The following is a 72089-nucleotide window of genomic DNA, read 5'->3' as shown; positions in this document are numbered from 1 at the left end:
AAGTGACTCTCAGTGTTTTTAAAGGCATTTACTATAATTAGCAAGGTTGGTTTCCAGTACATATTTTTTGATACTAGCACCTTTCAATATTACCTTCGGATGATGCATCTAATGAGAGAAGGACATTTTGAGATAGATGTATGGCTCAGGTGAAATTAATGACAGGTCTGTTCTAATCACTACAACTATTCCTTCTATCACACAGTTTGCTTGCAACCCACAAGCGAGATGATATTTTCAGTACTATGGTTAATACCAATGGAAGACAAAGGAGAGAACTCATTACTGCAGTGGAGGGTGACCATGACAATTTTAATCTTTATAAAAATGCTTTCATTAGCAATATAAACGAATACAGAATTACTGTCATTAACTTTCACAGACCCCAATCCAGCACCCTATCTGACTTCTATTGGTGGCTTATTGCAAGCAAGGGGCAAAGTGTAGAACAACTTTTAGCAACAGATAACGCAACAGATGTTCCATACAGAGATAACTAAACACTTAAGCTGTAACCCTGCTAATACAAAGTCCTGATAGTGGCATGTACTGAATGCTTCAACTTTGTAAGTCAGTCATAAATTTTTGGGGAAGTTCTTTATTGCTGTAAAAAGGTGTATGAATTGCATTTAGATGCAAAATAAAAGCACCTTATTGTCTAAATATGAAAAAACATCTATGTGGGGCCCTGAAATGTTTTGCTCAGGTGTTTATGTTTGAAAATAGTGTTCTTTAGGTCAGATCTGCCATAGTGCAACATCAATTTATATCAGGTAGGAATCTAGCCACCCACATCTTAAATTCATGTTTCCATTATGCTTGAAATTGCCACATGAGTTGACATCCATCACAAAAAAAAAATCGGGCATTTTCAGTATTTAAAAGTCATTGAAGGATTGATCTGGCATGGGAATTTCCCTGGTATCTGCTTCAAGACTTGAAGAATAATGCTTTATATTCAAAAGTTTGTCTAACTTTATAGTTGGTCCAATAAAAGATATAATCCACGCCCCCCACAAATCCTTGCCTCTTGCAGTTAACTAAAGAAACAATACCCATCGCTTTATATTACTTTTGACTGACTATATATTAATAAAAGAACCCATTATCATTTGACTGTAATAGTCACTGACTGTAAGGTATGCTACACTGATCTCTCATTTGTACATAGGAAGGTGTTCCATTACTCAGAGGAATTTTTCCACTTGCTGAATGACCTAGTTTGGTTACAGAACTAGCGCATACAGATTTAGTATTAGCAGGGATTGAGCAGCACAGATCACCTTAAGCACAGTGTTTGATTTTTGTTAAAATATGTGTATTTTTTAAAATAAGGATTCTTAAATATTCAGTCCACTAATTTATGCACAGCTGCCAGAATTTGCCAAGACTCAAAGTGGGCATTTCCTACAGAGTAACTAAGATAGCAATTTAAAATGCTGACTTTCTTTTTGTACTTGACCCTTAGCATGATCCACACATTTTGAAGACCATTTTTCCCCCAGAATGACTTCTGGTATCGTTCCTTTTAACGCATTTTGCAACGTCAGTATATTACTGGTATACAGGTTAAATACATTATCATTTATCGCTGTTATGCATTTAAATCCCTGAAAATAGAACAATAGCCCCTCCCCCTACCTTAACGAAGATAAACTGATGAATGACCATTTCACAAGAACTTTCCTACCCCAGAACTTTTTCATCTACTTATTTATTATTGTTCAGTCCTTGAACTGTGGTCTTATCCAGCCCCCCTATCCAGGTGACAAATGTTGTGATGTCATTTCTTACACCTGAAATGGAAGGTCCATTTCAAATATGGCTTGTTTCCACACTGAATAAGTTCATCTTGTGGTAGCATTGGAGCGATGGTCCAAGAAACACACAAAAAGCATTTTTTGGTGATATCTTTTGTTGACTCAAGTGCATGGTTCAGGGGAGAACGTAAACAAGCATTTGAGCACAACGTACTCTTCTAGGTTCATCTGTTGTATGAATGAGCAAGTTGTGGAACTGTGTGAAAGAATGTGGATACAAGCATATATAATAATTAAGAATACCTCCACCAATGCTCCTGCCATGGAAGAACACAGAGCTGAATTTTAGATCATACGATCCTAGTTCAATCTCTGCTTTCTTTTCTATACATACTCAGTGCTTTCTATTTTTCACCCTTCGCAACTTTTCTGACCTTGACTTCATTTGGTAACTTTAAAAGTACTATTGTTGATGAAGCTGACATTGTATGGGGCTCAGCTGTTAGTTAAGCAACATTTATTTTGGAAAACAGCAGCTCTCTATGGCCTGCTTCATGATTAAAGCAGACTCAACAGAAGTGTGAGACACTGTCAGATGTTTGAATGTGAATAATTAAGGAACCTTCATGTTAATCAGATGTTAGTACAAACTGTTAGACAGGATTAATCAGACATTATTGTTCTGACATCACTTTTAATTCTCTGCTTGGTGAAAGGCCTAGATTTAACTCCCTGGGCCCTGATATGTACTGACATTTCTATGTACATTAATGTCTTTTTTTGGATAGGTTTTTGGACTTTGTTAAGTATTTCCAATTGCATTGACTTTTGGTAGGAAGATTTTTCAAAGGCTCAAGTCACAGTCAATATTCCTAATTCTTGAAAGTCAGTAGAAGTTAGGCACCTTACCTAGACTTTTGCCGTTGATAATTTTCCCCCCAAAGCTGGCCCACAGCGGATAAAAACACTAGTAGTCAGAGAACTATTTGATATTCCTTTTTGTCTAGTAGGGATTTGTATTTGTGGAGCAGAAGCTTCCAAGTGCCATTTTAGTTGGTGGAGGTTGAGGGGTGGCTTTTTAATAGCCTGAAGAACTTGGTGTTGACTGTTGTTAAGGAGACAGATGAAGACTCGTTGGCAGCTGCTGACAGATGTGAGAAAACAAAAATGTGCTTTGTACAGATCTGGCATTTCAGAGGGGCTGATTATATCAACTATTAGATAAGTGTCAAAAAAGCTGCGCCTGATCTATACAGATGTTGGGTGAGCCAGGTCAAACTAATGCAATGCCTCATCTGGGCATATGCTGGAATTGTTGCAGGGGTGCACCGAGTTTAAAGTGCTGTTTCTGGGGGGGCTTTTTATGTCCATAAGCAGCCATAAGCTCAGTGGTTTTAAACTGTGTTCTGTGGAATTCTGGGCTTCTGCAATAGTGTATCAGAGGTTCTGCAAAGAGATTGGGTCTTCTGGCAGAGGTGGCTGGGAGGTAGTGTGCTACCATTGCCAGGCTGGGTCTCCTGGCTCCGTGTCAGCTCACATGACCTGTGGAGGCAGTGATTGGAGCCTTGCAGCAGAAGAAGTGATATGAAAGGGCCCTGTGATCTTAGGATGCTTAAAAACCACTGCTCTATATTTCACCTTCCCATAAATCAGAATGTGAATCCTGTTCAGTGATAGGTGGTTATTCAAGTGATACCATCACCAGTCAAACTCTGAGTACCAGGTACACCAATAATACTATATAAAGAAAAATAGCTTGGTGTTGTCATATTGAACATATGTATATCAGTTATACATTCATGCTATTGAATAACTTGTTTGAATTTATAAGTAACAGGGTATAATAAGGAACCCTTACCCTGTTACAGAACTTAGGGGAAAGCGAGATGGAGGGGCAGAGGCTGGAGGGGCTGAGGGGAGAAAGAGAGATATAAGCTAGGATTGGTGGGCTGGTCTCTTTAAAGACAAAGCCATGGGCAGCATAATGGCTAGCAGATTAAGTGATTAGTGGCTTTTTCAAAGGTGTTTGGAGTTGAGCTAGTAGCACAGATAGAGTGCTCTCTCACTAGGCATAGTGTTCGCTGGACTCCTCCCTTTTCTTCCTCTGTCCTGAACTCATGGGCAGGTTCTCACTCTCGGGTCCATTTCTCTATCTCTATCATAGATTGTCAGTTTTTAGAACACATGATAGGTAGTGGGAGAAGAGACATCTGGCTACTTAAACCCCAACTGAAGGACCGGAAAGAGGGAGGGAAGAGTATCTAAGGAAACAAAATATTGTTTCATACATCAGATGAGAACGTTATTTTAACAGTTCCTTCCCAAGCTGTAAAAGCTCTATTAAAAAAGATTTTCCAGGGAACACATTTTATTTAATTTCACATCCCTTGCGATCACACAGCTGTGTGATATGATACCACCAGAATAGCAACATTTAAAGGAATTAAAATATTGTGTGTTGAAAGTCAGCAGTAATAAATCTTGGATTCAACTTGCAATATACAACAGATGTGCAGTATGACAGAGGCACTGTGCAGACCAGCAACAGAAAAATAGAGAGCAAGAAAAAAAAAGTTTCTAATTTTCTCTGTAAACAATGTAGAGCACTTCTGTCTTTTTATTTCTCTTTTCTTTCCAGGGTTTGGTTTTAAACTTGGTTTTAAGTTAATACATATTCTATGTCAAATTATTCTAGTTCCTTTTTTTTTTTAATTACATCTTTCTCTGGGTTTCATCTAATCTCTCATTATTAGAAACTGATAGAGGTCCTCATGCAAGGAACATACTATACATTTGCCTTTTGTGGGTTTCTTCCCCTTTCCTCTGAGTTATCTGCTGCTGGCCACTATTACTGAATGAGATGGATATGAAAAAATGGGGGATATCCTGTGTTTTATTTTCTGCTGCATATATCTGTATATGGTGGTTCCAAGACTGGCAAGGGGCCTCTGGCCACACCACCTTCTGCTGAATTTAGCAGCAGGGGAAAAGGGCTGCACAAAGCTTCAGGCACTGATTAGATTTGGAGGAGATTCGGCCCAATTCGGCAGCCGAATCTCTGAATCCGAATCGAATCAGGAGACCAATAAAAAGGTCCGAATCAACTCAAAGTGGTCCGAATTGATTCAGAAAAGTTTTGGGGATCTTCGTAAATTTGGGCAGTCCCTGCACGCCGCCACAGGGAGCTGGACCCAGACTATGTGCTGGTAATTGGCGGGGGGGGGGGCAGAGAAGGGAGGAGGGGACCATGGGGAGACCCCCCCCCCCCCAGATCCCATCCCCCTGCTCCCCCAGCTCCCTGGCGGCCAAATCAGATTTGGTCAAATAGATTTGGGACAGTGATTTGAATCACCAAATCAAATCACTGTCCCCCAAATTGGCCAAATCCAAAGTGAATACTAGCTGCTTCGCGCAGGCCTAATAGCAGCAGCAGCTCTCAGTCTCTGCTTTCATGCATCTCTGGAGCCTGGGAGGTGAGTGCTGCTCCTGCTCATCCCCTCTTATCTCCTGCTTCTGAATTCAGCTGGGAGAAGGGGAAAGAGGTAGAGAAGGGGGAGGTGGAGGGTGAACAGCAGTAGTGCTCACACCAGGTTCCAGAGCTGCATGAAAGTAGGGGCTCCAGGCAGCCCCTATGATGACCAGCTGGTGAGCTCAGCTCATAGCACATACAGAGCTCATCACAGCAGCTATGCCAACATGCCAATTACTTCAGTTCCCTACACATGCACCCTACAGCCAAAGGGGGGGTGCAACCATTCAGCCACGTGTGCGTGTGTGTATGTGTGTGTGTATACACTCACACCAGGCTCCAGAGCCACATGAAAGCAGGGGCTCCAGGAAGACCCTATGATGACCAGCTGGTGTGAGCTTAGAGCTCATAGCACATATGAACTGTCTGGGCACTGACATAGGAGAGAGACCTGGGTTTTGGCATTTAGACTTTAGACCATTATGTCTTTTATTGGATCTAGTACATAGTCTCTACCTGAATCAAAATTAGCATTGAAATTTTAATATCCAGTTAATAGAGCCCAGGGTCATTTATTCACTCCCCAGCACAAGTCAGAGATGTGTTATCAGTTACAGTGTAGACAGAACTTACATTTGTCATGCAGTTGGCCCCTTGAAAGCACTCTGTAGATGTCCCCTTACAGAAGTGCCTGGCTACAGAGTGCTTTAAACATGCCTGATTGCATGACCATCTGAACCTTCATTACATGACTGTTCAGATGAAGGCACTCCATAGCAGAACACCTTCATTAATGTCTGTCAGCATGTTCTGGGAGCAGGGCTGAGCTGATACAGCCCAGCCCTATGCCCAGTTCTGTCTTCAGATTGGGATGGGGAGAAGGGAGGGGAGGGAGTCCCATTTGGGGTTTGCACAGCCTGTGCTGGAGAGTGGGGTGGGTGGATTGGAGCCCCAAGTTAGGGGGCTGCAATCCACCCACCCCACCATCTTGGAGGAAGGGGATGGGGCTAGGGGAGAGTGAATGCAGACATGCAGCTGCTCCAAACTGGAGCTTGATCCCCCAACCCCTTGGACCCAACAGTGAACATCTGTTGGATCAGGGGGAAATGCTGTAACTCATGGCACTTCTTACAAAGCACCATGAGTTACAGTGGGGCGCTGCATGCCTGTCAGCACTTTTATGTACAGGAAACATTTATTCACAGATAGGAGGTAATTTGTGGACCAGGATATGTAGTTTTATTAAGTGTTTATGCAAAACACAAGCATTTCTGAAGGTCAGGAGGCACCATTCATCTGAGGCTCAGAAGTTTTTCTTTCGATCAGGTTCACATTCGATAAAAGGCTAGCCAGTTATTTTCAAAGGCATGTGTCAGGTTTCATCACTCTTCCAATACAGAGCTGTTTTTTTAAAGTAAAGAAGCTATTCACTTTTAAATGAATTCTTAATCACTGTATTCTGTTTCTTATTCAGTGTGCTGTTGCAAATCATTTTTTTTGCAGTCAGTCTAGGATTGTGAATAGGAATGGCTGTTTATTTTCTCATGGCATTCAGAATCCTTCTGTGATTGCCTTTATATTATTATGCTTTATTACAATATGCAAATGTTTGTCTCTTGCATGAACCAAGGAAGAAAATCAAAAGTGCCATTCAGTTTTAAACATGCAGTCACCACTTTATGAAGTATAGTTCTTGATTCCCTCCTCATAGAAGACCATATACTTCTCTGCTCCACTAGTGACAATCTGGACTAACTCCATTCTTTTCTTTTGGAACAGATAATTTCACTCAACAACAGTTTAACAAAGAGTAAAATTTTACCCAAAGGCTCTATCTAGATAGTGGGTGGTGTTCAGATTTTGATGTAAGTATTCACTTACTGTAGCATTTCACATGCAGATGGTATAAAAAAACTGCAGCTTGAATAGCAATCATCTCCAGAGAAGCAGCCTCCTGCAAAACTGGTATACATAACTTATTTGGCTTTGTGTAGGAGTGTCAAATATTATGCCCACCTGATGCATTTTGACACCTTGTACAACACAGCAAAGGTGTGGACAGATGTAACCTTACACTATTTTAAAAGGTTGGGGAGAGAGATTTGTAGTTTAGGAGTGTGGATCAGCTGTTCTGATTTAACCGTGACATCCATCTGCTCCTATGCTACTTCAGGTGAATTAGGCCACCATAACTTTAAAACTCCTGGCTGCAACTATGATTTAAATGTGAACAAAAACAACTCATTTGTATTTACCTCCATTTGCAGACAGCCTGAGAGATGTTTAAGAGGTTGTACTGTTCCACCATCACTAATCTGACTAGCGTGGTAATTCTGAAAACCAATGCTGATCATTTTAGTTTAGTGGCTGAAAAGGGGTGGAAGTGAATCCCACAGGATGTCATGAAATAGGAGTTTGCAACAGGGCAGGAAATGCAGGAGGAAAGACATACGGTCACAAAGGATAGAGAAGGAAAGGTGCAAAAAGGAATAAGGGAGGAACAAAAAGCATTGACCTGGTTAATAAACTCATTTTCACCCTGCATGACACTGACTGTGACAAAGACCTGAGAAAATAACAAGCAGTTAGTGGCTACACAGAGGCTAGTTTCTACCCTTGCTCTTTGTGCAGCCTTTTATGGGACAGCCCTATGGGACAGCTCTGCTTCAAACAGAAGAGGATAGTACATGGCACAAAATGTAGACTTTGGCCTACTGCCCAGAAATACAAATAGTTAAATTAAGCTTTATAAATACAATGACTTGGACAGCTCTGGTTTAGCCATTGAAAAAAACATCTATTGCCTTTAGATGCAAACCATGCCTGAATAACAACTGCAAAACAATCGGATTTAATGGTGAGAAAATGACCTGCTATATTGAATCTGTCAGGATTTCTCCTTCACTCTGTTCAGGCTCAGTCACTTTTACTTCTTATTGCTGTAGTGTATTTAGTATCATTGTACACCATCACAGATTTAATTCCTTCACTACAGAAGAGAAAAGGACACACCTTGCAGAATTTGGGTTCTGTGCACCCAAGATGGAGATTCAGAAACTTTTTTGCATCTCATGTTCCTAGAGCACTTCTGGGCAGAATCCTATCTGAGGTTGCAGCAAAAGACAGTAAAAAAGCATTGTACAATCATAACACACGTGTGGTTAAACAATAAAAAAATTTGTTTGTGGCTGGTTGGATTATTGGACCATTTCCCAGCCTTCTTACATGCTTGTTTATTATGACACAAACTGGTGATGTTTGTGGTTAGATGCACATCACTCACTGGTAACACAAAAAAGTTAAACACAGACCTAGTAGATATTACTGATGAGCGGTTGATCACAGGGTCAGGAAAGGCAACTTTAACAGGGCTGGGCTAAGAGACAGCTATTGGCAGACCTTTAGAAACAAGCTAAGTATTGATTTATCCAGATTCAAATCTCTGCGTCTAAAACCAGACATTATTAAACCTTATATGACAGCTTGTATCTGACAAGTCTGACTGACCATTCTGTCTTTTGAAAGGTTAGATGAATCCTCTCTTAGCCCAACTGGACCACTTTAATGCCTGCTGGCAGATGGCACAAGCCAGCTCTCCGGTATACACCAAAAGTCTGTTAACTGTTGAATTTTTTATGCTGAATGAATAAATCAGGATATGAAATTGTGTTAGACAGGAGTGGCTTGATAAGCACAGGGAAGCGCTGGCTGCTCTCTTCAACTTATTTGATAAACTGCAAGGGGAAGATATGCAGTTCTGCTAGCCATTAACAATGTTTTAATTCATTAAAACATAAGGGATATGAAATGCAAGTTCACTGTTAAGAGATATTTTTTCATGTTTATTTTCTTCCCTCATTTTTGACATGTTTCCTTGTGTCCTGTGATACATACATCCTGCTTGTAAGAGGTGTTAAAAAGCCTACTCTATAAGAATCCGAACTCTTTTAATGGACCTTTTCATCAGCCTTGCAGATAGGTGAATCTATTCAGACTTTTTCCTTACACAACGCTCTTAGGGTGAAATCCTGGCCCTCTAGCAAATGGAGATTGTCATTCAGGTTAGGATTTTAGCCTGGAAATGCAGCCTTTGGTGCTTATAACTGATGGGATGTTTCTTATTTTACAAAAGTGCAACACTTTCCTTTCTCACACTCCAAAGAAATAAACCAAAAAAAAGGAGTTCATACCTGCATCTCAGAAGTGTTCTCATTGCATCTATATTATATCTTGCACCTCAGAAGTGTCCTCTCCCCATCCATATTACCTCGATGGCATTCACAAAAGAAAAAACAAACCTTTAATAGATGCAGAATCAGACGCCAAAATATTAGGCCTGTGCTAAGCAGTTAGTATTCGCTTTGGATATGGTTTCAGCTGATTCGGGGGGCAGTGATTCAATTTGGTGATTTGAATCACTGTCCTGAATTGATTCAGCCGCATCTCCAAATTGGATAGGTCCTATCCCCTGCCTGCTCTCCCAGCCTTGTCAATGGCTGCCCTTCCTGGCCCCAGTGTCCTGGCTCTTAAAAAAAAAAAAAAAAAAAAAAAAAAAAAAAAAAAAAAAAAAAGTCCCAGACTCACCAGCTCCTACCAGGCCAGGGGAGGAGGGAGTGATCCCGACTGTCACAAGCCCCCATCCCCTGCCTGCTCTCCTGGCCCCAGCTCCTGGCTCTTTAACAAAAAGAAAAGCTCCCACTTACCAGCTGCTGCCAGGCAGGGGGGACCAACCGTGCTGCCCCCCACTGCTCCATGCTGCATGGGGGTGCTCTGCCATGATCCTCCAGAAGCCCTGAGGCTGCTACAGCATCAGGTGAGTGGGGGCTTCTTTTTTTTTTTTTTTTTTTTTTTAAGAGCCAGGAGTTGGGGCTAGGTGGGGCAGCCATGGGAGGCATGCTGGGATGGGGCGGGGGGGGAGCAGGGGTGCTCAGGAGGGCTGGGGGAGCAGGCAGGGGATGGGGCCTGGCAGGGGTCCCCCCATGGTCCCCTTCCCCTCCTCCAGCTTCCCCCCGCCCCCAACCTACTTACAAGCACGGAGTCCAGGTCCAGCTCCTTGCGGCAGCGAGCAGGGACTATTGGAATCTTCAAAGTTCTCTGAATCTTTTCCGAATTGATTCAGAGACCTTCTAATTGATTCGGACCTTTTTACTGGTCCCCTGATTTGATTCAGATCTGGCAATTCTGCTGTCAAATCAGGCTGAATCTCCTCTGAATTGAATCAACACCCAAAGCTTTGCACAACCCTACCAAATATATACTTTTCATATGCTGACTTGGAAAATCATGAGCCCTACTTCAAAAGCGAGCAGCCCACTATTCTTCTGCCTGTGATGTGAAGTAGAAAAGCTTCGGAAAGTATTTTAATGCCAGGGTGAAAGATGTTAGCTTTGGTTTGGTTAGCAGTAGTATCCTACTGGTTTCATCAAGCACTAAGGTCAGATCAAAAACACACACAACAAAAAGGCTTACATACTGGAAACCTAAACACTGGAAACCCTGTTAGGCTCCTGGTCCAAAGGCAGGCACCTCAAGTACATCTAAACCACTGCTTGAGCAAGACTTGGCAGCATGCTACGAAAAAAATACCACCCTACAGGTGCATGCTCTCCCCACAGCCTGGCAGAATAGATGCTTTAGCATAGCCCAGACTTAGGAGATCCCAAGCAAGGTTCCAGAAGTCATGCTCATGGCCATGCTAAGTTGTCTGTGTTGCAGATAGGCAAGCCAGGGTATGAATTGGTATGCCTTAATTTCTCAACAGCAAACACGAGGCATAAGACCCGACACAGTGTAGACAAGCTCCAGTATTCCAATTTCAGTGCCTCTGAATGGGATCCAGAACAATGAGCAAAGAAGCCACCTGGTGTCTGCATCCTCAGCAAAAAGCTGCCTAGAGCCATAGGGAACTGCATAGACAGGTGACTTTCCTAACTACTAGGCTGCAAAGTCATGCTCCCACTCCTGTTTTGTGAGCCAGCTGTTCGGTGGCCCAGCTTCAACAAGGTGAGTCAAAAGCACACCCAAGGAGACATGACTACAGATGTGGAACGGGAAGCTGAAGAAAATACCTGACAGCAAAAAAATATGCATTTCAGCAACCGAGTTCTTACCACCAGGGGCTGACAAATGGTAGCAAAGGAGGTGATGTCTTCACCACCTATGTACTAGAGTCAGACCTTCCAAGGAACAAATGAAGAAGTGGGGCTATACGACTGGCTCAACCACCTGTGACTGCGGCACAGAGCCTCAGACTATGCAACACCTGCTGCAATGCCTACTGTTTGAAGGCACATGTACAATGAAAGATTTTGCAAAGTACAATAAACTAGCACAAGCATGTGTAACAAAATGATCAAATGTGGTATAGAGGCACAAGAAGAAGAAGAAGAAGGTGGATAGACAGGGAATGGGGAGAGTGCCTGTCCTTCCCCACCACTTGCTCTATGGCATCTACTGCCTTTTGGTTAGTGCGCTGTCTCAGGAGGTGGGAGATGACAGTTTGAATCTCAGCAGTAGCATAATGTGGGGTAGGGGAGTGGGGCATGTACCCAGTGCTCTGTCTAAAGGGAGGAGAGCCAAAGGACAAGTTGTGAAGGCGGGGAGCTTCATCCAAGGCATCCAGCTTGCCTCTGCTGCCTACTTCTCTGACACCCATTACCAACCTAGGCAGTGTGCGCTCTGGTGTGCTAGGCATTCTGGGAATTGTAGTTTTGTAGAGCAGCTGCAGAGTGTTTTGTTCCTGCTGGTGGGGGGGAGAACTGATCCTTACTTTTTTCTTGCTGAATTCAGCTTCCCCCACAACACTTCTGGACATGGGTTTCAGTAGTACAAAGTGGGGTGAAAGTTTCCCTCCACTACCAGTCTAGAGCACTGTGATTCTATGATTCCCAGAATGCCCTGCACGCCTCAAGATTGTCTGGCGCTCTGCTTTCTCTAGTTCCTGTGCCAGCAATCAAGAAGGTAGGAGCATAGGAAAGGAGAGGAGAGCAGAGGAGAGGAAGGATGAGAGATTGCTGCATCCGGCACATTTTTTTTCCATGCTACACCTCTAAAAGGGGAGATCCTCCCCCTCCCACTGTTTCTTAAAAAGACTGAATCCTGATCGGTTTTAGAAAGAAAGGCTGTAGGTGCCTAAATTCAGGTCTTGGGTTTTCAGATGCTAATCCTGAGTGGAGAGGGTCAACTAAGCACTAAAGAAAGGCAGGATTAAAGGCCCATACCTGGTTCCAAGCAGTTCTCTGCTAGCTCCATTGTTTGGAGGCATCTAACTCTTCCTCTCTCAGGATGCTGGATGCCATGATGGGGCCAAGGTGCCTAAAAGTTAGGTGTTGCAAATCCTAGTGTTGTGGGGCACATCCCCACGAACGTGCATGTATGGTTTGTGGAGCCAGTAACTCATCTGTGGCGGGTGGATGTGGTAAACAAAACCCGCAGGAAAAAAAAGCGGAGCAGTGCACTCATGAGCAGCACTCCCTTGCAGCACGGAGAAATGTGTGGTATGTGGCACCACAGAAGTGTTTGCAGTGACACAAACCACGTGGCCGCACTTGTCTGGACACAGTCATGGTGTCCAAATCCTTCTCTGGATCTGACACAAAAAGCCCAAACTCGGGGGAGGCAACCTTCAACTCCATTGAAGGGAAGTCTTGGGTTATAGCTATACTGCAGACTGCATCCAATGAAGGGATACTCAAGATGACTGTAAATAAACACGCTCAAGTAATCTGTCTAGTTGCAACAGCACAGAGTGCAATACAGGCAAATTAAATATAATTTACTGTACAGCTAGTAATGAGTCTTTCCAGAGACTCAACAATTATGCTATGCTTATCCCTTTTGTCAGCAAATTTGCATGCCTGGTACAATAAGAACCAACTGGTTAAGGTATTGTTGGCATATCAATATTGCTGTACAATAAATTACAAATCCACCTCCAGACTCTCCATCAGCTATTATTTAGAAGACAAGACAAGCCAGAAACAAGCCTGTTTTCTTTGTATGGTGTGAGCAGCTGTTTCTATGAAATTTACACTAGAAACAGATTGGGAATTTGCATTTCAGTTTGATCCAGCTTTCACGTTACCTTATCATGAAAATGTGGAGAGTGAGTTCTGCATAAAAGGTTCTATTTTGACTGATATTTAATGCAAAAATCAGTAATAAACAGGAAGTCTCTCAATCCTTAATTCCAGTAATGTATTTTCCCTTTTCATCTATTGATGAACACACTAAACTTGTGCCTATTTACTGCGGTTAAAGGAGGAAAAAAAGATTCATATGGACACAATCTGTTTTCTTCAGATACTCTTTTGGCTTCTTATATTTACTAGAATTATTTGGGGAGTCTATATATTATCTGCAGACTTGATTTCTTAGACTTTACTCTTTTTACATGTCTTGTATCATTGTCAATACACTAGGAGATTATTTGTCTCTTTGGAAAGAGCTGTGACCTGACACCACCAGGATCTATTCCCTCTTTCTAGAACTATTTGACACATTTACAGTTGAACATGCAGATCTCAGATGCAGCTCTTAGTCATTTACAGACTCACCAGTAATTTTCCTGTTTGTTGGAAGACTGTCATCCTTGTATCGAGGGATTGCTGCCACTGACAGGGAGATTGTACAACAAAAATATCTCTCAGAAGCAAGCATTAGCTATCAGTCAAAGGTTTCTTTTCCAAATGTTCTGCTCAGAAAAGGCTAATGATAGCTAGTTATTCAATAAACTCATCTCTAATAACTGTCCATTTATAGTTAATGCAGGGGCAGAAGTAGAGCTGCTCAAAGAAAGACCTCTGCTGTTGGTTCACCAATGAAACAGTTGATAAACTTAAAGTAGCTTCCCACAGGAGACTGTCTGGGTGTATCCAGATGGGTGCTCACCTGTGTTTCCCCAGGGAAAAATAGCAGTGGCACATGGTTGTGCCACTGCTACTTGTCCCTGGGGAATGCTCCTGCACGTGTACTCTGGCATGCGGCAAGTTGCCCTGGGTGGGGTAGGGGAGGCTTGGCCCAGCCTCCCCTACCCCACCCAGGGCAACTTGCTGCATGCTAGAGCATCTAGGCTGGCCCCAGCAGCCTTACCTGGAGTCCTGGGTGCTTCCCAGGGCTCCAGTGGCGGTGATCCAGTGCGTGGAGCCTGGCTGGCTGTCAGAGTATGGCTCTGGCCAGCCAGGCTCCATTTTCAGGTGGCACACATGGCCACCACATGCGCCACCCTGCTTATTTCAGGCAATAGTTTTTTTGACACCGGGATCTCTACTGTGTAGCAAACACCTGCGTGTGTGGTGTTTGCAGTTTGCAACACCGCAGACAGGTCTGCATACCACATGTGAACGCTCATCTGGATGTGCCCTCTTAGAGCAGAGGTATCAAACTCACCCAGCTGCCCAGGCTGAATCTCAGGGCTCCTTAGGACCCACCTCCAGCAGCAGGGCAAGCCTAATCAGAGTGCTGTGGGGGGAAATGCAGCCACAGACATGTGTCCCCAGCAGCCACTAACATGTTCCCAACAGGGCTCCCTACCCCAGATTTCAGCAATGGGCCTCACTCCTGAATTTCCATCCCCTCTATGAGTTCTGTGCGGCAGATGACACTGGTCTATGGGCCAGATCAAGCCCATGAGCCATATGTTTGACACCCACCACTGTCACAAAGGGAAGAGCAGGAAGGCTACCACATAGCTTTTCTCCACTTGAGCACCTCCTCAGAGTGCGAGGGCTTCTATTTTGAACTTCTTGCACCTACGTGGGGGGAGGAGGGTAGGGAATAAAGTTGGGTGGGGACTATACAAAACATTGTGATATTTTCTATGTTTGAATTTTAAAATGTTGACATGATATCCTCTTCCCCATTCCATTTCTAATGGACAGTAAGTACCTGCTGAAAATATGAGGGAGAATGCTGCTCTTTGGCCAGTGCTTCCATTTGATGTACACAGCGAGGATGTTAGGCAAAGTGTCCATGGCGTGCTAGATGCTAGTATAGAAACATGTGGGAGAGAATGATTTTTGGAGCACTGTGTATTTTTAGCAAGTCGTCTAGTCTGTTTTTCAAGCATAAAGGGTACATCACCAAGGGTATAAAAATTTAATGACTCTCCAATAAATATGATTTTACTTGACAGTACATTTTACTTTTCAGAAATTCACACGAGAGGGGGAACCTATCATTTAAATGTACTCTTTTGACAAATAAAATACATCCTTTCTTTTTAAATGCAGTACTTTAAACAAATAGGCACCAGATTATTTCATCCCATCCAAATCCTTTAGCTTGCTTTTGAAAGGCTGAAAATGTTAACGAAATGCACAGTTCTGGGAGAGAAATTACTTCTGAGAGGTGATAAATGAGTAGAAAAAGACTTGAGATATGAAATATTACTATAGCTGCAGTCCCATACCTGCCATTCAAACAAAAGCTGTTAGAAGATCTAAAATATGATCCTAAAAAGAACATTGTACCAGTACCCAGAGGAATGCACTACTGTAATGAAACCTTCTAGGTAAAGAAATAGCCATTTTATTAAACAGAGAAAAAACTAACTGCCTCATTTAACATATTATAGATTAATAGATGCTTAGGTCGGAAGGGATCTTAGCAGATCATCGAGTCCAACCCCCTGCCCTGGGCAGGAAAGAGTGCTGGGGTCAGATGACCCCAACAAGGTGCATGTCCAGCCTCCTCTTAAAGACCCCCAAGGTATGGGGGTCGGACTCGATGATCTATTGAGGTCCCTTCCGACCCTAACATCTATGAATCTATGAATCTATGGTAGGGGAGAGCACCACCACCCTTGGAAGCCCATTCCAGATTCTGGCAACCCTTACCATACAGAAGTTTTTTCTGATGTCTAACCTAAATGTGCTCTCCATCAGTCTGTGGCCATTGTTCCTAGTTACTCCAAGGGGTGCCCTGGTAAACAGAGCATCTGCTACTCCTTGCAGCCACAAGATCACCTCTCAGCCTTCTCTTGAGGCTGAAGAGTTCCAGGACCCCCAATCTCTCCTCGTAGGGCTTTGCCTGCAGGCCCATAACCATACAAGTGGCCCTCCTTTGAACCCTCTCAAGGTTGTCCACATCCCTCCTGAAGCGTGGTGCCCAAAACTGGATGTAGTACTCCAACTGCAGCCTGACCAATGCTGTATAAAGGAGATGTATCACCTCCCTGGGCCTGCTTGTCATGCACCTGCTAATGCATGATAAAGTGCGGTTAGCTTTACTGATTGCTTCATCACATTGACAACTCACATTCATCTTGGTGTCAACAATGACTCTGAGATCTCTTTCCACTGCTGTGCTGCTGAAAAGGTCCTCCCCCATCCTGTAAGCATGCTGGTGATTCCTTCTCCTTAGGTGCAGCAATTTGCACTTGTCCTTGTTGAACTGCATCCTATTCTGTTCTGTCCACTTTTCCAACCTGCCCAGATTGGCCTAGATTTGTTCTCTACCCTCTAGTATGTTAACTTTACCCCATAATTTGATATCATCTGTGAATTTCAACAGAGTGCTTTCCACGCCCTCATCCAAGTCATTGATGAACACATTGAACAGCACCAGTCCAAGGACTAAGCCTTGTGGGACTGCATTGCCTACATCTTTCCAAGTTGATACCTGTGGCGGGCCAGTAGCACAGTGCTCCTGCACTGATCCACCCACCTCACTGCACTGACCACCTTCCAGGCTCTGAGTGCCTCCCTGGGGGCACCTCACTTCTGGCCGACCCTCTTCCTGGTGCACACTCACTAACCTGGGGGTAGCACCGCCACCACCCAGGGTGTGGCCTGATCTTGGCACTGTGCCCCCTGGGAAACACAGGCCTAGTAGCCCTTGAGGGTACTCGACCCACTTCAAAAACTTGGGGTGCTTCCCTCAGACTGAAGCACAAATAGTGATCTCTCTTAGTCAGCCAAACCAAGGGGACCTCATGGTATAATCTAGCCCTTCTCCCAATAAGTCTCCCATGCTAGGTACAGAGAAGAACTTGTACCAACTTTATTGGTTACAAGGAGTAGGTTTAGAATAGGGTACAGGGTAGAGCAATATCAGAGAAATCCCATAGAGCAAACAGGGTGACTGGGTAGCCTTTGATCACACATCTGAGTTACTGCAAGCTATATATCTAGTTAGATCTCAGGTAGCTTACTTAACAGTATTGTCCAGAGGCAGGTGGAGATTCCCTCTGGAGACAGGCAGTTTACTGATCATGAGTTTCAAGAGAGAGCAAGTATTAGATGGTCCAGCTCTTCTCTCTCTGAGTTTTCATCATGACTAGTACCCCTCCTCCTGGGCAGACCTTAACTTATATAGACCTTATGACCTCATTTACCTGGTCTAATGGAGGCCAGCAGACCTGTTGGCTGCCACTGAAATGTATCACTGGTTGCCGGGCAAACTGGCAGGGTCTCTAGCCCCCTCCCAGTCAGGTTGGCAATGCTTAGAACAATAGGGGGCATAAGCCCCTCACCCAGGTATATGATGCCAGTCACGTAGGCAGAGGGAGGAGGTTTCCCCACTCCCTCAGGAATGTATCCAACTCAGGTTACCTAAGGAGACAGGCTGTCTGCTCTCTGCAGGGCCCATATGAACCAAATTGTCACAGAGCAGAGTTTTTGGGGAGAGACAGAGGTGGTCTTCTGCCACAATACTGACCCATCCACCACCATTCTCTGTGTGCGACCCCTAAGCCAATTTGCCACCCACCTGGCCATGTAATCATCTACATCACAGCCGCTCAGTTTATCTGTGAGACTAGAATGAGATATTGTATTGAAGGCCTTCTTAAAATAAAGATGCAAGGAAACCCTTCTACCCAGTGGGGATTCCCTCTCCCCAAGCAACTTGTACTGAAAAGTATTGAATTTCTTTTAGGAATGCTTCCTCTTAGGTAAAAAAAGCAAGTTCATGGAAGGTCATATTGGTATTGGGTTTTCTTCATTCCCATCAGCACTTAAATATCTCGTGGAATAAAGACACTACAGGAATAGTATGATGCTTGCTCACTACACAATGGGCTGTATGCTTATAGATTAAAAGCGAGTATATATTTTTCTTATACTAAGTATCTTATTTTCTAGTTAAAGACATCATTTTTCTCAAGTAAGCTCTATTGTACCACTCATGCTTTCTTAACTAAATACTTAAAAAAGATTTTTTTTTGATTCTTTATTTGAAATGGACTGCTCATCAAACATGTCATTTGACAACTCCTATAAGATCTCACTTGTAGGCTTGGGTGCATACAGGATGGGAGCAAGTGAGTGGGACTTTTTCCTCAGGAGGCAGTCCCAGGATTATCAGGGAGGCAGTACAGAATGGCTTAAATGGCTAAAGGCAACATGACGGGCTGAAAGCCCTGGGGCTCTTTAACCTGGAAAAGCGCAGGCTCAGGGGTGATCTGATGGCCACCTATAAGTTTATCAGGGGTGACCACCAGTATCTGGGGGAATGTTTGTTCACCAGAGCGCCCCAAGGGATGACGATTAGGTCGAATGGTCATAAACTACTACAAGACCGTTTCAGGCTGGACTTAAGGAAGAATTTCTTTACTGTCCGAGCCCCCAAGGTCTGGAACAGCCTGCCACCGGAGGTGGTTCAAGCGCCTACATTGAACACCTTCAAGAGCAAACTGGATGCTTATCTTGCTGGGATCCTATGACCCCAGCTGACTTCCTGCCCTTTGGGCAGGGGGCTGGACTCGATGATCTTCCGAGGTCCCTTCCAACCCTAATGTCTATGAAATCTATGAAACATCATGAGAAAACTGAGCCAGTTGATTCTCTGCAGAGCCTCAGCAGCCAGGCAATATAGCCATGATCATAAACAGAGTCTTTGTAACTGTAATGGGAGTCCATGGTGAGAGAGAGACTTGGATAATGGGACCTGCACACTGCTGTTTCCACAAACTTAAATTTGTCATAAAGCGCCAATGTATTTATAATCTAGCCATGGAATGGTAGCCGAGCCATGAGGCACAGTGGCCAAGCCATCTCTAGAGGTGAAAATTTGAACCCCACTTTGGATCTATGCCAAACTCCACTCCTCAGCTGTCTCCTGGCTGAGGCTGGGACATTACACCCTGCCCCCAGAAGCTTTCTGCTACTGAGGTGTGGACAATATTCCCCTGCCCCAGCAGCAGGGAGCTCCTAGCTCTGGCTCCCTGATCAAGGGTAGGGGACGTGGAAAGAGCCACAGGTCCCAGACCCCTGCCCCAAACAGCTGGTAGTTGGGGAGCTTGTTTTCCACTCAGCTCTGCAACTGCAGAGCTGGGTGAGGAACAGGCTGGGGAACAAGCTCTGGGGTTTGTTCCCCATTCAGCTCCATGAGCATGAAGCAGGGTGGGAAACAGGCTGGGAACCTTGTTTTCTACTCAGGTTCACAAGCATAGAGCTGGGTGGGAAACAAGCTGTGGGGCTTGTTCTGCGCTCAGCTCCATGATAATGGAGCTGGTTGGAAAACAAGGTCCCCAGCCTATTTCCACCCAACTTCACACTCACAGAGCTGGGTGGGGAACAGGCTTCCCAGCCCCTGCCGGCAGGGAGCTCCTAGCACCAGCTCTGCACCATGGGGCCAGCACTGGGAGACCTTTATCTGGTGTCTCTAGATAAAGGTCTCCCAGTGCCGGCCCCATGGTCACAGACCTGGCGTTGGATGATATGGATCTCTTAGCAGCAGTCCTGTGCCCATGGAGCTGGTGCTAGGACATAAGGATCCCAACCCCCACTTCACAATCACAATCTCAGAGCAGAGGGCTTGGAGGTCTCTGCTGCTGGGGCAGGAGGACATAGTCCGTGCCTGGGCTCCAGTGGTGGAGCCTGTCCTGGCAGCAGGCAACTCTAAGGGGCAGGGAGCAATCTCCCACCCTTTGGTGGACATTTGTCCAGGAGCAGATTTGCTTACAGTCAGGTGTCTACACAAGTACTGCTGCATGGTTACTAATTAAAAGTAAATTCGCTACTTGCATCTGCAGGTAGCAATTTACTCATGATTAGTGAGGTTTATTGCATAGTAAGCATGTGCATGTGTAGACACATGTGCTTACTTTGCAGTAAACTATGCTACTGTACAGTTAAGCATCTCGTGTAGATGCTCCCCTTGTGTATTCATATAGCAGGCACCTTACAATAAACAGATGAACTCAGAGAGTACATAATATTCACAAACTATTACAGAGGTATCCCAGTCAGACACAAAGAACTTGGAGCCAAGCAAAGAGGGGAGAGAGAAAGTGAATTAGGACTACAAAAGAAAGAGTTGACACAGATAGCAGTGAAGAGAAGCTAGGCCCTGAAATGGCTCAGGGGGAAGGTAACATCAGAGCAACCCCAGGACATCCCATTGCAGTAGCAAAGATCTAGAAAGTAAAAAACAGCTCATGAAGGAAGAATCAAATGTTTCTAACCCAATCACCTTTTCTCTTCCAGATCACCGTATCCATAATGTAATGCTCTGATGAAGAATCTGTTTCTAGCCACTTACCCTTGGAAATTATACAAAAGGATGAGCCTTAATAGGAAACCCTACATAAATCTCTCCTTGACAGAATGACATACAAAAAAATAGAACTCTTGGTTCCAAAATGATACCTTTTATTAGACCAACTGGGAAATTGCAAGACAATTGTCCTTTTCTGCAAGCTTTGGGCATCAAAGTCCCTTTGTCAGGCTCTGAGAAAAGTATAGATGGTACAAGATGGTGAAAAGTCCCCATAGGTAGGAAATAAACTGCATTTTTGCAGAGAGGGAGCTGGAGATGGAAGTTCCATCCCTCTGGGTCCATGAGAGTGTCTTTGTGAGCTGTGTTGAGTAGCTCTTTGATGTGTTGATCAGGTAGAATTCCTTCCCTGGAGGTGTCAGATGGCAGGCAGGGAAGTAAAAGGTATCATTTTGGAACAAAGAGTTCGTTTTTTTGTATGTCTTCTTGTCTCAGACCAACATGGCTACCAAGTACATCCTTGACAGAATGACATGCAGGGCAGGTTGTAGCCGTGGAAGCACAGGGCAGCAGTGGGTCCTGAGTGGCAGTGGTGCAAGCAGCCAGCAGGAGTGGCAGCTGTTATTTCTCCACCTTGCCTATTCTCCACATCAGTGTTCAGGGTTGCTGCTCCAGTTGCCCCATCTTAGTTACACTACTGAATATTGTTATTAACATACTTGAAGTGTTACACAATTCAGTCTACTAGATGAGTTCTAGAAGAGGAAGGCACCAGTGGTGTGAATATGAGGTGTTCAAAGAGTCTTTTCAATGTACCTGACTGAACATAGACATTTATTTTTAGGATAAGGATGTCAAAAAAGTAGACACCATAGGTAATAGGAAAGAGGAATCAGATCAGAATTCTTAGGAAGTAAGAATAGCATGAAGCTGCAGTCTGCTAGGTGCTATTAAATACGATACAACTTCTTAGATTTGTATCAGAAGAGTTTGTTGAGTTCTGTGAACTGCCCTGAAGCTCTTTTTCTAACCTCTATTAATCAACTTCTTTTTATTCCTTTTATTCAGCTCAGCATCAGCAGCAATGGGGCCAAGTGAAGTCAAGTAGCTGCTAGATATTTGACGATAAGTCCTTAGCTTGCAGCTGATAACTTCTGGGGCCTACCATTTAAAATTGTTCTCCTAGCCAAATGCTGGCCTTGTATTCTAAGCCATATAAACCTCTAAAAATCCAGATAGCAAAAAGAAAGAGAAAGTTTAGAGGAGAAAAGCACACAAGGGCTCTAAGCCACCTTTAAAACCCAGAATGAGAATCCATGAGAAGGGTAATGCATACTAAGATCCCAAGAGAGGTAGCAAATTCTGGAAGAATAAGTGCAGGTTTAGGTTTTAGTCTTTTCTAATCTGGGCTCTTTTGCTGACTTGCTGTTGATGTTGTGTGAGTCACTGCATCTCCTTACTGCAGCTTTGTCATCACTAGTAAGGTTGGGGATTAGCATTCTTAGCTATCTCAAAGAAGTGGTGGGAGGATCAGGTAGGTAATGTCTGTATGGTGTCTTGAACAAATCAGGTATTACATAAGTGCTAAACTCTATAATTCTTTTCAAAAGGGTGAAGAACTCATGACAAACTGAAACCAGTGGGAATTGTGGGTGCTCAGCGCATCACAAGCTAACTTTTTTAGAAACACAGGCGTTTCGGTTTCTCATTATGACAGGGAGGCTCTGCCTGAGCTCTTCAACTGCAAAGATGCATCCTACTTTTTTCAAGTGCTCCGAGTGATAGTCAAGAGCAAGGCCTGTCCAAATAATCTGGTACATGCTGTATGAGTTGGTGCACGCACATTCTTGCAGCAGATACTGCTGAAACAAGTATTGCCCATGTATTATTTTACTGTGACAATAGGATGGTCATTTCATTAAAGGCAAATTGAATTCTTCTGTTCACAGACCCAAGTAGTTCAGTGAATGGTGAAGCCAGCATGGTTCCAGGGCATGAGGGCAGCAGAATTTCAGGCCCCTGGCATCCTGCAGAGCTGCACGCAGCATGTAAAGATCCTTGAGAACAGCAGGCAGGCAGAGGGAAGCCCACAGAGACAAAGCATATTCCCTGCTCATGGTAATGCTGCTGTGTGACCCTCTCTCAGCAGGTCACCTTTGTAGAAATCATTGTAATTCAGAGGCAGAAATAGTTGTGGCAAACTTATTATGGTAGCAAACACCTCCAAACATGGGCGACTGGTGCCACCTTAGTCAAGGGTGGGGCATGTGCCCCCCCAGTGACCAGTCAGTGACAGGGGGTGGGGAGGAGGCCCCCCCCGCAGCCGATTGCGCCAGCTGGGAAGCAGCCATGGTGCTCCCACTCCCTGGCCGGCACTTGCAAGGAGTGCACCAGTGCTCCTGCCTGCCCCCCAGCCTGTTGCCTGAGCAGGGAGCGCAGCCTGACAGGGGGTGCACCAGCGCTCTCAGGGGATGCACGTGCACCCCGATGTACCCTCTATGCATCACCACTGCCTCCAAACCCTGTCTGTAATCAGCATAAGTCATTTATCAAAAATTCATAGCACTGATTTTTGCATATTAGTCATGACACCAAAATGTTTTCTCCTGTTGAATTGTCATATTTCCCTGCCCGTTTTATGATCTTGTTTACACATGAACTTTGCAGATTAAAAACGTTGCAACAGCTAGTAGAAATGAGTGTCTAACAGCACAGAGGATGATATTACTCAGATTCTTCCCTACTTCTGGACAAATATGAACTGAAAATATAACCCAGAAATCTTCATGCAACTATGGTTAAGTCAAATCTTAACCAGAACACACACACAATTACTTAAGATAAACAACAGGGGAAAAATGGAAGTGAATAATTGAAAGCATTTAAAGTCTGGCATGTGAAATATATTTAAATTACGAATCTTCAGACAGGCTTTCTGAAAACACTTACCATGCTTTTTGCTACATTTAGCACTGTGTTATTAATCCTGAGGTTTTTGCACCTGCCTCTGCCTTTGAGTTATTTTCACATAACCTTGCTCTTTGAAATGATACTTGTCAAACCAAATTTTACAGATTGTATTTGTAAAACAAGATATCATTAGCAGCTGATCTGGCTCTGAGTGGGTTACAAATGCACAGCCATTTGCAAATGCTAATTATCTAATGAGATATTCCAACATTTTTCTTGATACACCTCAAAATGACTAATTTTGCCTGAGCAGAATCTAATTTTGTTGCCAGAGAAAGGAAACAGTTTGTTGTACCTACTATTTCTAAAGGAAAAACTATATAATAGATTGATGTTTTTCAGCTATTTCATACTATCTGCTATATAATACCAAGGTCAGATTTTATTCCTTATTGAGTAGACAGGTCAATTTTGGATTTACTGGCCATGTCTACATGAGATACTGACTAAACAAGTCCTAAACGAATGCACAGTAACCCAAGTTACTGTGCAGTAGCACCGATAAACGCCTTTTTTGTGGTGCTATTGCATAGTAGCCTCACTACTGTGCGGTAGCATCATGTCATGGTTGTTGCCACGCAACGCTACTGCGCAATAGTATCGGGGTACTGCACAGTCAGCATCTCATGTAGACGCAGACACAGGGCATATCTACACAAGACGTTTACTGTGGAGCTGCCTAATTAGTCCCACAGTAAACATCTCAGCACCTTCATGTGTGCCCCTATTTGGGTACAGGAAACTAATAAATGCCATAGCACAGTAGTACTTGTAAGTACAAGTACTACCCTGCTGTGGAGTTTTTTCATGCATAGCAGAGCAAATGTAGATGCTGACCTGGCTGGCTGGGGCACAACAGTGCTTCTGTGCAGGGGCTGCCTGCTGGCTATCCCCACACTGAAGCATCCTCATGCCCCAGCCAGATCTTCCACAGCACATTGAGCCCAGGTGGAGCAGCCCTAGGCTGGCAGGCTGACCTCCTGCCAGCTGGGGCTGCTTTGACCAGGCTCCACGTACTATGCATGAAAAAACTCTGGAGCTAATTTCTCTGGAGTTAATTGCTCCCAGGTGCACGTTCAAATAGAGCACCTGGGAGCAAAGAACTCCGGCTCAATAAGTGCCAAAGTTTATTCATGTGCACTAATTGCAAATGTAGATGTGCTCACTGTGTAATATGGATGAATGAAAGTGGGCAGAATTATTCAAGGCCTCATAGGAAAGAGACTCAACATAGTCAGAAAGGTGAGCCAAAGGGGAGATTAAAAGAGAAATTTTGGGAACATGGTCAGGACAAGGGGTAGGGGAGGTAATATCAGTAGCCATGTTGCATGGAGCCAGCATGGTGCTCAGGGAGCCTATTGGCGTGAGCAGTCAAACCAAGTTTGCAAGAGTTTAAACAAAAACAGCTCTAGATTTCCTATGCTGAGGTTACTTTCCATCCTGAATGACTGATTGTGTTTCTTTATGTTACCCCACATCCTGTCTGAAGCCACTTGTTCTCTTATCTTACATCATAAGCGTTTGGGGGAAGTGACCACTATTTTGTTCTGTGTTTATTCAGCACCTAATACAATACCCATGATTAGGGCTTGTAAGGATTACTGCCGTACATATGCAGTATTGTATCTACTATATGTATACTGCAGTGCTGCAGCAATGATATTGACAATCTTTATAAGGGCCTCCACAATCTTTCTGGCCTCCCTTCTCAGATCAGCACAGATGATGATTATTTTTACCTAACGAATACCCTTGAGATGCTGAAAATGTTTTTGTTTTGCTCCCTGGACTTTTGGAAGATCCTCTCCAGCCTCCATTAAAATCTCAGGCAAAATTTCCACTGTAGTGGTAATGCATCTGACCCTTGTTGAACTGAAAAAAATCATACTGGTGCAAGCTGTGCCTAGAAAAAAAACAATACTGGGAGAACTGATATGTCCATGGGGTTTAATAGTTGATTGGGAATAGCTGTTGCCAAGATTTTGCCTGCAAAACTTTGTACCTAGATACACGAGTAGCATTTGGTCCCTTGTATGCCGTAGAACGACTTCAAAATGGTGCTAGTTTTCCTATCTGCCTTTAGGGCTCTGTGACCCAGCACTGATGAGAATGAATGCTAAGAAGCCCTCTGTACATTACCTGTACACTTACTAACTTGATATTGTATGTGCCAAGAAGTGTACATGAACTTGGTGCAGCTAAGAAAGTTTGTTCCAAAAACTCATTTATGCTTAATCCTGCAGGATTTATCTGGAGATGAGAGACAGGGAAAGATATTTAAAAATATGTTTCCATTCTCTAACAACTTGGCTTTCTGTTAAGTTTTTCAAAAGATTCATTTGCTAGAAAGCAATATACGGGCAGGAGCTTCATTCTGTAGTGCAGCAATACAAGACATAAATGGAAAATAGAAAATGTAAGCCCATATGGAAATATTATTAAATGCCAACACTATATTTAGGTACTGAAATACTTAAGCATTGGAGTGATCTCTCTATAGCAGGAATTGGCTTGTGGAGAGTTACAGCGCTTGAAAAGTAACTTCAGCATCAAAGGCACATGTTGTCATCTATGTTTGGACAGGCAAGTTTAAATGAATGAAAAATGTGATTCACCTATAAAGGGAATGTGATGAAAAGTGAAGCACAACACATGGCATTTCCCTTCTCAGGACCAGAAATTTACAGATTTGCCTTTGTTTTAAGCAATCCAGTCAGAATCTACCCAGAAATAAAGGATCTCCAAACAGCCCATTCATCAGTGAACAATTCAGTGAAGATACTTACTTCACAGCAGTAGGATCTCATTGACGTTTACTCTTCCCTCCGATGCATGAATGCATCTGAACCCTGCAACCCTTACTGCTATATGGCAGTTCTGTTCTAGGTGTAGGAATTCACCAGTAATTTATTAACGCAGACAAGTAAACCATGACTCTCTCCAAACCTTCAGCTGAAACAATAAGGGAATAGTGAGGAATGCACCTTAACACCCTTAAAGAAAAATCCATTATTTTAAATCAGAAAACAATGGGCAGGTATGGGCTGTACTGGAGAAATGAAAAGCTAGCTAAGGTTTAACAACTTTAAGTGAAAAAAGGGAATTTAATTCTTATTTTTGGGTGATTTTTTCCCCCCAAATCTTTTAATTACTTAAGATTTTTTTCAGTCAAATTTTTCTTCTTCCATTATATAAATAGCACTTGTATGCTAATATTATGATTATTATTATTCATAATAGTAGCTGATGAAGTAGGCTGTAACCTACAAAAGCTCATGTCTCTCAGAACAAGTTGGTCTATAAGGTACCACACTACCCTGCCTTCTATCTAATATCATGTTTGACTCTTCATGATTAGAGCTTCCTAAGTCTTATCCAAACCACTTTTTCTTTCACTCTTTTAAAAATAGAAGATTGCAGGCTTAACATTACAAACAAAATGCAAAGGTGGAAATGTTGCTGTGCCAACTGTGTTCAATGAGAGGCCAAAGCCAGTACCAATCTGAGCTCACTCCTGTACTTCACTCTAGGCCTGTGGTTTTCAATCTCTTTAGGCTCAAGTTACCTCATTAGACTAGAGGTATCCCCTCTTTAGACTAAAAGCAAACCTCAGAAAATGTCAGCTCTTAGTTTCCACACATCTTTTGATTCTGGAAAAAATAATACATCAGTTTTTCTATTGCAAACAACTTAGAAAGACCACAATAGGTCAGAATATTTTTTAACACTGTGGATTCTTATTTGAAATCATATGGTTTATCCTGTTAATCATTTTTGCATACTTAACAGTACTAACATTGTGTAGCACCCTACAGCACCCCTGAAAGGATCTCAAAGCACCCTGCTTGAGAATCACCGCTCTGGGCCTGCTGCCTCTGACAAAGCCAGTAGGTATCCACCCCTGCTAATGTACCTTTGCCAACAATTAGTAAAGGTTTTGGTTTTGCTAGCCTAAGCAACCATTTGTTTTGTCTGTTCGATAAAGCCAATACTGTCAGCCAATTCCTGGATACGAATACAAACATGCATCCCTTTGGGACTTTAGGTAAGCGCAAGATAGATACCAACCCACCAACTGTTCATGCTGACCTGGAGGGGTTGAATGTATTTAAGTTAACAGGCTCTGATGATCTTCATCCTAGGGTACTTAGGGAATTAGCTGGAGTTATAGCGGATCCACTGGCTCAACTGTTTGAGCACTTGTGGCACTCAGGACGGGTCCTGGAGAATTGGAAAAGGGCCAATGTGGTCCCTATTTTCAAGAAGGGGAGGAAGGAGGGACCAGGTAACTATAGGCTGGTTAGCCTCACCTCTATCCTTGGCAAGACCTTTGAGAAAATTGTTAAGGATCAAATTTGTGGGGGACCAGCAGGTAAAATAATGCTAAGGGGCAACCAGCATGGGTCCATACCACGCAGATCCTGCCTGACTAATCTAGTCTCTTTTTATGACTGGGTCACAAAATGCTTGGATGAAGGAATAGAGGTAAATGTTATTTACTTACATCTTAAAAAGGCCTTTGACACAGTGTCACACCCAATTCTTATAAATAAATTAAACAGTTGCAATGTAGATTATTACATAGTCCGGTGGGTAGAAAATTGGCTTATGGGACATACCCAGAGAGTGGTGGTGGATGGGTTGGTTTCTACCTGGAGAAATGTGGGCAGTGGAATCCCCCCAGGGCTCTGTCCTGGGACCAGTATTATTCAATATCTTCATTAGTGACTTGGACGAGGGAGTAGAAAGCACCCTGTCCAAGTTGCAGATGACACCAAACTACAGGGGGAGGTAAACAAACTAGAGGGCAGGGAGAAAATCCAAGTGGATTTGGACAGGCTGGGGAAGTGGGTGAAACAGAATAGGATGCAGTTTAACAAAGATAAGTGTCATGTGTCGCACCTGGGGAGGAAGAATCATCAACACTCCTATAGCCTGGGAGGTACCGCTCTAAGTAGCACAACTGCAGAAAGGGATCTCGGAGTCATAGTTGACTCCAAAATTAACATGAGTCACCAATGTGATGAAGTAATAAGTAAAGCTAACTGCACTCTTTCTTGCGTAAATAGGTGCATCACAAACACGTCTCAGGAGGTGATACTTCCCCTCTATGTGGCATTGGTCACAGGCTGCAGCTGGAGTATTGCATCCAGTTTTGGGCGCTGCACTTCAGAAGGGATGTAGATACCCTGGAAAGGGTTCAGAGGAGGGCCACCTGTCTGATTAAAGGCCTACAAAAAAAACCCCTACGAGGACCAATTGAGGGACCTGAACCTCTTCAGCCTCCACAAGAGAAGGCCGAGTGGTGATCTTGTGACTGCCTACAAACTCATCAGGGGGTTCAGCAAGAAATAGGGGATACAATGTTTACCAGGGCGCCCACTGGGGTAACTAGAAACAATGGCCACAAACTGAAGGAGAGCAAATTTAGACTGGACATCAGGAAAAAATACAGTGAGGGATGCCAAAATATGGACTATGCTTCCAAGGGAGGTGGTGCTCTCCCCTTCCTTGGATGTATTTAAGAGGAGATTGGACAAACACCTGGATGGAGTCATCTGACCCCAGCACTCCTTCTTGCCCAGGGCAGGGGGTGGACTCAATGATCTAATAGGTTGCTTCCGACCCCCAAAATCTATTAAATCAGCTATTGAAAACTTTGACTAAAACTAGAACAAGGAGCCCCTATGCTTGCTATGTGATCCTTCCAGTAACAGAGGAGCAATGGCTGGTGACACCTAGAGGCCTCTGTTCTTTGGTTCACCAGAATTTGACTATTGTTGTGGTACTTAAGAGACCTAAGAAATCACATTTTCCTAGATTCTGGATATTTTGGGCCTATGAGGATGATACAGATGAGCAGCAACATCTTTATTAGAGTTTGATCTACTGTGCTTGCTGAGGCTAAGGATAAAGAAAAACTCAGCATATTGAATGTATTTGGAGCTATTTTTTGTTAATGAAAAAGAGGAAGAGAAATGCTTTAGTCAAATGCAAGTTGTTGGATTCAGTAGAGAGATAGCTGGGTGAAATTTAATAAGCTGTGATATACAAGTCAGACAAGATCAGCGGTGTCAAATGTATGGCCCACAGGCTATTGGCTAGCCACAGAAGTCCAGAGGCATGGCTTGCTGCAGACTCCAGAGTTCTTTGGCCCCACTGAACATGATCAGAAGCAAGCTTGGATCACTGCTGCTGTCCCTGGATTCACTTCCTTGGACTCACCGCTGCTGCCAGACCCCTTGCTACTTGCCATAGCAGCCCCTGAGCCAGTCGTGATGCTCCTGGCTGGATTTAGCCCATGAGGAGCCTCATAGCTTGTACCTACCATGCACTATATGTACTGCTCCATTCTTTGCTCTGGTTGATTTACAACTTTCCTCCGTTGAGCAGCCCCATCATTCTGGAGAAAAGGTGTGTGTGTGTGTGGGGGGGGGGGGGGGGGGGGGGGGGGGGGGGGACACAGTATGCTTGCATTTCCTGTTGTACTGACAGATCACAAAGCCAGCACTACAATGGTAATTGGTTACTAAGTGCTAAAAAGCTTTTTACACTTTGCTTAATTGGGTAATCAGCTTTTACTTTTAATGCAGTCATTTAGAAGTGTAACTGGTAAATAACATCCATGAGGAAAAATGTTATCAGGTGCTGTTCCTATTCGAGAAGAATCACTTTGAAAAAAAAAAATCAGCACTACACAACAGTTTATTTGCACTGGAACAGAAATGAGGAAAAAGAGAGCAGAAACAAGTTGATGGGCAGGAAAGGAGGGATAAAATGGGTGGTGGTAGGGGCTCCACATAGAAATCTGAGGATAGGTTTTGGGCCTCTTGTCTACTTATAATAAACGTAGAAGAATAGTTGGTGTTTATTGAAACTATACAGTTTAAAATACATGAAAGATTTTTACTAGGATTTAAAAACCGAGACCAAATAAAACCACTGATTCTGTTGTATAAAAATAAACTTTATTAAATACTAAAATATTTCCCTTCCAAGTGCTACATAAGAACAATAAATCTATTTACAGCATTTGCCTGAATAAGATAAAATATACAAGTGTTTTCTAGAAGTTGAAATGCATTTATTTCTATTTTTATCAGATCTTTTTCCTTGCAAAGATATGTCACGCTGAAAAATGACCTAAGTATTTAGGAGGTAAACAAATTGTACAAGGATCATAACTCTCCACTGTAATATGAAATGCTGAATTGCACACATTAACTACTTTTGCATGTCTGTTGCAGTTTTTTATCATCATTACCTAGAGTTGGCTCTGTGTAGTGATAAGGCTATGTTTCTTTACCTTACACTGTTACCTTTGGGTTGAAGAACTGAGAATCTATGTGTGTTTCAAGTGTATTTTATTATTCCTTTGAGTGACTGGTCATTATCAACTCTTCCCTTAAATCCTTTGTAAATAGCTCACTTCTGTCCCACACTTACAAAACTGAGAGAAATAAAGATGAACAATTTCCCAAAGCCAAATGATAAATTAAAACAATTTAACCTTTTCCAGATTCTGTCCTTACCTGTTTTTATTACTCTGTTGTAGATTCCTGTCAAAAATCCAAACTGCTTTTCAAGTGCATGGACTTGTTTTACTTGCTGAGTTTTGCAAAAAAGAAAAATTCATATAAAACAGTATCCCAAATCTCACCTGACACTCTAGTTTCTGCATTATTCACCTCAAATTCTCCTGACCTTGAAGCAATCACACACTGAAGCTGCAGTCTTCATACCTTTCGTTTTCCTAAATGTTGCTTACTGTCAAATTTATTTTCAAGATCAGCAAATCTTGCTCTTAATGCAATCACTCAAAATAGTTATAGAAAAATGACAGTTATTTCCTTTCAATAGCAATGCATCTTATACTAGTTGCATGTCACAGGACTTCTCTAGGTTTTATTTCACGAAGTACTCAGTAAAAACAACCATCCCCAAAACTAAAGATGGGAACTAATGCTAAACGTTCCACATTTTTCTTGTACGTAATCAGAACCAACTATAGCCAGGCATTTATTTGTAAAATCCCCATAAGGGAGGAAATCAAGCAAGTATATGAACCTGAAGACTGAGGTATACAGGTCTATATAGAAGACAGAGTTAAATCTATTTAGAAAATGGTAACTCAGTAAATGGTAAATCAGAACTTCAAGCATTCGTGACCCAGTTTCAGTGTAACCACTTCATTATCCTCCTTCAGATCTTTCCTTAAGACCCTCCTTGGCTATGATTTTGCAAAAGATTTGATACGGGTTTGGTCACAGGTGTGCTGATACCACTCCCTATCCTGATGGCTACTATTGTCTCATTGTTTCCTGATACTTTTCAATCTGTCTGTATGCATCTATTGTTTCTTATCTTCAGCTCTGTCTATGCTATGAAGTCTATTAGGTATGGACACATGACACTTAAACCAGTTTAAATGCAGGTTAAACCTGAAGTGGACAGATGTACAAGCCTGTTAAACTAGTTTAAAACTGCCTGGAATTGTTAAAAATGGACCTGGAAAATCAAATGTTTCTTTGAACCAGTTCACTCTAAACAAGCTCAATGTTATGTGTGGACATCAAGGGTACTATACACATGCCAGGTGTCTGCTTCAATGCGTGCTAATTAGCATGCTCCAGCAGCCTCTGCATCACGTGTATTCAGTGTCCCCATGCTTCAAAATGGTGAGGGTGCTTTAATTAAAGCTCATTCAATGAGCTTTAGTTAAAGCACCCCTGCTGCCCTTTTAAAGTGCAGGATGCTGAATACACATGATGCTGTGGGTGCTTTAATTACAGTGGTTCTCAGCATCACTCTAATTAAAGCGCCCCCCACCCCAGAGCATGTGTAAAGTCTCCAGAAGGGTTCTCTGGCATGGGTCTGGTTGGTTCCCTAGGCCTTCCGCACTATCACCTCCAACCACAAACACACCTGTAAATGGCCACTTTGGCATGTCGTCCGAACTCTACTATCCCCTTTTGTTTGTATTTTTTTTAATCAATGCGCTCCCTTGTACTACTTATTTAATAAAAGCCACCTTCCTAACAATCACCTGTGTCCTCAGTCCCTACTTGACTGCAGCCCCGCCATCATGTCCCCCATCCTCTGGAACCCTAAAGCTTGGATCCAAGCACTCTCAGGTTCCTCAAGTCTGGCAGGCACATTGCAGAGCTCAGTCAAGTGCCAGCTACTGAATTTTACTAAACTCATGTTTAAGAAAGAAGAAGAAAAGTGAAAATGCCCCAGGGCCACAGGTCACCCACCTCTGGTACCGCCAAAGTGTGGGTACATGCACCCCACTCCACTTACCCCCTGTGATGCTTGATGGGCTGTGTGTTCACTCCTACACCCTGCTGCTGGAACCACAGCATTTCAACCCCTACAAGGTGACTGTTTCACCTGGAATATATGGCACCGTATGTGTGGTCACTTTTGACCTGTGATAATTGTGAACTGATTCCCAGTCAGTGATATCTGAGAATGATTCAACTGTTACGTGTGTCCATACCCCAGGTTGCTAGAGCTGAGTCAGCAGAGCTCTGTTGGCTAAGCAGACTAAAACTCTCATTTGTCGGCATAGTTCTGTCCACACCAGGATTTGCGCTGGCAAAGCTATTTTGGGAGTTGCCCTGGCAAAGCTTCTTTTTGTTCTGTGTTTTACAGAACCCAGCAGAACAGTCTTGAGGCCACAAGTAAGGTTCTCAGACACCATACCCATACAAATAATCTATTGTGTAAAAAGAAAACTCCAGATACAGTGTAGGATCAAACAAATAAGAGGCACCTATCCTTTCTACAGTATGCTGTATTTTAAAAACATCATAAAGTAAAATGCAAACTATACTTAGAAACAGCTAAGAATACAGGACATATTCCTTCAAAACAAAACCCAAGTCATGGAAAATAAAAAGTTAAGGGGACAGAGTTAAGCTTTACTGAGCATTTCTACACATGCATTAACGCACCTTTTCTAATGCATATTCAATTTAGTACCTTCAATGTGAGGTACTAAATTAATGGGCATTAAGTTGCTCTATGTGTAGTGGCCCATTTTCATGCTTTTTTGTGACACTTAATGCGTACTAGACTATTTTATTGCATATTAGCATAATGTCACTTTTTTTTATGTGATGCTTTAATGCTCAGTAAAATAGTCTACTGTGCATTAAAGAACCCATGTAGCTGCTCCCATTGTGCAGCTTTATATTGCCTAGACCACTGTAGATAATACACTCCAGTGCTTCCTAAGACTTTTACTTCCATCTCCACCAGATGCCCAAGAATAACAAATGCTCACCCTTTAATGTAAAACGTCATAGAAGCCAAGGTGTGTGGTCACTATTAATTAAAAGTAATGGATAGATGCGCTGCTTTTTTCATGCACCTGGGAAATTGTTGTGCTTAATACTGTTGATTTTGCATTAGAGAGAAAGTTTGATGAAGAAAGTTCATGTTATTCAAGGTTAGAGAGGTTTAATTTCAAGCTTCTAGGCGTTGGAATTTATTATGCCTTTGTTGTAAGATTGGACTGCCCTCTATTATTGCATATCTTTTCCTTTTGGCTATCTGGTTTGAGACAGATTTCAAAGTATTATAGAGTGTTAAAATGTTTTATCAGCAATTTTTCTCCCTCTGCATATGCACATGCTGATATTTTTGGAGTCGGCATGTGGCCAGGAAACAGGTTCAAAGTGTTTTTGACTAGTAAGGGTTTTTGAACCCGAAAGCTTGCTTACTAACTTTTCTCCAACTATTTGGGTTGGTCTAATAAAAGATATCAAATTCACCCAAGGAACCTTGTCTGCCTATGTCCTTAGACCAACACAGCTACAACCTAAACCCCCAAAGACAAGTGAGAAACCAGAGTTGTAATGGGAAATCACCAAAAGTGGTAGGGGTTTTTTTTATTCTTAAGTTTTCAGTATTATCTAATATTCCATCAATTATTATGAAAAACTATCAGATAGTGCTTAAAGTGTATATTCTGGTTTTTCTGTTGGTAAGATTTTCACAAAATACAGGTTTAAAGTTTCTGTAAAAGTGAATTCTGTAACACATCCTTAATCATGACAAAGCAGTAGCTCTTAGTCCTCAAGACTAACATGAAAGCACATTTTTAAGGCTCTGTAAAAATCTCTGATAGTCTTTTAAAGGATTAATCATAGAAGACAGCACTTTTAGTATGCTGTCTCAATTTTGATCAGTGTACACTTTAATTAAGGCTAATCAAGAAAAATGGTCAAAACCCTGTTTGTAGGGTCCATTGTATGCCTTTAGACAGCACTAAGCTAGTGGCAGGAGCATAAGAAGCATCATGAAGTGTTCCCAAGAGACTCACATTTGAGACACAATTCCCTATTTTCTCCTTCCTGATGGGTGAAGGACAGAAATTTCTGCTGCTGTTTATCAGCAGATTATGATGCCTACCCCACCCCCAATACCTCATCTGCCCTAAGCAGCACCCAACCACCCCTTTTTTAAGGTGTGGAGCAGTACATGCATAGTGTTCACTTGGTCCTGCATATCCAACCCACATTAGTTCTGGTAGCCCTTACAAGGATTAAGGTAGAGATTCTTCCTTTTCCTTCTCTTCTTCCCCCACAATTTTAAGTCCCTTTGTAAGCATATAATGCCTGTCACAGCACAGTAGCGTTGTGTGAAAACAGATTTGTTCATCTGCCATACTGCTTGAAGCAAAATGTTTCATTCAACCCAAAATGAAATGCTTAATTTTTTAGGGTCACTTATATGAAAAGTAAAGAAAATAAAGAAAAGATGACACAGAATTTGGATCCTCCTCTGACATTCCATGTTTTGCTCAATAAATCCAGATTAAAGCTCTCAACCAAGACATAAAAAATCCAGATTAAATCCTGCCTCTATCTGAGAATACTTGAATCCACTTACTCTACATCTCAGGATAGTGTCCTAACCAGCAGTTGTGCACATGTACACATATTCATGGATTTGCAATTTCTGTTGTTGGCAATGTTAACTGTGTATAAACAAACAGTTACACAAATCTGTACATTTTATATTACGGTTGAATATCCTAACCTCAAGCCTAAAGAGACTGTATGAAGTAGAGCAGCTCTAGTAAGAAGAACCAAGGGAGACTCACCTTACAATACCTTATAGCCTGCTGATTAAAGCCCTCAACAAAGAGAAAGGAGACCCAAAGTGAGTTCCACTATCTTGCAGATTCACAGCAAGGATTTGACCCATGGTCACCTGCTTTTCAGGTGCTTGTCCTAAACACCAAGGTGGGTCTCTCTCAGTTTTTCTTGTTGAAGCTGTTCCACTATGTACAAAATACTTAAATTATTACTGAGAAGGAGAAAGAGACTATGTCCTTCAAGCCTGGTGGTGAGGGTACTCTTTGGGAGGCAAGTCACAGAAATTTTGCTTCTGCTTCAGAGAGCATTCAATTACTTTTACCAGTGATTCCAAACTTTTTGGAGCACTGGACCTTTGTGAACTCTCAACATTTCTCACAGACCACTGTGCACACACTTACTGTCAAGATTTTAGTTGAAAACACTGTATGATGTACTATGGGTCCAATGCAATCCAGTTTACCTGTGGGTCATTCGCCATGATTTCATAGACCACCATTTTGAAACCACTGATTCATACAATACAGAACGGTATCAACAGAATACCCTACCTCTCCCAAATTAACCAACAGCCTGGTGTTTGGGATACTCCAAGAGGTAGAAGACAGGGCAAAGCCTTTGTGACAAAGGAAAATATTGGGTTTCACACATTCTAGGAAGGTGCTCTACCCCTGAACTATTATGTCAAAAGGGGAACAACATCACCACTAGTTTTGTGACTCTAGTCCTAAAAATGTTTTTCCAGCCAATTAATGCATTCAAGAAAAAAAGATCACAAATAGCTTTATAATGATTAAAGCCAGTTTTGGCAAATTTACAATTTACCCATGAATTTCTGCCAGCTGCACCACACATCTCTAACTATTTAAGGCCTATATCCTAGCCTTGATCTTTTTACTTTACACTGTTACTATACAGCCTTATTGTTGGACACTGGCCTCACAGATCATTAAAACTTAATTTAGCCCTCACCACAGAATATGCTTGCTACCTCTCATTTAGTTAAGGCCAAAAAGAAAGAGATTATTTTATTTAAAAAACCAGTGATATCCTCTCTGGATGTTTCTTTTCTGGGGACAGCATTATCAGGCCTTCGCATTCCAAGCATATAAAAAGCGTAAGTTGCTTATGCTGCTGCAAAAGCTTATGCTATCCTTGTGCTCTGCACAACTGCATATTGCCAGTTTCAACATATAGTGAAAACTGCCATTTTGATTTCCCCTTGTCTTGCTTACCACTATTCAGATATTGGACACTGGTTTATAGTATCTATGTAAAATGGATGGCCCTGTGAAGCATTTCAATTGTTACTTCTGCTTGCACCCATAAGGGGGTTTGGAAGTTTGGCTGCCTTTGACATATAACTTGATTTTTAGATCCTGTCTGAATGTAAAATGATATGGTACTTTCTACTACTTTGCTCTGTGTTTTGAATAAGAACTAACTTAACCCTACATAGACTACTCATTTGGGTCCAATTTCTGACTTCCTTATTCATGCTGAATAGAACCCTTATTTGCTTTCTGATAAACTAACTACCTGGGGCAAATTATTATTCAGTGGAAAAAAGGGTGTTGGCCCTCAAGGTCTTGAGTGTGCATTTTCACTAAAATGAACAAGCTGATAGAAGGTTAACAAAAAAGTTAACTCTGAAATAATTGGTGAAATACAATGAAAAAGAACAACTGATGTGCACTTAGGTGTTCCACAAAAGAGACTAAATCAACCTAAAAAGAAACAATGCAGTAGCCGATGTTGACTCAATTTAAAATCAGGTGTTGTGGAATAATGTTTACACAATGTCAGAGCTTTGGACATGAACTTTCCTCACGGAAGGTGGTGGACTTATCAGTAACTCCTTGTAGATGCAACTTTGCCAGGTGGGCTCCAAGGAGGAGGGGTTTCATCTTCAAGAATAACTTGGAGTTTCTTTTGCTTTTTCTCAATCAGTTCCCTCCTCTCTTTCCTTTCCTGTAAAAGAGAATAGGCTGTGTCAAAGCAGTACTATGTCAGGGAAAAATTAGGGGTTATCACTGTATCTCATTCTCTGTAAAATAAAATAAAATGAAATAAAATAATAATGTGCAATGACTCTAATGTACTACATATATACTTTAATTCAAAAGTGTGTGTCAGCATGCTAAGTAATTTCATGTCTTACTCAAATGAGAGCATAAAACAGGGCATAGCAAATAATATCTGCACTAGGCTATACATATTTTAAGTGTAAATTTCTTTTTCAGGAGGACTCCTAAATCTCAAAGTAAAACATAGTGCTTTCATTAAAATGGAGTTTGATAAGCCCTATACTGTAATAGAACAGGACTTGAACAATTAAGTTTAAAATATGCCATTTTAATTTTATATTAACACTGAAATGAGGTTCTATTTGATGGCTTCAAACTTTTGGACATTGTGTAGTTAAAACAATGATGGGTAAGCAGAGTGCTTCCAATACTATGTTGTGTATGGTTAATTCACATTTTTCAAACGAACTGTTACTATTTCACAGTGTAATAAAGTGAAATTTTAGTCAGATCCATTTTAAGATATTTACAATTTATTTTGCCTAGAATCTTGCTATTCCAATAATGGGTAGTTTTTGTGAACAATAATAACCGGTACTCTTTATTCTTTGCCTTTTTATAAATCTATTCACCAATATTTGAAAGTAATTTAAGAAAGACTTGCAAACACTGAAAACATCTATCCAACCAGGGTGATCTTACAACTTATACACTTGCAAAATCTTAATTAATATAAACTTAAATGTCCCAAACTGATGAAATTCTCAATTAAGATGGCAACCTTAATTTTAACAGTACTTCCCTTTAAAATGCTATACAATTAGGACTCAGCAGTCTGGTCTCGCTAAATATATACCCAAATATTTCATAGATTCATAGATGTTCGGGGCTGGAAGGGACTTCACGAGATCATCGGGTCCAGCCCCTCTGCACTTGGGCAGGAAAGACTGCTGGGGTCAGATGACCCCAGTAAGGTGTGCATCAAGATGATTTTAACATCCCCAGAGTAGGTGATTGTACCAACTCTGGGGGGAGTCTGTTCCAGACCCTAGGCACTCGAATTGTAAAGAAGTTTTTCCTTATGTCCAACCTGAAGCAATCTTCAATCAGTTTGTGTCCATTATGTCTCATCTTCCCCTGGGGTGCTGTGGTGAACAGATGCCCAGACATTGCAGGTGGCAGATCACGGCTCTGCCTTGGCTCCAGACCAAGATGCCTGCTGCAAGATCCCAGCAGCTCCAGAGTAGCCCCCTGCCCTGTCCTGCTGCATACTTTGCCAACACAGCTGGGGTTGATCTTCATGGCAACCCCAGCCTTGTGCTATCACAGCAGAGGTGGGGCTGGGGTCTCCATGGAGACGGACCCCAGCCATGTGGGCAGGGGCTGCTGGGAAATGGAGTCTGGCTGCTGGCCAGATCTGCCATTTTGCCCAGCCCTGGGTTAAAGGGTAGCCCTGCAGGCTGGTCAGATGACTGGGGGCTGTCACATGACCAGGAAATTGCTCAGGCCAATGCTATATGAGCCAGTGGGAGCCAGCCAGCTCAGGCTGAGGCAGAGTGTGGGCTCCTGAATGCCCAGGAGATCAGAAGAAAACAGCTCTGCACGCCAGGGTACAGAACAAGAGAAAAGGACCTGGAGAAAAGGAGCCATGGGATAAGCAGACACGCTGCCTCTATTATTTTTCTGTTATAAACAGAAAGCCTCTGGGCTATGTTGTAGTTTAAACCAGAGGTTTTGGATGAGGCTTAAAGGGCAGGTTTGGAGGCCTCATTAGCGCCCAGAAGCTCATAAGTGCCTTGAGCCCTGCCAGGGGCAGGCTCAAGGCTCCAGTGTGTATTGAGCAGTAATGGAGCCTGGCAAATAGCGCAAGGCACAGAGAGATAAGGGACCGAGAGCCTGGCAGCACAGATGTACAGCAGACAGGGGCCAGGGACCCAATGACAGGGAAGGAGGGAGCTGAGCTAGCACATCAAAGCTAGGTCCAACGCAGTGGGCCTAGGCTAGAAGGCCTAGCCACATTAAAGGCACAGTGGCCAAACAGGCTGAGGCCCCAGAGGTGACAACAGTTGTGTAATGCCTGCGAGGCATGGGGCACAATGTAGGGATGGTATGGACCCGCGCAATTATCTCTTAATGCAGGAACTTCTCACCTCTGGAGAAAAGACCTGATCTGGGAAGCCCTGGGGCAGCCTCCCCTTTGAGAATCAAAAGAAACATCAAGACGTGGCAGAAAAGCGAAGGGAAGACTGTTCCCAGAAGTGGATTGAAATAAAGAGGACTCTGGGGTGCCTCCAGGGGTTCTCAGCTGCCCTGGGTATGGTGCCCTATTACAGTAACATTCAGTTTGAGGTTCCAGAATGGCTCACTTGAATTTTCCATCTTTCAGTCGATGCTGACCTTGCTTTCCTGATTCCTCAAAATTTTACTTTCAAAACCAAAGAATTAAGGTCCTTAGTTCAAGCTTTAGGACTTACTAAAGGAATGTTAAGAGTGATGTGAACAGGAAGGAATCTGACAATCTATCAATACTATTTTTAAAATATTATTTTAAAAAGTAAATGCAAGATACTTGTGAGCTCTATATAAGTTCTGGATAAGCAGATACTCTAAAATGTGTGCTTATCCTTTAACATATGATTAATGTTCACTGTCTGCCATAATTATACATGTACTATTGGATTTGTTTTCTGAACAATCATAATACCATCTGGATATATATCACTGGTTGTTATTACTTAACAAATAACACATTACAAAGGAATTGCACATATGTAGTCATATAAAACACTATATACTGCCATCTGTATGCAGATATAGTCTGATCATGTAAAGGTTTAAAAAAAAACACAAAGAAAAGTACAGACTCAAAGAGGAAAGTTAAAGTTCATCTGGAAATCTTAGTTAATTCTCTAAATTCTGAAGTTTAGATTCTCAACCTTAGTTTGCACTAATCAAGTGTCTTTACAGAGTGAATCTCTTGGTTTTGACTGTCAAATTACCTTTAAAACCCTATCAACCACTCTTGTCCTACTAACTTTACATCCCTGCATAACAGGCACTCAAGTCATCTGCTGGGTTTTTAGTTGTAGCCATGTTGGTCTAAGTCAGCCGTCTCCAACCTTTTTAAGTTGGAGATCACTTTTTGAATTAAAAAGCAACCCAAGATCTACCGTGTGCTGCCAGATCCCTCCACCTCCCCCTGCCCTGCAGGTTAGTCTGTGGGGAGGGAAGAGGAGGGGCAGATTGAGGCAAAGGGAGAAAAAATGATTGGGGGGCAGCTCCCAGACAGCTGCCCTGCTCCAGTCCTGCCTCCATCCCTGGCACTATACAGCTGACACAGGCCACCCCCAGCTCGGATCCAGCAGCTCAGAACAATAAAGCAGCGGTGGGACAATGATGGTGCTCAGCTCTGTTTTTTGTTTGGCGCACAGTGCATCTGGAGCCTGCATCACAAACAGGCCCTGGCCTGTGGCACAGCTCAAGCAAGCCCCCCGGGAAGAGCTGCCTCAGCCCCAGCCCGCAGCAGCAGCTAGCCCAGCTAGCCTGCAGATCCGGGGGTACATGCTCCCTGTGCCCTTTCAGGCTGCATGCCCCCTGCATCCTCTTGGGCTGTATGCCCCTGCTCCCCGCCTATACAGGGCTTGCCCCTGTTCCAGCCATACAGCCTCTCCCACTGCTGCTGCAGCCACCCACGCTGCCTGGCGTTTGGGAGCGGGGGGACATGTGCCCCATGATCTGTGCACAGCGGAGGTGGCTGCAGTTGTGGGCTGGGCTTTGCATCCCAAGCCCTGTTGCAGCTGGCCCAGGAGTGGCTCAATGCCACATGCCTCCCACCGCTGGGCTGAGCCTTGTCCCCTGCCCACTCATAGCATCAGGCTGCTCCTGGGCCAGCTGCAGCGGGGCTCTGGGTGCAAAGCCCATCCCACAGCAGCAGCTGCCTCTGCTGCACACAGATCGGGGGGCATGTACCACACCAGAGTGTGTACAGCAGTGGGAACCCTCCCCTCCCCCTCCCCACACTTGGACAAGCCACCCAGACTCTGACCCTCACCTGGCCTGCCCAGCCAGGACCCCACTCACCCGATGGCGGGGGGCACGGAGGGAGATCAACCTACTCACCTGGCTGGGTCCGGCGGCAGGAGGTGCAGCTCAGCCCAGCCATGTGCGTCCTGCTGCTCATACATCCTGTCACTCCCAATCGTGGACCCTCAGACAGTCAATTTCAGTCGATAGCACCCCCAGACTGAGATAGACTGTCAGAGGCTCCCTGATAGACTGATACATCATGATCCACCAGTTGGTGACCACTAGTCTAAGGACATAGGCAGGCAAGGTTCTTTGGGTAAATGTGGTATCTTTTATTAGACCAACTGAGTAGTTGGAAAACATTTATCCTCCTGATTGCTGCTCATGTCCCTTAAAAAAAATTACTAAAATCCTCTCTTTCCCGACAAACAACACAGTTGTGTGCACACAAAGGTTGGAAAAAACATGGCCAATTGCAGAAGACAGACAGTTGGAAGCCAAATAGCAGCTATAGCTTGGTATACAACAAATAAAGTATGTATTGAGGACTCTATGGAGGTTTCCCACTCAACTACTTCGTAAGTCTATTCTTTTTTCATTTACAGCGTCTGATAAGACTATACCCGACAGAGGCATTGCTGCAGCATATTTTTATATAGTTACTGAAACCTTGGGGAGTTTAAGAGGAAAAGTAATAAAGCCCATTTTGCAACACTGCCAAGCACTAGGCTAGATTTCCAACATACAAAAATCTTTTGAAAAATCCATTATCAAAATATTAATAAATCATCCAAATAAGGTATTTCCAACAAAGAATAGTAACAAGTCTGTTAATGCTTATGTAACTCAACTCCTAGAGTAACTCCAATAATGTAATTATTTCAAGGTGTACTTACTTGACAGTGTAGAAGGTGCACTGTACATCAGTGCTCAATATTCTTAGGTTTTAGCTGCTTCTTACATGATAAAGAAACTTGCTATATTATATGAATCTTCAGGATTTATAAGTCTGAAAAAGTTCTTGGTTGAAATGTCACTGGTCCCCAGCTAGTACCAGGTCTGGCTATTAGCTTATATATTGCTGAATATTAACAGATGTACATAGGTACATTATTACTATGCCTAAACTAGATCTATATTTAGGATTAACATCACAAAATTAATAGAAACTCCACCAATATTGCTGTTAACAAATAAATAATTTATAAAGTATCTTTGGAAAATCTCAAAGCATTAAGAAAATGCAAAGGCACGTCTGTAAGCTCACTCAAAACACAGCTTTGCTACTTCACCCCACAGAATAAATGTAGGTCAGTGATACTTATCAGAAAGTGATGAATAAATTGGTTAAAAGTAATTATTCCCCAACACTGTCTCTCCGTAATGGTCTAGACTGGCTCCAGTAGTGTTTGATGACTAATCAAGAGGCAAACACTGTAGAAAAAAAACTCCACGTGTTCAACTAACAGCATGGGAAATCTCAACTCAGGGTTATCTTATTTTATGTTAGATTTTTAGAAGTATTAATGAAAAGTTCTCAGTATCTTCCTTTTTAGGGCATTTATTTCCACGATATCAAAACTTTCCAATAGACTTAAGTTGACATAAGCATCCAGAAGGGTCTCTAAAGGTATATACAAAATATACAACACTACAGTAACAACAATATTCTTCATTCTGTTGTTCATTTATATTTTAGATGCATTTAAGGAGGAGTTTTTAACTCCTGTTTTGTATTATTTGTACCAAGAACACTATGTGAAAATTAAGTCTCAAAATCAATTTTTCCTATTGACTGTTAGTGAAATTTTTAAAGACTATCATTGTTACTATTAGATTTAAATTATTATTCATTCATCCTTGACATAAAAATTGATTTTACTTATTTATCTTAAAACTGATATTATTTAATTGATACAAAAATCATTTTGATTATCTAGATAATGATTTGACAGTTTTAGTTAAATAAATGTTTGTTCCCTAAATTTAAGGAAAATGCAAATTTTGTTTCTAATTATTGTCATGCAAAGCTAAACAGTACTCTGGCAGCAGAACATGGATGAGTGGAGACCCTGGTTGATGTGATACCTAAAATATGACTCTTCAGCCATGACAAAGGAAAGGACTGTGGAGATAGACCTGATAAACTCTGTTCCTATATATATAAGCAGCAACAAGCATGCCCAGTTAGACCCTAGTGCTGCAAACATGGAAATCTGTAGGTGTAAGCTTAGAAACAAATTAGGTCTTTCTCAGTTGTGTGTCAAACTGCAAACTTCATTTTGAATGTAGGACACAGTTACTTTCTCTCTTTTCTTTTATTCTCACATTAAGAGACAAGCCACAAAAGGTGAAACAGAAACTTTGGCATCCAGAATGAGTGTAAAACAGGTCTTTAATCCTTGAAGACTGCTTATTAAATTAAGCACGCTGGTCAAATTGATGGTTACTGTCCCAGACATGTCAGATTTGCAGAAGGGTGGTAACTAAGGAACAAATAACTTGGTGGAGGACTTTAATCACATGACAACACAGATCCAAGAGTCTCTGGACAAGGAGAACTGAATAACTTAAAGGATTTCTCAATTGTCAATTTAGGGAGTGGAAAATCATGACTATAGGAGTCAGAAACACTACTTAATTCAGAGGAAAAACCATGTGCAGGAGAGGGGATCCTGATCTTCTTAGAAGACTCTGATGTAACCTAAAAGGGGGGAATTGGTTCTTGGAGCTCTTATAAAGTCTGTGCATCTATTACAGTTCTCATTTTGAAGAGTGGGCACCGAGCATACCCCAAAAGTCAGATCTTTGGGAAAGGGTGTTCTCAAGATGATAACAGCATGGGGCAAAGCCAGCACTTGCTCTGGGTACCCAAGTTAACTGGGCTACCAGCTCCTGTTTCCATGACAGAGTAAACCTCTGGAAGGCTCTATGCCTAGGAAGCATGCCATAGGAAAGAAACAGTGTTGTGCCTCACTCAGAGTGGGGGAAACTTAAAGGCACCCAAGTCCAGTGTGGCAAGATCCAATTACAGTAGCATGGGAGAGCTCAACCAGTTTTATGCAACAAGGGTGCATAAACATTTGCAGTACTGCAGCCTCGGTGTGTCACAGAGCAACAGCACAGACACTGGGGAGAGGATAGTAAGCTCAACATCCTCCTTACCAGAAAATGATACCCCGTGGAGAGAACAACAGTACTCCCTTAAGTGGTTAGTGAAATCTTGTCCTATTACTGTTTGTAGGACTAAGGGGCTCCTATGACTTCTTTATGCAATAGCACAGAAGTCAACCCTTTCTGCAAATGGATATAATTGCAAACTTCAATGCAACTATTCTTCTATATTTTGATTTATACAACCCCCCTCCTGAAGATTTCCTTGAATATAAATGCACTCACTTTTGCAGCTGGTGCTGCTGCTAGCCTTTCCTGGATCTGTGCTGTGCTGAGTTGGCCCTTCAGAAGTGGCTGTTCCTGACATTGAATGGGAGAAGAGAAGACTGACTATAAAATTGAAAGAACTCTACCACACACAGGTAGGGAGAATCTATTTTCCATGTATGTCAGATACCATGCGCATATTGTACTGCATAATCATTTTGCAAAAGAACCCTCACAAGAATGGTATAATCAGGTATAATATTGCCATCATCTGGTCACTTTTATAAAATCAGGAAGAGAACTGAAGATAATTCAAAATACTCTCACAACCTACTATATTTCTTGTTGTGGTTTTTGATAAAGCATAAAAAGTATTTACCAGCCATCTTTCATATTCCTCAATAGCCCTTTTATCCTTTTCTTCCCTCTCAGCCTGCTGAATTTCTTCATTTTTCTTCTCATGGATTTTTTCTACGTTCTTTTGTTTAATAAATTCTTCCTTTTTCTCCTTCCTAAACATTAAGGGAGAAGAATAAAAGATATTCCTGAATAGATGAAAAACTGATTAGTCAGACATCATTAGCAATGTCAGTACGGATATTTTTATATTTACTGATAACATAATACATGGATAAGTTACAAGCAAATAAAGTTTCTAAAATCTTTAGAGACATCTACACGATATGCTTATGGCAGAATTGCCTAATTATCTTTGCAGTAAGGCATCACCATCTACACGAGTGGTGCTATTAGGCTGGAGTAAACAAATTAACTTTGCCACAGGATAGTACTGCCCAACACAAGTACTATTCTGCATTGGAGTTATTTATTCCACCACAATGCACGTGTAGAAAGTGACTGGGGCTGACTGGGGCATGAGGGTGATACAGTACAGGGCTGCCTGTTGCCTAGACCCACACTGTCACACCCTTGTGCCCCAGCCAGCCCCTCCACAGCACACTGAACCACAGTAGAGCAGCTCTGAGCTGGTAGGATGACCCCTGCGGCTGCCCCAGCTCAACATACTGTGGTCCTGGGTGCACATGTAAACATTGTGCCCAGAAGCAATACACTCCAGCATGAACCGTGCCAGAGTTTATTGTGTCACATTCATATCATGTGTAGATGCGCCCACATAGACCCTGCACCATCAAGATATGCACCTCCGTAACTGCAATGCCTTTTATATTACTGTGGCTTGATCTTTCCTTCTTATTCCTGCCACCCTTTGCACAAAGTGAAATATTTATATGTGAATGCTCTGCAGGGGATCAACCTTGATGCTTATGTAAAGTACTCAGTACACTACCTGTTCTTATAAAAATAACAATGGATTTATTAAGCAGCTACATTTCATATACTGCTGTATGCGCCTTGTTTGCCTACGTTAAAACCTAAAGTGTGAAATGTTTCCATATTTCCCCCTAGTTTGCTAACAAAGTGGGGAATTAGTAGGACAAGATACTATGGTACAGTCTCACTTCTGAGCTGCAGTGTTTGTTCCTTTCAAGTCATTACCCTCTCGCAAAGAGACCATTCAAGCTACTAAACTGAAAGCAGCCGTGTGGTATTTTTTTGGATGTGAACAAATGAGACAAAAGTAGGGCTACCTGATGATGCAATGCACAAAAAGCCTGATCCTGTGATGCCCTGAACACTATTCCTTCTTATTCATCACAATGAAAATAGAAGAGCCTTCTCAGGCCTTCAGAGAAGATTTAATGCAGTATTGTCAACTACTTCCTGAAAAATGGTAGAGTTAAATGTAACTAAACTCTATGTGGTGATACCATTTTTCAACTGCAGACATGCTCTCTCTCTTCTTTTCTGCAATAACTTCTTCTTCTTTCTTCTTCCTGATTTGTTCAGCTTGTTTTTCTTTTCTACTTTGTTCTCTCAGATATTCTGCTTTCTTTTCTTTCCATTTTTCAAATGCCTGAAACAAAGTCCACATCCATTAGTAAAGTTGTATGGCATCTTTGTGTCACCCCTTCGATAATTCTAGATGTTTTTATAGTCCTACACATCCCTTTTTAAATCGTTTGCTTGTAATGTTGCCTATTGGTAGCTCAGGAGATGAAACTGCTTTATGGAGAAGAAAGAATTTACTACTCCCAGACCACGTCTCTCTGATGTCAATGTTACTAGCCTGATAATTACTTTTTCAACATAGAACATAAAGTATTTTATGTTCAAAATCTAAATCTCAATAAACAACCAGATATGAACATATTCTAAGAATAGGGAGATTTATTGTCCAGATTTATCAATCTAGTTCAGGCTCGTCTCCTGTTGTGATTAACGAAACAATTACTAAGATATGCTGGACAGTATCTGAAAGATACGTTTCTCCTTACCTTTTGGGCTTCTTCTTTTTTCTCCTCATTCTGTTCTGTTGCTCTTCTTTTCTTCAGCTCCTCAAGCTTCTTTTTTTCAGCTACTTTCTTTGCTTCTCTTTTTTTCATTGCCTTCCAGGCTTCAAATGATGCAATTGCTTCCTCTTTCTTAGCAGCTTCTTTCTAGATAGGAAATGCAAGTTTATATATTAAAAAGTTTGCATTTTGTAAACTCATTCTCAAAAGTTAGCATTAGACAAAAATATAATGGAAAGCAAAATGATAAGCAAAGAACATTTTAAAATAAATGGTTCAACTGTGATTTGAACTACTGTTCAACCATGACCAATTTGTATGACCTAAAATCATGAAGTTGACTGCATTTTACAGGACTTGCTGCTTTAAAATTTACTTTGCTTTACCTATGAAATCCATGTAAGAAAGACAATTAGGGAGAGAGAGAGTAGATAATTAAAGAAAATAAATCTATTAATGGTGTAAATGTTGCTGTATACATGTACCTACAAAGCCACCAAGAAGGGCCTATAACTCTTCAGAACTGTGACAGTATTACATTTTATATGTGGAATAGAAAATATCTGATAACCATCAAAATAAAACTAAGATGACTGACCTAGTTTGCCAGTAGCAGGTAAGAAGCACATAGTCAAAAATAAAAGAGGGGTGCTAGAGTGGCTCAATTTACCTGGCACGTGGAAGACATAAATGTGCAGGGAAGCACTAGTCACTCTCCTCTTCCCAGCTATGCCCCTTACACAGCTGTAGAAACTACTACATCTGCCTTCTGCTGGCAAAGTGGTATAAGAAGGCAAGAGCTTAAAGAACAATCTTACTTCAAGTCAAGAACAGTTGGGTTTTGTTTCTGGGTTTCCTTTCCTAATACAGCAATGCAGATCTAGATGACTGCTTCAGTGGCAGCTTGCTAAGGTTCCCTTTAAGTCATATATTTAAACAAACCTTTTCGATTTTGCTCTTTAAGTCTTCGGTTTTGTTCCTTTTAATTCTCTGTAGTTCCAGTAGAAAGACTCTTTTCTTCTCCAACCAATCCTATAAAGAAAAGGAAGAAACTGGGAGATGAAGAGTTTTAAACTATAACTAGAGATTTTGTAGTATATTAACTAAATACAAACAAAATATAACAACAAACAAACTATATATAACTAAACATAATAATTAAATATAATGTTACATTTGACGTTAAAAAAACCAAAACCTATAGATATGGGTGGATCTAGGATTTTGAAAAGGGAGTGAAGATGGTGTGATATATTATCACAAACATCACACATTTTTTTCCAGTTAAAAGAAACTAGAATCTTTACTAATATGCTGAGGACTATATTATTCAGTTTAAGGTCAAAGCGAAAAGAAATGGAACTTTTTTGGAATGTTCATTAATTTGCTTTATCACATATTGTGTAGGAAAAAAACAAATTAGGCAAGAATAATCAAAAGATGTTGTTCCATTAGTCCTGTAGTTATTAGATTAAAATGTATATCTCTTTTTCAGATTCATAACAAAAATCTAACCCTCTTGAGCCTCTTGACACTGCATCCTATTCTTCACTAAAAGTTATCTCCAGACCTTAGTTGACATTCACCTGAGTCAAGATTTCCAAACTTCAGTTAATGTTTTTAGGCAAAGTTAAAAACAGTCAGCAGAGCTGTGAAATAGGAACTAGATCATCAGGAACAGGTAACAAACAGCAGAATTGCAGAAGAAAATGTTGCTTTGTTAGTGGAACATCAAGTCCATTAAAAAGGAGAGAGGGTTGTTAACACCTGTGGAACAAAGTGTTTAGAAGGGATCAGGTAGATTATAATGAGCCATGAAGTCATTTGACTCCCTTATTATTGCCTGAATAGAAATGCTGCTGCTGCTGCCACTGTCAGGCAATTGGTCTTAAACTTTGGGTGGACGAAGAATCAAAAGGGGGATGCAACTGCACCACGGCATCTCCTCTGAATCCAGCCCTGACCACAGACAATTCTGTCAGTATTTCTGTTTTTATATGCAAGAATCATCAGTTTATGCTGTAAGTAATAATTGTATTTGGAAGATACAATTACTTAAGTCGCATTACTGTGAAAAATAAGCAGCACATGAAACATCCTTATCAATTGCGTAGATGTTTAAAGAGAGAGGGAAAAAAGAACTAGGTTATTTTAATGAAGATGAATGCAATATTGCAAAAAAATGTTAAAGAAAAGGAGAAGAAGGGAGAAGTAGTAGCAGTAATACAAGTGAAACAAAATTCCACAGTTCTACCATCCAAGAAATTTTCAGTAAGTCTTCAGGAGAATGGTAGCTGGGAGTAAAAAAAGAGGAAAGAATATCATATATGCAAAACTAATTTATCAGCTCCTAAGCCCTTCTATAAAAACATTTTTAAAAGAATAGTATTGTAAGTGTATCACGGCATGGTGTTTCTAAAGGCTTGAACAAATTATTCTAGTCATGTGGGATTTAGGGAAAAATCTAGACGTAATTAAAAAATATCTGCAATTAAGCTCATTGAATAAGCCCATTGACATCAGTAGAATTACAGACATTAATACATTTATACAAGTAGGCAAGTGCTTGCAAGATCAGCCAAATTTTGTAGACTTAATCATGTTGCACTTGCGTTCCACTGAAAAGCTAAAACATCTTAAACTGAGACCATTTACTGAGCTTCAGAAAATGGCTATGAGTGGCAATGTACAAAGTATTTTAGATTACAGAGTATTTAGAACAAATACAAACACCACAAATGTGTACAGGTATGTATATCTATTTTGTTAAGCAGATATGATTGTTGTCATGTGGAAACACCTTCTGATCAATATTTGGGACCAAAATTGAAATTTATGGTAGTATTAGGTACACAGGATGATAAAATCCACAAGGATTATGCTGCTACAGATATAATAATATTTAGTTCTGATATCAAACTTCCTTTTTTTTTTTTACTTTTCTCATGTGCCATTGAGAATATATAAGCAAAAGGAATTGTAGATATGTAGTAATTATTTTTTAAAGTACCAAATGCAATAAAGTAAACTGGTTATTGTGTTGTGACAAAACATTTTCAAACATTAAATTATGCATTAGTGTGTTTATTTCTAGTCCACATCAAACCTTATTGGTTCAGACTTTCTAGTGAAGTCCCCTTTTTGCAGGGGATTTACTAAAGTTTACCTGATAAACAGCTGCCCGTAAGTGATCTGCTTTGTCAAGCTCAGCACTATATTTCTGTAAATGTTTATTGTCCAAGACCTTTAATGTACCCAAATATTGAGATGATGTAGTTGTAGATGGAGGAACGGCTTTCCCGGCTTTTTTCAAATAGGTAGATGTCAGGGACCTATAAAACCAGCATTTCACAAATATATTAAAATAAGCTTTCCGGTAGTTCCACCATATGCAAAGTTCCATCCCTTCTCAGTAAGGTAATATCACAACATTGATTACAATTTTGTTTTCAAACACTTTTAAATTTTCAGAGGGTGAGGGAGAATCCATTCCACATTTGTTCTTTTATGTGGAATTTGTCATAGCTGAAGCAAGCCAGTACAGAATGTGAACTCCAGAAGCATAATCATTTTAATCAAAGAAGTGAAGCAAGCTTTATATCCTTTAATCTAGCAACCACAAGAAATCTGTGGGCTAGATTCACTTGTCACTCCAATGGTAGACTCCAATAAAAGCCCCTGTGATATCTGATCTGCTTGGAAAGGTGCATCTGTCTCCAACAGCCAAGATCTTTCCATTGAAAGCAAATTCCTGCAAAAACCTCAGTGGCCTGGGGTGAGAAAGATGCAAGTAACCAGTATGTTGTGTGGTTACCTTAAAGTTCTGAAATGGTATCCTGTAGGGTAAGACCGTAAACTGATATCGAAGCATCTTTCTCTTACCTTCCTGATGAAGAAGGCTTCACTTTTTGTGGAACTGCTTGCTTTTCTTCACCATCTTTCTAACAAATCCAAAAGAAAAAAAATATGGTCTGGCCTGTCAAACAACAAAACAAGCTCTACAGCATGTAGCATGAGAGTTCTGTAATGCAGACTTCAGAAAGCAGCAGGATGCAAAAATATAAATGCAAAAAAGTGAACAAAACATTTTCTTTTATTGTTGGAGATTTTTGTAATCAGCCAAATTAAGCCAAGATGTACACGTTGAGCAAATTCTCATAAATAAGAATGAGAAGAAGGTATATCTGTTACTGTACTCTTAAACACTCATTAGTGTAACAGTTTAAAAAAAAGGCCTAAAGTAAAAGAGGGCATTGGATCCACAGCCTCAAATCATCAAAATCTCTGTTTTTAGAACTTCTGTTATAAGTACATTCTAGAATGGTAAAGACATCAGAGAGCCTACAAGTTCCACTGTTCCCATGGATAGATGTCTTCACATTTCTGTTTGGCCTTAATGATTATGTACAACTACATATTTTCTTTTAGCCTGTACTATGGCATAAAAAACCTATTACATACCATATATTATTCAAATCATTGTAGGAAAGAGCACTTCAAACAAACTGGGTTCTAACTTCTGCTAGTATAAACTGTTCAAGCTAAATTAATTCATACTCTAGGGATCTGACCCAGTAAATTCTAAATCGAAGAAGCAGAACTCCTGATGTTGGCACAGCCAAACTTTGTTATCTTTACCTACTTTTAATATTTATACAGTGAGAGTTCCCTCCTTCCTCTTCCTAATAATTATTAATAAAGAACTGATTTGATGAAACTGTGGAAGAGATTACTGGTCTATCAAACAGTAAAAAAGCTGTGCACATGCAAGATGGAAGTAGTAAGTTTCATAGAGAAACTTTTCATACACACTTCTAGGATTTTATTTGGTATTATGAAAAAAAAAAAATACATGTAAAGATACCATGATAGAGTCCTTTGAAGTACTCGCTGCAACCATGCATTCAGGTTTATCATTCAGTGATACCTCCTTTATGTCATCGATAATCATTTGCTTTTCCAAGGTTTGCAAATTTTCTTCAGGAGAGTCATCAGTTGATTTGTGTGATTTTTTAGTTTTCTCATACACTGCAGTCATCATAAGTTCGATCACAGAGGGGGATTTTCTACCATTATCTTCTAATATCAAATCACTGCACTTGTCTTCTGTCTCAACATGGTCTAAAAGAGTGTATGAAAGGAAACCAAAATAAGGTTGGATGATGCTGACATGCAGATTTTAAAACAATTTTTACCATATGCAAAAATCAGATTACAAATAATAACCTTGTAACAACTGTATTCTTTATTTTATGACAACCAGTAGCATGTTAGAGAGAGAATTTTGCAGGGCTGTTCAAAGTCATCTGATCAAATCCAGAGACAGTTTTAATGTAGAAACTAAGAGCAAGAAATATACAGATCATATGAAAAACTGTGCCAGTATCTGCTGAGACATTAACACTTTGAATGACAGAGCCAACAGGATGAAGTTCCATGTGGACAAATGCAAGGTGCTATATCTCTGGAGAAATAATCAAAAACCCAAATATTAAATGGGTGACACCTAACTGGATGGCAACACTATGGAGAAGGATCTCTGAGTCTTGGTAGATCAGACTCAATATGGGTCTACAGTGTGATGCAGTCACACAAAAGTAAAATGTGGTTTTGTGAGCATCAATAGAAGCATTAGGTGCAAGACATAGGAGGTGATAGTGTCTCTCTACTCAGCACTGATTAGGCCTCATCTAGAGTACTGAGTGCAGTACCGGGCTCCACATTTTAAAAAGTTAGGGATGGTCCAGAGGCGGAAAATCAAGATCACCAAGGGCTTGGAAAGCCAGTCATATGAGGAGAGGCTGAAGGAGCTAGACATGTTCAACTTGCAGAAAAGGTGCTTAAGAGGAGACATGATAGCAGTCCTCAAATTCTTAAAGGGCTTTCATAAAAGACAGGAAAAACACCTTTTCTCTCTTGTTACAGAGAGGAGGTTGAGGATGAATGGCTTGAAGTAGCAAAATTCAGATTGGATATATGGAAAAAGTTCTTCACTGTTACAACAGTGAGGCAGTGAAATAGTCTACCTAGGGAAGTTGTGGACTTCCCATCATTGGAGATGTTCAAGAAGAGGTTGGACAGCCACTGGTTGGGGATGATATAGGCGTAGCTATGCTTATATTCTAACTATGAGTATTTCCCACATTTCTGGGCTTTGGTTATCCCCACCCCCATTTCCTGCTACATGTTTCAGGGGGTTTTTAAGCCTCCCTCCGAGGCATTGGGTGTTGGCTAAAGCCAAGGCTGGGGACTTTGACTGGGGTCTGCTAATGCTCCTGCTGGGATCAAAGCTGGAGGTTCCTGGCTAGAGGATCTTGTCCCTCTGTTCAGGGTCAGACCGATTACCATATTTGGGGTCAGGAAGGAATTTTACCCTATGGTCAGGTTGGCATGGACTGTAGGGTTTTTGCCTTCTGTAGCAGGGGGCATGGCCCTATACCTGGAATCACTTGAGCATATGATGACAACATTTCATAGAAGCAGGACATTGGTTGCCATGCTTCCCCTGCTTTACCTGTGGCTGCTTAGGGCATTAGGTCTGTGTTGTATCAGGGTTGACGATAGTCTCACATAGAGTTTAGATTATGGACTGTATAGGATGGTTTGGATTGGAATGATCCTGCCTCAACCAGGCGGTTGGACTAGTTGACCTCTGGAATTCCCTTCCAGCCCTACTTCTCTGTCATTTCATGATTTGGTTCACAGATATGATTTCCTTTTTGAAATAGGAAGCTCTGGCTAAAGAGCTACTGGTATCTATGTGCGTGTGGAAGGGATTAAGATAAAACACATACTACAATAATGCAGAAATGGACTAATCGCCAATTATGAACTACTAAGCTTTGAATAGCTAAACAGGATTTTTGTACCTCTAAAACAGTTTAGTGATAAAAGTCAAAAAAAGCTCTCCTCACTTTCAAATTACACTGCTTCAACCTGTTTTTGTTAAATTCCTGGACAAAGAATAAGAGATTTAATTAAGAGTTCAGGACAACAAGGTAAGTTGCTGCCCCAATTTGGAGCAGAGTCTTCAGAGACTGGGAGTACAAAATATGGAGAAATTCTAAGGTGTGAAAGTTGCCAGAAAACCCAAAGCTCTAAAGAGAATTTTAAGTGTGGGTAACTTCTGAACTTCCCATCTGTGATATCAAGATAAAGTTTGCATATTCATGTATCACCTTCCAAGTGAAGTTATCAGAAGCCTTTACAAGTTTTAGCTAAGCTGCATCCACTCATTTTATTGAATCACTGGATATGGCACTGAACTGTTCTTTGATCTGCCACTGATTAACTGAATGGCTTTGGGTGACTCACTTTTATTTTTGTGCCTCAGTTTGTAACATGGATATCAAATTACTAATCATTTGGTGTTTTCTAATAGCTACCTGAGAAAAGTGCTACATAGGCACTGGGTATTATATTTTCTCTGGCAGTTCAGACCATCACTTTTCCTTGAAAGCCTTCCACTTACTCCTTTACTGAAGATCACAGCATCAAGATCGAACTTCTCAGCTTGTCTTTCAAATCGCTTTACAAGTTTGCCTGACTAGCTCAATTCTGTTTATTATGTTATCTTCTCTCTGCTCCACTAGTGAAGTTATCATTATTTTGTCCATCTCTAACTATGACATTCCAGAGCTAACATGTTCTCCACATTCTAATTTCTCCTTAATTTTTTCCTTATTTGCAATGCACATAAGCACTAACCTGAATGAAACAGGTTTAGTTGTACAACAGTATACCTCCACACATGTCAGGGAAAGGGCAGCCTGACAAAAACAGTTATCCTGGCTCAGTGTGATCCATGGTAAACCAATATGAATTTAAAACCGGTGTAACTTTTATCTGTCCACACCATGACATGACACGACAATCACCATTCTGTATGTTACATCTTATTTTTCACCCTTTGACCATCACATCTATGTTGTAAACACTTTATGCTACAGAATGTCTTTTACTGAGTTCATACAGTATGTAATATGGCAGGGCCCCAATCTGGTTAGGCCTGAAGACATTATTCAAATGCTACTAACAACAGTCTCTTACATTGGGTTTGCCTGTGTCAGATTTAAAGCCTAATTTCCTTGGGCATGAACTACTTTCATGTTTGTGTCATGTACAAGGCAGACCCGAAACATTATTTAGTATCCCCTTTCAGTAATGACGAAAATAGAAGGGTTAAGAACTTGATCAAGTTAACAAAACCTAGGTTAAATATGGGGATCAATCTTCCATAAAACAAGCCATCTACTGTGTACAAAAATGTGGCCAAGAGTTTGTTTAGTTATATAAACAAACTTCCCAAACCGTCTTGCTAAAGATAAATATTATCTGGTTCTTTTATACCATGTTTACCAAACTACTCAAATCTGTTAATCCTTCTGACACAGAATTAGCATGTACCATCAAAATGATTTCAATGTGTTAGCATACAGTGTAGAAACCACCTCTTCTGCAAACTGACACTGATAATATATAATTTATATAATAGAAGTCGCTTATTTCTAAGTTAATTTTTTACTTGTCTTTATATAAATAAATGTATGTGTGATCTGTATGTATAACATACACACATGTGCATACACACACATACATATATAAACACCTGTATGACCAGTATTTTGATTTCTACCTTTAGGGAGAGATCCTTCTCCACACATCAAGAAATCAGAATCTCCAGTTCTCTCATCAGTTGAAGGAAAATGAATACGTAATGATGGTGAAGAGCTTGGTAGCCACGGACCCTTAAAAACAGAAAAGGACAGCCTAAAGTAATGAGAACTAGTCACAACAAACTGAAGTCAGTTAACTGACCTGTAAAAATAAACAACGGTATTCAGTACTTATTTAGAATTCCTTAATGAAAATACGACGCCTGTTTTATGTTCAATGAAGTCAACAAATTGATTTTAATAACAGTGCAAAACTCACTGTTAGGATCAAACTCTGCCTTTCACTAATGAAACAAAGAAGAGCAGTGATGATGTCTTGTTCAACCCCTACCAGAAAAATCCAACTTACCCACAGACATTTTCCTCGTGGTAAGAAACAGCACCAAAGAGAATAGTTCAGTTTGCTGCTACTCTTTTGAGTTTTAATTTGGTGCTGATGAGCAGTATGTCCACTAGCCAGTTCAGGGCTAGACACAGACCACTGTCTTTTGTGGAAATTTTGACAGTGGTGACATAGAGCAGTACACTAGACAGTGCATCTAGCTTGTATCCCAAGGAGGATCTTGTTTCCTAAGTACCCGAGGGTTCCTTATTCATCAAGTACAGCTGGAGATAAGTTTTAGACTGTAGTAAGTCAGACAGGTCAGAGAGTTGTATCCCTTGAGTGGCTCAGCACTAGCATGCTCCCTCAGCCTCTTAAGCTCTGAGCAGCAAATCTCAGTGCTGGGAACTGGCAGGATGTCCCATTTTGGGCATCTCTGAGCTTTGGTAGAAATCTTACAAGACAGAGAAGTCTCAGGGCCCAATAATGGGGTTGGAGTCTATGTTTTTTAGGTTCACAAGGTATGTGTTGTTCACATGGGCTGAGTGAGTGTCAGGGATTCTTATCTCTTTTGTGTAAGTCCTTCCTAGGTTGAGAGGATCCCTGCTTCTGGCATTATAACAAGGAGGAAGGTTCTTAGAGCAGTTTCTGAATAGCAATCTGCTTCCTGGATCAGGAACACTGAGAAGACACAAATTTCTCTAGCATTGGGGATGTCACTCCACGTTGATTTCCAGTGTTGGAGGGTGTACAATACCATTGAGGATCTTGACCCCAGCATGTGTGGTCAGAAAGGGGGACAAGGGAATCATGCAAGAAAAACAGTCAAAGCTTATTCTTTGTCCACACTTGTTCCTATCTTGAATGACAAACAGATTGAAAAAATGTCAAGAATGTGGTTCTCCCCAGGCATAACAGGCAATTTGGCTGTCTGTCTGAACCTGGAATTAAAGCCATCATAGAAAAGACATAGTCTGAACTCCAGAGACTGAGCATAATCAGACAAACTCACCAGTGAGAATATGCAAGTGGACAATTACTCAAAGGAAAACTATTTCCTTGTATGTTGATAAAGTGATCAGCAATACATTTGAACATTCAGTGTCACAGATTACAGGGCTGTAGTGCACATAAATTCAGCTTTTTTTCCAATTCAAGAGGCAATGTTTCAAAATGTGATTGCAACTCCCCCTGCACCTTTCTTTCTTGTTATGGCAAGCTGTATCACAACTAAATAAAAAGGGGGCTATTTTACAGTCCAGAATAGATGAATAGACAAACTATTTTCACATATGTGAGGGGTACTCCAATAATGTTCTTACCTCAGGACTAGGACATTCAGAAAGTACTCTTCTCTCAGATGTTATTAGGTCATTCAACCTAGTGAGGGAGGATGGTGCAGAAAATGAAGATAACCTAACAGTAGAAGTTGTCTTATCTTCCGCTCTTGTAATATCTTTATCCTTCACAGGGCTACTCCTTCTTAACACACTTCTTGGTTGAGGTAATGGTTTACAATGATCTTCCAGTAGATGAATGCTGATATTCTCAGCTGAAAAATGAATATTGCTATTTTAATACTACCCACTAATAAGACATTTGATTTAATATGGTCTATTTTGTCCATTTAAATTCAACAAACTTTATTCAGATAAATGTCTATCTTCTTTAAACAAAAAGCAGTAACAAAAGGTCAAATATGCATGACGACAACATTGGAGTGTACATGCAGTGTTAGATAATGTTTAAGACTGCAATGTTGTGGGAAAACTTTCCATTGTCATTCTACTCTATATCTTTTATAGGTTCTACTGGATTAGTTTTATAAAATTATGCTAATTCTTCTACATAGGATAGAACAGACCAAACTGGAAATACAGAGGGGCAAGTTGGTTCCCTGGTGCATTCTCATGTTTGTATGCAGCTCTGTTCTTTTTATATAAAAAAAAATGTGTTCACAAAGAAATAAGGTGCACTGCCAAGGAATGGAGTGGAGGAGCCTCAGAACAGCTATTACATTCAGCATGTTTCCTGACAAACATAACTTAAAAGTGGTGCAGAGCTAGTGCCCCTTTCAAGCATAATTCAATCAGCAGTGGAAGGACAGATGCTCTTTTTGGCAACTGTCACAAGCACCAGATTCCCTTGAAAAAGATATAACAATCATATTGGGCACTCACCTTGCATACCCTGACACATCTAAATTTTACCTCCAAACCCAAAGATAGCTATGGAATTACTGGTGCATGTGCATGTTGGCATAACAATATAAAATAGAAATTAGCACTAAACACAATGTCATTTTATAAATCACATTTTATTAACAGGTCATGGCCATCCACACCACTTAAATCTCAGTGAGACTCTTAGTGGCAGCCTAATTCAAATAAAAAGGCTTTCCAAAGTTTTCCTTGATATGAGTGAGTTTGTTCTAAGCAATAAGTCATTAAAGATTAAAGATTCTTCAGAGCTGATTCTTCAGTAGACAAACAGGTTAGGTGTTAATGGTGGTGTACCTGCTTTTTAGATTAACAAAAAAAATGTCTAAAACTGTATGTTTACAACCCCGCAGTCATGTTACACACTGCCAAAAGGGTCTAAAGTCCTGTATTTCCAGATTCAAATATCTGAAGCTTGGCTGACACCACGAGATGAGGAAAATTATGAAGTCTTTGGTAATGTTTATCATGCCCTGTTCATTTCGAGTCTGTCTTTTCTTGTCATTAATCATGACTAAACCAAGGATTTATCTCAAAGTAAAATAACTTGGGAATCTTATAAAAAAGCTATAGTAGGATAAAAGCTCAATTTCTTATCATATTAAAATACTTTATGACATCTTTAATTTTTTTTTTTTTAACGGTGCTTACTTGCAAAATTTCTAATTTTGCCTTCCATAATAAAAAAAAAAACCCTCAAGATTTTGCAATGAAAAACAAAAGACTGTTTGATATAAAGAAAACCAGGATGAAACTGGGTGCATGTATCTTTAGCTAAAGATCACAAAACCAACTCTATATTTTCAAAATAAAAGTTCACTTTTGACCTGCAAACTGGGGAATACAGGAAGATGTCTGGGCCACAAATGTCCTATGACTTTTTCTCATTCAGACAGAGTACTGTGCAACTTCAACACTGCTGTAAGCTATCCAGTATTGTTAATATACCTACCTGCATGTTTCATGCAGCTGTATAATATTTAAAAGGTGAATTTAAATTAGTTTTTAATATTAGGGATGCTGAAATCAAACCCAATATTGGAAAAAATGAGATCTTTCTTCAACATTATTTTCCTTTTAAAATATGACAATATGCATCTATAAATAGAAGCAATAGTATTCACATGCTTGATTTCTACCTGAAAATGATGCATTTTTTATTCTGTGCTCTCTTGGTTTTGGTACCGGTTTGTTTTCCTCTTCTTTTTCAATAACTGATTCCCTTTTAGTCTGCAGCTCAGCCACAGGCAACTCATTCTGATGGTCACCTTCTTTGCCATCATAAGTAATTTCTTCAGTGACTGAAAACTTATCATCAACTTCTCTGTCATCATCACCCACGTTCTGACTTTGCAAATATACATTTTCATCTTCTTTGTAATCACTTAAATTTTGACTTTCCACAACGATCGCTTGTTGAGGTTTCTCTTCATCAGTTGTTGGAAAGAAGTCATCAGCAGTTTCCTTTTTCAAAGGGTTCACTTTCTGTGGGGTCTCCTCATCTGAGAAAGAAACCTCGAAATCAACTGACTTCTTAAGTGAATTTTCAATAGCTGATATACTTTCAGGAAGTTCTTCCACAGTACCTGAAAATGGTATACTATCAACTTCTGTACTGAATTTATATTTTATGTTTTATAGGAATATAGGATTTTTTAAAATAATATATTATTCACACAACCTTATCTTAGCTTATATCACTGTCTTCCCCATCACTCCAACAGCAAACAACGTAAAGCTTTATACTCTGCTTTTTTTTCTCTCTCGGTCATTATCCTGCCTTTTCCATTCTGGACCTTATGCAAAATACTTCTTGCAGTCTTTAATAATTAATTTCCACCTGTCACCAGATTCAAAACACTACTCAAAACCTCACATATCCACTACTACAAGGAAAAAAAGTGACAAATAAACAAAGATGTGCACTTCCTAGTAATGAGCAATCATGGAACCTTATTATTGGAATCCTAGTGATTCCACATCCTCTCCAATTACACTCACTAGTTGTGTCATATCTAAAATTAGATTGTACACTCTTCAAACAAGACATGGTCCTGTCCCAATCTCTGCAGTTCCCCAAAACATAGTTTTCTTCATTAAAACTTGTTATGCAACCTTGTCCCCATTACTAACAATAGCTCTGAGGTTTTTCAGGGTTCAAATCCTAAAGAACACAGTAACATGTTGAACAGAGGATGAGTCGTGCTGTGCAACATGTTCATGAAGGGATGCCAATTCAGGCCAAAAAAATGTTAAGGGATAACTGTGGTAAATAACAACTGAAACAGACTTCATGTAGATGAAATCTTTAAAAGTATATTATGACATACAGAACACACATATTGCCCTTGTTTTGGTAGTGTTCAAATAATGTTGTAGCCATGATGGTCTGGGAATTGTGAGAGTCAAGGATTTTTGTGTGATCCATTCAACTTAGATGAGATGTTGGGTATCCCAGGACCCTTCCTCATGAATACTCTTCCTGAGGAAGGGTACTGTGATACCAGAAAGCTCATTTAAGTCTATCCCAACCACTCAGTTGGTTCAATAAGAGATGCCATCTACAAAAATCGCTGCCTCTCTCATATTACTGTAAGCAGACAGAACTCCATACTGGTTGTTAGTTGATCTTTATTCAGGCTGTCTTAGGAAAAAAGGAAACATCTCTTTAAGATATCCTTCTACACTTTAATGGAGAGGGAACAACAATTTTGTTCAGATTGATGTCACAGAGATTCTTTAAGGTTCATAATTTAAAGTGTGATTAAAATGTGGAATCTCTGGACATTCAATCATGTGCCCTTAGTGAAAGGAGAGAGGTGGAGAACATAGACAAAATGCAATTGAAGTCATCTGCCTTACTGCTTAACATGCCATCTTCATCGGTGTCAACGTCATCTGAGTAGTCAGCTGCTTGCTGTCTTCCTGCACGAGCAAAAACTGCTTCTTGTAGCTCATCCTGAAATATTTTAATAAATAACTTTTGCTCAGAAGTAAAGATCTCTCTCTTAAAGTTCTACACTAATTTCCCACCCAAAAAAACTTCTGAAACAGTAAAAACATGAATCCAGTCAACTAAGGATAGACCTGACAGATAAGTAAAACTGGTCTAGTGTAGTGCTTACCAAAATGTTTACAGGTTAACCACTTTTCAGAAACATTAAATCAAACTGCAGCTGTGTCAGTGTTATTAAAAGCCTATGCATGTAAGTTAATATAGCTTTCAAATCCATCCTTAACAATGACAAAGATCATAAGATGTCATATGATTAAATTATTAGCAATATTAACAGGTGAAGTACCTCACTAACAGCTGAGTTAGCATCTATTGAAATAAATGTGAAGATTCATTTCTCAGAACTAATGTTTCAAGCTTTGCAAATACAAGCAGTCATCTCTGCATCAGTAAGGGCTTTGTTACATATTACACTCAGCTTCTCAAATACTGATTGCTATTAAAGTTAGTTTGAGTTTAGAGTAGTCACACATTCAGGCTAAAAACCTTCTGACTGTCCCTGACCCTGACTTGCCACTACAGTGCTGGTGAGCAGAGGGGTCTGACAAGGATCTACAGCTGTGAGTTGCTGCTACAGGCTTCATGAGCCAGGACAGGCTTCTACTGGGGCTGTGCAAAGCTTCGGTCGCTGATTCAATTTGGAAGAGATTTGGCCCGATTTGGTGTCCGAATCTCTGAATCGAATCAGGAAACCCTTTAATGTCTCTGAATCAAATCAGAACCCCCCAAATTGATTTGGAGAGTTTTGGAAAGATTTGACAATTCGGATATAGACACAGCTTTAAATGTTTTTTCTATATACCTCAAGGTACTAAGTGGCTCGTTAATGCTGAGATGGTGGGGTGGATAGAGCGTCCCGCAGGAGCATTTGGGGGCAGAGGCGGTCCCTAGCTCACTCAGCTGTAGACCCGGAAGTGGACCAGAAGCACTTCCAGTCCATTTCTAGGTCTGCTGGGGAAGTGCAGGGGGGCCCCCGGTGCACTCAGTGGTGAACCCGGAAGTGGACCAGAAGCAGTTCCAGTCCACTTCCAGGTTCACCACCGAGCAGGTGGGGGGCTCCCCGTGCTCCTGTGGGATGCTTCATCTGCCCCACCATCTCAGCATTCATGAGCCGCACCTGGTACCTTGAGTTATGTAGAAAAAATATTTAATGCTGTGTCTATGCCCAAGTCCCTGATTCTCCAAATCAACATCGAATCTTCAGATTCTGATTCGGCCACAGGGACAGTGATCTGAATCAACTAATTGAATCACTGTCCCTGATTCGGGCCAAATCTGAATTGAATATGGCCCATTTCACACACCCCTAGCTTCTACCCCTGCTCTAGGTGGGGGGTGTTTTGGAAAGATGGGCTGTGGGGGGGTGGGAGCATGAGGTGGCAGGGTGAAGAGTTTAATGATGGGACTGGGTAGTGAAATGGGAGGTGGAGAGGCAATGAGTGGGAGTTGCAGCGAGGGGCTAGGTGGTGAAATGAAGGAGGTCTGCTGCTAAAGTCACTGATGGAAGGAAGGAAGTCACTGAAGGAAGTAACTGAAGCTGCTAAAGGATAAAATAAAAACTAGGGGTGCACCAATAAAGATTTGCTTGCCCAATACCGATAGCCGATTATTAACCAGCCATATTGGCTGATACTGATCCAATACCAGATTTACAAGAATGCAGCTGGGCAGCTGGGAGAGTAGTGCCCTGCCAGTAAGTCTTGGGGGGGGGAAGGAAGTGGCCTGTGGGAGGAAATAGGTAGAGGAAGGCAGATTAAGGCCACCACAGTGAGGAAACAAGTGGGGCAGGGGCTGGGGCAGGCACTGTCCAGCCAGGGCAGTGAATGCGACCTTGGGTCTGGGAGTGGGATGGAACCATGGGAGGCTCATCCAGGGGACACAGGGGGGTAGTAAGGGGGCACAACAGGGTGGGGGGGGGCACAGCTCCCCATTGCTGTGCACACCCCCAAGGAAGGCATTGGGGGCATGTGCCCCCCCAGATTTGTACAGGGCAATGGTGGGAGGTAGCAGTGCTGGGAGGAGTAGCTATGGGGAATTCTGGGGTGGCTATAGCCCCCCAAACCCCCAGTGCTGCCCCTGCTCAGGGCACTCTGCTCTGCTGTCTTTCCTTGGGAGCCCTGCACTGGCTGCGTTCCTCAGTGTAGGGCTCCTGAGGGAAAGGCAGCAGAGTGGAGTGCCCTGAACAGGGGCAATGCTAAGAGAGGACTTGGAGGGCTATAGCCACCCCAAAATTCCCCATATCCACCCTTCCCAGCACCGCCGCCACCTGACCTATGTAGCTGAGCCCACCTAGCACCTTCCCACCCCCAGACCAGCCCGGCCCATTTCCCCCGCCAAGAAGAAGCTAGCATAGCCCCTGGTCCCAAACCCATAGTGGGCAGCCTGCACTTGCCATACACACAAATCCGGGGGCGGGGGGCACATGCTTCCCATTTCTCCCTCAGGGGTACATGCAGCAGCAGGAAGAAACAACCCCTCCCTCTGGAAGCTGGCCAGTGGGAAGCTAATTGCAAGTTTCCCTCACTTTATGCAGGTTCTGCATGTGCAAATTCATTCTTATGCAATGACCCTTTTCATACCAAAAATTTGTTATATGCAAGGTAAATTCACTCTTATGCAATTGGTGTGGTGGAAGCATGCATTAAGCTGCTTTGTGCTAAGCATTGTGGGAGTGACACACACCAAAATATAGTCTCCTCTATGGATCCGTGCTCCTCACTCGTCGTCTACGACGTGTTTCTGTAGTTGCCATCCCCATTATGACAGTGCCCTGTGCTTGTGTGTACTGTCTGCTCTTGGTGAGTATCAAAATTGTTTTGTAAAAGTGGTAGAAATGGCTCTGGGGTTCAGTACAGTTGAGGTCTCAGAACATATCCCTATTTGTTACATTGTAGGGTGGGTTCCCTTTACGTGAATTTGAGTTATGCGCCATTTTCCAGGCATGCATGTACAGCATGAAGTGAGGAAAACCTGTACAAGGCTCTCATAGGGTGCCCTGTCCACAGTGCATTGGACATCCCATGCACCATTTAAATGGCCTTGTGTAGTGTCTGCCATACAATGCCATTTAAATCCATCTCCGTCTGGGCAACAGACCAGTGCAGTGACTACACATGACCATACCTTAGTGCATATTCCATACCTACATAGTGCATAGACCATACATTAGTGCACAAGAGGCCAATAATCCCAAATCCATGGCACCAGGAAACCGCCAACCTGAAACACATGCACTCACACAACACAGGGCCAGACACAAATGGGCAAACTGGGTGGCTACCCAGAGATGGGACAGAAAGGGGGCCCGAAAATGGCAAAAATTATTATTATTATCATCAGTGAAGGGGGCCCCGATACTGAAAGTTCCCCCGGGGCCGCCCGGAGTCTAGGTACAGTGCTGCACCCCCCCCCCCCCGACACACACACACACACACACACACACACACGCACACGCACGCACACACACACACGCACGCGCGCGCGTTGACCCCAGGGTGCAGGAGGTGCGGGCGATCCCTGGCTATGGCTCTGGCTCCGGCTGGCAAGCCGGGACACACCTGGAAGGCGCTGCGCTGGGCCGCCGCGGGCCGGGACATGGCGCGGGCTCGGGCCGGGCTCTCCCGGGGCGACGCAGCACTGTCCGTGGGAATCGCGGTCCCTCGCTCGTGTGCCCGCAGGGGAGGCGCTCGTCCTGTCTCGGTCCAGTCCGACCCGGCGGTGACTGGCGCGGCCGCGGGGTGAATGCTCGGGCCGCCGCACTGCCTGGGCCAGAGGCCGCTCGCCTACTGCCCGCCGGCGTTCCCTAGCAACCCAGCCACGCCGGAAGTGACCGCGCAGACAGCTCGCCTCGGAGACCGAGTCCCGCCCCCACTGTGACGTCAGAGGCAGGGGCCCTGGCCCGGTGTGGGCGGGGCCAAGAGAGGGACGGAGGTGAAGGGGGCGGGGTCGGCTCCCCCCGCCCCCTCCTCACTGCCCAGTGATGACAGCCCCTTGCACAGGCTCGGGCTGGGGGAGGAGCGTGGGTGGGGTGCTGTGTGAGTGAGGAGGGGTGTTGTCCCTTCATGTCCCAGGATTGGACCCACGGACCTGGACAGGCCCTGAGGGAGGTGAAAGGAAAAACGCACATGTCCCCCACCAGCCAAGCTGGGCCAGGAGTTGAGGGGATGCCGGGCTCTCTCCACTCTTGTCTTTCACATGTGGCACCGTGGTCCACACCTTGTGATAGTGCTAGTGACGCTGCAGCTGCATAGTCTTGCAGGATCCCCCCCCCACCCAGTCATCCAACTTACCCACAGACCCGCCACATCCTCACTGAAGCTCCCCATGTGCATGCCTGGTGCTAGGATGCCTGAGGACCTCTCGGGTTTCCAAGAGCACCACACAGAAGAGATCTTTTCTAGGAACTGGCTTGTACTTTGGCCTCTCAGGGCCTGTCGACTAAATGCAGGAGGATAGTAGTGCAGGTATTTGGCAGGCTGAAGCCGAGATGGCGCTCCCTCCAGAACCCCAGCGTTGCCAGTACAGCAGGTTCCAGCTGTGTGATTATTGACTGTTGTCCCCTGTGTAATGAGGGCTAAAGGTGAGTCTTTTCCTGTGGAACAGACCCAAAACACTGGTGATTTGCTGGCTTGACTCTGGCCACCAAAAATCCTGCCCATCAACACTGGCTCAGGTTCAAGACAGACAGGGGATATAAGAGATGCCATATGTGCAGTCTGGCAACACAGGATGATATAGATGAGTGATCGGCTGAGTGAAAATTTGACCTGGGGGGGTGCTGTGTTCATTTTTTCTTATTTAAGAAAATAAGAAATTATGTACCTTAAAGAATCTCTGTGACGTCAATTGGAACAAAATGGTTGTTCCCTCTCCAAAGTAGACAGATATCTTAGAGATTTTTACTTTTTTTCTTAAGACAGCCTTAATAAAGATTAACTGACAATCAGTATAGTGTTGTGTCTGCTAAGGGATATATGAGAGGCAGAGATTTTTATAGGTTGCATCATATTGGACTGCATTTTGTCTTGAAATTGTGAAGGGTGGCCTCCTACAATCATTTTGTAATGCTCCTATACTGTACCACATGCTAGTATGTTAGGTAGGACCTGTTTCATAGATTTCATAGATTTTTAGGGTCGGAAGGGACCTTAGTAGATCATTGAGTCCGACCCCTTGCCCTGTTCTTATTTCAACATGTATAGGCAGCAGTTATTCAGGAGCAACTTGTGAATTTCAGGTCTTAATTAGTTGCAGGTTTTATCTTGATTATTGTAGACATACAGTTAAGAGGCCTGTAGTAGATATTTTATTTCACATATGTTTCAGGGTTTTGTATGAAAGTGTCTACTTGCTTTTAGCTTCTGGGTGTCCCATGAATTCTGCAACTTTTTTTGGTATAATTTTGGATCTTTACTCTTTTGAAAATACTTTCACAACAGTAATTGCTGCACAGACACAAATGTTTATTAAAGAAATAAATATACTAAAGAAAAAATATAACTAACTCCAGCTGCTTTTAACAATATGAAAGTGTGTAGGGCAGTGCAAATGTGGGTATGTGTTTGTGTTAGCAGTGTTAAACATTCAAAGTCAGCAACCAAAAAGCAAATCAATTAAAAAAAAAAACCCTTAATAACCTAAGCCAGGAAAACTTAGCATAAATCTGCAAGCAGCTTCAGTAATAATCATAAAGGCTGCCTGCGGTGCTCCTTTTACCCTCCTCCTTGTTGCATGTCTAGTACTCATGTAGCAGACAAGTTTCTTTGGGTAAATCCGATATCTTTTATTAGACCAACTCAAACAGTTGGAAAAGTTCTTCTCTGCAAGGTTTCAGGTACAAATACCCTTCGTCAGGCTGAGGAAGCATCTGCAGTTGGTCTGTGCTAGTAAAGAAGCCTGAAGCCTGGACTCATCTAATCTTTTGTGGAGCTTCACAGAGGCTTTGAGGATCATGGTAGTTGACAGTGTGGGCATTGCCTGCCCACTTCAGTCCCTGAAATTGTCTATTGCCCAAGCAATCCAAGAGAATTGTACGTACTGCACCATCTGCAGTCAGTATTAGCACATCATAGAGTATGGAATAACAGGTGCTATTGCAAGCGTATCAGTCATATATTCCTGTTCATAAACCAACAGAGCTCTGTTTTAAAACAAGTTAGGTATTTTTGTGCATTACTAAAATATTTCTTTCCCCTCCTTATTTATGCATGTAATTATTTTTAATGAACAATAATATCCCTTTTGCAAGGCCAAATATGCTGAGTCTTTAAGTCTTTTTGTATATGATAAATTTTCTATTCTCTAGTAGCTTTTCTATATACCTATTCCACTTTGCATTCATCTTTTTTGAACATGTGAGACCATGAAAGATGCATGCCCCTGGAGGCTGGGGTGGGGCACGGCAACTGCCTGCAAGCGGCAGTGGCGGCAAGCGGGGAGGTCCCACAGGCAGACGTGGCGGTGGCGGCGGGCAGGGGTGGGGAGGGTTTGGCAAGTGCCGACCAGCAGCATTGGCAGCAGCCAATCGCAGGGGGGGCACTGCCAATCTCAGAGGGTGCACATGCACCCAATGTGTGCATGTGTGCACATGCGTCGCCAGTGTGTGAGACCAGAACTGCACAGGTATCTAACCAGAGCATCTGTATCTAACTAGAGCCTTACACAATAGCATTAATACTTTACTATTTCTACTGGAAATAACTCTCCTATATTTGCATACATGGGGAAGTTCATGATCAACATACAAGGGAGGACTTGTACATACAAGGGAGGACTTGTCCACCCTGGCGACCAGGGTGGACGGCTTGAGACCCTCTGGGTTAAAATCCGTGGGGAACACGGCACAGGGGACACAATGGTGGGAGTCTATTACAGACCTCCCACCCAAAGTCCTGAGCTAGACCAGGAGTTTGCCCAGGAACTGGCTGAGGCAGCTTGCTCCAGGACCATGGTTGTCATGGGTGACTTCAATTACCCAGACATCTCGTGGGAGGATCGCTCAGCAAAATCTGAGCGGTCGCAGAGCTTCCTCTCGTGCGTGGATGACCTCTACCTGACTCAAGAAGTCTATGGGCCAACGAGAGGCAAAGCGCTGCTCGACCTGGTACTGGCTACTGGGGAGGACCTAGTCGGCGACCTAGTGATCGATGGGAAGCTGGGTGACAGCGACCACGAGCTGATCACCTTCACCATCCGCCGAAAAGCTGGCAAGTCAGTCAACAACACGCAAGTCCTTGACTTCAGGAAAGCCGACTTTGACAAGCTCAGGAGGCTTGTCAGTGAGGCCCTAAGGGACTGTGACCACAGGGAGAGGGGAGTTCAAGAAGAGTGGTTGCTCCTCAAGGGAGCGATCCTCAATGCACAAACTAAGTCTATTCCATCTCGGAGGAAAGGCAGCAAGAGGGGACAGCAGCCCCCCTGGCTCTCCACGGACCTAGCAGACCTCCTGAGGCTAAAAAGAAAGGCCTACAAAGGATGGAGGATGGGAGTCACCTCCAAGGAGGATTATTCTGCACTGGTCCGGTCCTGTAGGGAGCAGACCAGGAAAGCCAAGGCTGCAACTGAACTCCAACTAGCTTTGAGCATCAAGGACAATAAAAAGTCCTTTTTCAGATATGTGGGGAGCCGGAGGAAAAGCAGGGGCAACGTTGGACCCCTGCTGAACCAGATGGGGCAACTGACAACTGACGCCCAGGAAAAAGCCAACCTATTAAATAGGTACTTTGCGTCGGTCTTTCATCAGCCCCATGGGACGCCCGTGCCCGCTACAGGGCCGGGAAGTCCGGGTGAGGGTGATCCCCTGCCCTCCATTAATGCTGACTTTGTGAAGGAACATCTTGAGAAGCTGGATACCTTCAAGTCAGCCGGCCCTGACAATCTTCACCCCAGGGTACTTAAGGAGCTGGCGAGCATCATAGCCCAGCCTCTAGCGCGGATCTTTGAAAACTCTTGGCGCTCTGGTGTAGTGCCCGAAGACTGGAAGAAGGCCAACGTGGTGCCTATCTTCAAGAAAGGGAGGAAAGTGGATCCGGCTAACTATAGGCCCATCAGCCTGACTTCTATCCCGGGGAAGATCTTAGAAAAGTTTATTAAGGAGGCCATCCTTAATGGACTGGCTGACGCCAACATCTTAAGGGATAGCCAGCACGGGTTTGTTGCGGGTAGGTCTTGCTTGACCAATCTCATTTCCTTCTACGACCAGGTGACCTATCACCTGGACAAGGGAGATGAGATTGATGTCATATATCTTGACTTCAAAAAAGCCTTCGATCTGGTGTCCCATGATCGTCTCTTGGAGAAACTGGCCAATTGTTGCCTTGGGTCCCCCACGATCCACTGGCTGGAAAATTGGCTCCGGGGTCGGACCCAGAGGGTAGTAATTGATGGAAGTCACTCATCATGGTGTCCTGTGACCAGTGGGGTCCCCCAGGGCTCTGTCCTTGGACCCATACTGTTCAACATCTTCATTAATGATGTGGACACTGGAGTCAGAAGCGGACTGGCCAAGTTCGCCGATGACACCAAACTTTGGGGCAAAGCATCCACACCAGAAGACAGGCGGATGATCCAGGCTGACCTGGACAGGCTCAGCAAGTGGGCGGATGAGAATCTGATGGTGTTCAATGCCGATAAATGCAAGGTTCTCCACCTTGGGAAAAAAAACCCGCAGCATCCTTATAGGCTCGGCAGTGCTATGTTGGTTAGCACTATGGAAGAAAGAGACTTGGGGGTCATCATTGACCACAAGATGAACATGAGCCTGCAGTGCGATGCTGCGGCTAGTAAAGCGACCAAAACGCTGGCTTGCATCCATAGATGCTTCTCAAGCAAATCCTGGGACGTCATTCTTCCCCTGTACTCGGCCTTAGTGAGGCCGCAACTGGAGTACTGCGTCCAGTTTTGGGCTCCACAATTCAAAAAGGATGTGGAGAAGCTTGAGAGAGTCCAGAGAAGAGCCACGCGCATGATCAGGGGTCAGGGAAGCAGACCCTACGATGACAGGCTGAGAGCCCTGGGGCTCTTTAGCCTGGAAAAGCGCAGGCTCAGGGGTGATCTGATGGCCACCTACAAGTTTATCAGGGGTGACCACCAGTATCTAGGGGAACATTTGTTCACCAGAGCGCCCCAAGGGATGACGAGGACGAATGGTCACAAACTGCTACAAGATCGTTTCAGGCTGGACATAAGGAAGAATTTCTTTACTGTCCGAGCCCCTAAGGTCTGGAACAGCCTGCCACCGGAGGTGGTTCAAGCGCCTTCATTGAACACCTTCAAGATGAAACTGGATGCTTATCTTGCTGGGATCCTATGACCCCAGCTGACTTCCTGCCCTTTAGGCGGGGGGCTGGACTCGATGATCTTCCGAGGTCCCTTCCAGCCCTAATGTCTATGAAATCTATGAAATTTATGAGCCTCACAATGCTGTGATCAACCAGTACACCTGGGACTTTCTTCTCCTTTGTTTTTTCCAACTGATAGGTTTGCAATTTAGAGTGAAAATTCTTGCTGTTGATCCCTAAGCACATGATTTTATAACTTAAAATATTGAAATTAATTCAGTTTTTTATCACTTCTATCCTCAAGCCATCCAGTTCTTGTCAAACTTTCCAGTCTCTCTATATTGATGACCTCTCTGAGCATTTTTTTTGGTCAACAAATTTCATTAGTACACTTCTTTATGCCCAGGTCATAACTGAAAATAGTAAAACAGGATTGGGATCATGTCTGATCCATAAAGAACTCCATTTATAACCTCCCAATCTTTCCCTATCAACACCTTCCCTTTGTGACCTTCCCTTTAGTTAACTCTTTACCAAACTTATAATTCCTCTACTAATTTCCTTCTCTATTTTTTCTGAAAATTTCTCTTGCAGTTCCATATCAAATGCTTTATAGAAGTCCCAACATGAGCTCTATTGCATTTTCTTTGCTTTATAAGTCAGTTATCTTATTAAAGAAAGATAACAGGCATGTTGCATTTCATCCTGTTGTCCATTTACCTCTTGGTCTTATTTATCCTTTCCTCTGATACTATATTTGCTATAGTCCAACCATATGGTACCACTCCCATGGTTGCCCCCATGTGCTCCCCAGGGGGCCAAGCCCCACGCTCAGCAGCCTACACTGTGCTCCCACCTACACCTGCCGACTGCACTGCCTCAGCCCTGGCCGTTATGCACAGCTCCCCAGTGGGGCTGCTCTTGCTGCTGCTGCAGCTGTCCAGCTACCACTCGATTCCCTCTGCCTCCAGCAGCTCCTCCTTCTGCCCCTGTTGCACTACTCTGGGAATCAAGTAGCACAGGGAA

General features: G+C 42.3%; 1 protein-coding gene across 3 annotated transcripts; it reads right to left on the bottom strand.

Annotated features, from left to right (window-relative positions):
* Positions 1-30583: 30583 nt before the first annotated feature.
* On the bottom strand, positions 30584-65613 carry MAP9 (microtubule associated protein 9). Of its 3 annotated transcripts, none has more exons than XM_059721943.1 (14): positions 65343-65613; positions 61632-61728; positions 59909-60355; positions 57873-58102; positions 56189-56300; positions 52418-52674; positions 51436-51494; positions 50720-50885; positions 48496-48585; positions 47539-47700; positions 46972-47117; positions 45561-45693; positions 45200-45274; positions 30584-37718 (listed from the first exon to the last, which is right to left on the bottom strand). In XM_059721943.1, exons 1-14 carry the CDS (start codon positions 65379-65381, stop codon positions 37596-37598), a joined length of 2136 nt encoding a protein of 711 aa, XP_059577926.1. In that variant the 5' UTR covers positions 65382-65613; the 3' UTR covers positions 30584-37595. The 3 variants fall into 3 exon arrangements, with proteins under 3 accessions (XP_059577926.1, XP_059577927.1, XP_014449408.1); XM_059721944.1 differs by having other exon boundaries at positions 59909-60271; positions 65343-65612; XM_014593922.3 differs by lacking the exon at positions 45200-45274 and having other exon boundaries at positions 65343-65612.
* Positions 65614-72089: the final 6476 nt, after the last annotated feature.

Source organism: Alligator mississippiensis, chromosome 2 (assembly GCF_030867095.1).
Source record: "Alligator mississippiensis isolate rAllMis1 chromosome 2, rAllMis1, whole genome shotgun sequence".
NCBI lineage: Eukaryota > Metazoa > Chordata > Crocodylia > Alligatoridae > Alligator > Alligator mississippiensis.
This window is presented reverse-complemented; position numbering and strand designations above follow the sequence as displayed.

What these genes read in the sequence shown, in the direction of transcription:
- MAP9 (XM_059721943.1), bottom strand. Translation starts at nt 65,381, where the DNA reads ATGTCCCGGCCCGCGGCGGCCCAGCGCAGCGCCTTCCAG. An exon ending in CTTCAAAGGACTCTATCATG is followed by an intron (nt 51,495 to 52,417) that starts GTATCTTTACAT and finishes TGGATTTGTTAG; the next exon opens with AAAGATGGTGAAGAAAAGCA. An exon ending in AAAAAGAAGAAGCCCAAAAG is followed by an intron (nt 47,118 to 47,538) that starts GTAAGGAGAAAC and finishes ACTTTGTTTCAG; the next exon opens with GCATTTGAAAAATGGAAAGA.